The sequence below is a fragment of the Lemur catta genome, chromosome 8 (genome assembly GCF_020740605.2).
Source record: "Lemur catta isolate mLemCat1 chromosome 8, mLemCat1.pri, whole genome shotgun sequence".
In the NCBI taxonomy this organism is placed as follows: domain Eukaryota; kingdom Metazoa; phylum Chordata; class Mammalia; order Primates; family Lemuridae; genus Lemur; species Lemur catta.
Genome location: NC_059135.1, coordinates 1,484,847 through 1,545,963, shown reverse-complemented (window position 1 = coordinate 1,545,963; position 61,117 = coordinate 1,484,847). Strand labels below are relative to the sequence as shown.

At 53.3% G+C, this 61,117-nt stretch overlaps 3 protein-coding genes across 3 annotated transcripts; 1 reads left to right on the top strand and 2 right to left on the bottom strand.

The window, feature by feature from the left end:
- Positions 1-23,193: 23,193 nt before the first annotated feature.
- LOC123643777 (olfactory receptor 12-like) lies at positions 23,194-24,131 on the top strand. The gene is given in 2 exon segments (XM_045559509.1): positions 23,194-23,743; positions 23,746-24,131. Coding segments are annotated over 2 exon segments (936 nt in total).
- Positions 24,132-34,075: 9,944 nt separating this feature from the next.
- On the bottom strand, positions 34,076-39,390 carry COPS9 (COP9 signalosome subunit 9). Its single transcript, XM_045558779.1, has 3 exons — positions 39,283-39,390; positions 37,088-37,160; positions 34,076-34,338 (listed from the first exon to the last, which is right to left on the bottom strand). Exons 1-3 carry the CDS (start codon positions 39,343-39,345, stop codon positions 34,301-34,303), a joined length of 174 nt encoding a protein of 57 aa, XP_045414735.1. The 5' UTR covers positions 39,346-39,390; the 3' UTR covers positions 34,076-34,300.
- A 2,475-nt stretch (positions 39,391-41,865) lies between these two features.
- Positions 41,866-43,815, bottom strand: OTOS (otospiralin). The gene is made up of 5 exons (XM_045559508.1): positions 43,809-43,815; positions 43,230-43,357; positions 42,925-43,018; positions 42,772-42,798; positions 41,866-42,050 (listed from the first exon to the last, which is right to left on the bottom strand). The coding sequence occupies exons 1-5, from the start codon at positions 43,813-43,815 to the stop codon at positions 41,866-41,868; spliced, it is 441 nt and encodes a 146-aa protein (XP_045415464.1).
- Positions 43,816-61,117: the final 17,302 nt, after the last annotated feature.

Sequence of the window (61,117 nt, the reverse complement as noted above, 5' to 3'; positions counted from 1 at the left end):
CACTCACAAGCTTCAGCCATGAGCTCCGTGTGCCGTGCGAGCTGCAGATGCCTCCAGAGTCACACCTGAGTGTGTGTCATCGGGCCCGGGACATCGGCAGAGCTGCTGCATGCCTGCTTCGATGCAGACATCATACATTCCTCTATTTAGGGCTTAATTTCTGTTTGCAAGGTTGTGAGTTTTTAGTGTAGGCATTTTACACACCTTCTATTGGAGTTATTCCTTATTATTTTATTGATACTATGATAAACAAATGTTTATGTTTCTCATTTGTTGCTAGTATTCAGATAAACAGTTCATTTCTGTATAATAACTTATGTCATGTGGCCTTAGCAAATTCACTTCCTACATTTAGTAGTTGGATTGCAGATTTCTGAGTATTTTCTATGTGGAAAATTGTGCTATTTGTAAATAAACCACATTTTAATTTTTTTTGTCCAATTTCTATGTCTTTTGTTTTTTTTCTTGCCCTATTGCACTTGCTGAAACCTTCCACACGTTAAATACAGTAGTGAAAGCAGATACCCTTGCCTCATTCCTGACCTCAGGTAAAAAAACATTCAGTTCAGTTTTTCAACATCGTCTGTGATATTAGCTGTAAGTTTTTGTCAATGCCCTTATCTGGCTTGAGGCAGTTGTCTTCAACTTTTCTATTCCTACTTTCTGAGATATTTACTTTGAATAGATGTTGAATTTTTGTCAAAGATTTTTTTTTGCATTTATTGAGATAATATGATTTTTCTCTTTTATTCTGTTAAGATTGTAAATTACAATGACTTTTCTCTTTTATTCTGTTAATATTGTGAATGTACTCCAATCTTGAATTCATGGAATAAACCCTTCTTGGTCATGATGAGATATCCTTTTTTATATTGCTGGATTTGTTTGCTAATAGTTTTAGAGACTTTTGTGTCTATGCTAATGAGGGATCGGTCTGGAGTCTTCTTTTCTTGTGATGTCTCCTGTGTGTTTTGACAGCAGGTTTTATGAGCTTCAACCACAAGTGAGAAAATAGCTCCTCGTCTATTTTCTAAAAGAGTTTCTGTAAGAATGGGGTTATTTTTTCATTAAGTCTTTGATAGCAATTTCAATGAAATGACATGGTCCTGGAATTTCCTTGGTAAGAAAGTTTTGTTCACAGATTCTACTTATTTAATAGATACATGGCTTTTCAGGTTTTCTATTATGCTTTATTTCAGGCTTGATAAGGTGAATTTTTAAAATATTTGGACTTTTCAACTAAGTTGTTGAATTTATTGGGATAATATTGTTACAACTCCAGTCATCTTCAAGAATAGTTTTCACTGACACAGACAAAGAGTATTGTAATTTTCCCCACGTTTTCTAACTGTCTTAGGGAAAGAAACCCACATAACAATCTTTGTCACATCCGGAAAGTCTGCTGCGGATGAAAGTGACGTCACTGCCGATCGCCGGCTCAGAAGCTAGAAAGTTCACAGGACATCAGAAGGTAAAGAAATCGTAGCTTGAGGTCTTCTGCTCTAACTGGAATAACTGCTCACTGCTTGGAGAAGACTCACCTCTGAGGTGGAGAGAAATGATCTGTGGCTTGGAGAAGACTCTCCCACGAGAAAAGAAAACATAGTCTACCCTGGGAAAGACGGGACGGGAGAGCAACTGTAACAAGACAATGAAGAACAGGGGTTTGCTGGAAGGTCTGTGGCGGGAGGGGCAGGGGGTTCCCGGGCACAGGGCTCTAGGGCTGTCCAGACTTTTCAGACCCTGTTTTTGCCCATCGCTTGGCTCTGTTGGTCCAGATGGTCTTTCCCTACCGGGCAGAGAACAGCAGCCTACGGTCTCCGTGCTCCATGCTCCTGCCGCACCTCTCGGGGGGCTGCGAGCTGCCCTTCTAGTTCCCAGCGCTACGAAGTCTGGAGGAAGGACCGTAACGGTTCCACTTTCTGTTAGGTGACTGCTGACAAACCAGAGTAAGATTCTGAATATGCAGGATGACGGCAGCATCCACCCAAACCACGGAGCGTTGTGGGGACCCTGCCGTGCCAGCAAACACGTGGATCAACACCACGAAATGTCTGGGGTCGTGGACCTTCCTCTAACTTTCTTCTCTGCCAACTTTCTGAAATAACTTTCTGCTGGCTCTAAATGTTCCTTGGATCTCTGTTAGGTTATCGATGCTCAGAAGAAGACGAGATTGTGCTGGAAGAGCTTTCTTCCTCGGCAATGCGATGCTAGCATCCGCCACCAAGGTTGCCTCCGGTTTGTCCACGGAGTCTGCGTGTGGAGCTAATTCTAGGATGAAATTGTTTGACTGGTTAGCCTGTGTTGGGCTGAGAATTCCACCGTCAAGGAGTTTTACTTCCCTTGGCCTATCTCTCCCTTCTCCCTGGGAAAGAAGAAGTTAACACTCTCAGCCTGTGGAACAGATATTTATTTGAGGAGAAACACGCTTGTTCCCGTCCACCAGAGCTCAGGAAACCACTCAGGAAGTGAGACGGGGCCCCCTTGAGTTCTTGGACCAGCACCGTGAAGCTGAGTCAACAGCACTTTCAAAACAAACTGCCTTTTAAAAGTAAAGTTATAGATTTTAAAATCAGAAGCTGCTTTTTTAAAAAAGTAAAAGCCACTCTATTATTTAGAGCATTTGCTTCATTTACACTTAGTGTAATTCATTACGTGTTTTAAGTCTCCTGAGTTAGTGTCTGTTCCTGTTCCCTTTTTTTTCTTTGTTTCTCTTTCACTCTTCTCTTTTCGGTAAACTGTGCATATTTAAAATATTCCACATGGATATTTTAGCTACATTTCTTCCCTTAGCGTGGAGCACAGAGGAGAGACCCCTACTGATGTCCATGTCTGACCTCCAGAGTCTGTGAGTGCTGCCGGACACGGCAGAGACTTGCAGGTGTGAGAAGATAAAGACCTATAGATGGGAAGATTATCCCGGATTATCTTGGTGGGTCCAGTGGATCGCAGGGTCCTTACAAGGTAGGGGGGGGAGCAGAGCCAGAGAAGGAGGTGAGAGGGTGGCCGGCAGGACAGATACGCAGTTGGGGGCCGGGGGACGTGGGCAGCCTCCCGGGGAGGACAAGGCGGGGAATTGGTTCTTCCCCAGAACGTCCAGGAGAAATGCAGCCCTTTCCATGTCTTGATTTTGGCTCCGTAAGACTCGTTTTGGACTTTTTGACCTACAGAATTGTCAGATAATAGATTTGTATTGTTTTGGGCCACAAATTTTGTGGTAATTTGCGATGGAAACAATAGGAAGCCAATACAGTTAGTTTCAGGGGTTATTCTAGAAGTTGAAATATGTATCTTTAACATATCATGGTCTGTCTCCAATTAATATTATACTATAAAATGAACTGTATAGGGATGCTACATTGTATAACTTCATTTACTCCCCTCCTGAGCTTTTGCTCCTATATTTTCTAAAACTGTTCTTTTATGTTGGTCCATATGTTCACATTTAGGTCTGCTTTATTCCTTCATTGAAGACTCATTTAAAACTCAGGGTTCTATCTCATATTAGTTTCTTTCTGCCAGGAGATCCTCCTTTACAATTTCTCATAGTGCATGTCTCAATGTTCTAAATGATCTCAGTTTCTCTCTGGCCGGTCTTTGCTTTTGCATTCATGTTGAAGAATATTTTTGTTGGACATAGAATTCTATGCTGACAGTGTTTTCCCTCCAATACCTTAAAGATGTTGTTCCATTGTCTTCTAGCCTCCATTGTGTGCAAGGAAAAGTCAGAAGTCATTTTAATGTTATTTCAGAGCTAGGTACTATATCTCCCCCAGCCCCTCCCAGCCCCGGCTGCTTTTAAGATCCAGCTTTTATTTTTGTTTTTTGGAAGTTTGACTTTCTGTGATGTAGAGAAGTGTGTGTGTGTGTGTGTGTGCGCGCATGCGCGTGTGTGCATTAGCATGAGGCCTCAGTCAGTCTGCTGTGGTTGGGCTAGGCGTGTTCTTTGTGGCAGCTTTAGTTTGCTCTATTTCTCACCAGCTGCAGGGGTTTGGAGGGAGGTATCTGACTTTTCCTTTGCAGTGTTAAGGATCTGAGCACCAGGGAGAGTTCAGGGGTCTGACTCCCGAGCCGCCTCCTTAGCAACTGTGGGGCTCTCCCTGATGCTTCGGGCCAGAGCACTGGGATTTCGGCTTCCTGGGGGTGGCTTTGCCTTTCCTCCGCCGTCCAGATACCTGCTTTCTGTGTCACAGAGAACTCTTCTGTCCTGTTGCCCTCTACCAAACGTGGGAAGGCCCCAGTCCTTCATCCTGTGAATGTTAGAGAAGACTTGGAGGGGTTTCTCTTGGTTTTCCTGCCCTGCCCTCAGTAATTCAGAGGTAAAATGCAAGATTATCTGCGGCGCTTTTCCCACTTCAGCTGCCACACTCTGAGCCTTCTGTGTCCGAGAGCCTCAAGTGCCTTTGGTGGGTTTCTCTCCGCTCTCCTGCACCACCCCAAAAACGTGATGTTGTAGGACTTAAGAGAGACTGTTTGCCTCAGTGGATACCTCTCTTAACTCTCATTTTCCCTGCAAACAGTGGGATTCTACCCCAGCTCTAGGTGAAGACAACGGTGAAAGCTTTTTGAGTGGGCACAAGCCCACTAGTGTGGGGGGCTCTTCCACGTCCCACTCTCTCATGCCGGCACAACGCGGCTGCTGAGAGTTCACTAAAAGTTGGCGTATTTTTCCTCCCCAACCCATGATGGATCCTTTCTTCACACAGTTATGCCAAGGACGGGAGCAGCTGTGGACTCGTTTTATCCTAAAAAATATTTGGCGCTTTCTAGAGCTTAGTTCATTTAGGTCTCTTTTTGTCCTCAGTTCACTCATGAGTTTTTTAATTAAATTTTTATTTTGAGATAATTATAGGTTTACATATAGTCGAAGAAAAAAATACAGAGAGTTTTATACTTTAATTTTTTCAATAAGCCCAAGATCCATTTTGTGTTAATTTTTATACAAGTTGTGAAATTTAAGTTGAAGTTTTACTTTTTTATTTTTGTTATTTGTTTTCACCTATGGATATCCAATTGCTCCACCACAATTAGTTGAAAGGCTATTCTTCCTTCACGAAATTGCTTTTGCACCTTTGTGAAAAATCATTTGGTCATATCAGCATGCATAGATTTCTGGATTTTTGTAGTATTGGGATTTTTTTTAAGTATTTGAGACAAATTGATTCACTAGTCAATCAAGCCATCTAGGCCTGCCTGAGCTTTTCTTTGTGGGAAGATTTTAAATTACTTGTTCAATTTTTTTACTTCTCATTGTCTATTCAAATTTTACATTTTTTCTTGAGTCCATCTGGTAACCTGTGACTTCCATGGAATTTGTTCATTTTCTCTAAGTTGTAAATTTGTTAACATCAGGTTGTTTAGAATATTCCTTTATAATCCTTTTGATTTCTGAAGGGCCCATGGTGATATACACTATTTTGCTCCTATTTTTTCTGGCCTGTGTCTCCCTCTCTTCCCTTCACCCTCTGCTTCTTTTGTTAGTCTAGCTCAGTGTCTGACAATGTTGCTGATCTCTTCAAAGAACCAACTTTTTGTTTAATTGTCTTCCTCTGTTGTTCAGTTTTCTAGTCCATTTATTTCCACTCTAATCTTTATTATTTCCTTCTTTCTGTGTGCCTTTGGTTAAATTTGCTTTCCTTTTGTTTCCTCAAATTTTTAAGTTAGATGTTTAATAGTATTTATTAGAAATCTTTCTTTCTTTTTTTTTTTTTTTTGGTAGAGGTATTTAAAGCTATAAATTTCCCTGTAAGCACTGATTTAACTGCATCCCTTAAATTTTTATACACTGTGCTTTCGTTTTCATTGAGTTCAAAATGCTTTCTAATTTCTCCTGTAACTTCTTCTTTTTAACACATTTGTCATTTGTAACTATGCTGTTAATTTCCAAATATTTGTGGATTTCCCAAATTTTCTTCTGTTGTTGATTTCTAATTTATTTTTATTGTGGTCAAAGTACATACTCTGGATGATTTCAATTCTTTTAAATTTATTAATACTTGTTTTATGGCTTAGCATATGCTCCATCTTGGACAATGTTCCATTTGGTCTTGAAAAGAATGTGTACTGTGCTGTTGTTGGGTATAAGGTTCTAGAGACGTCTGTTAGGACAGGCTGGTTGATAGCATGGCTCAAGTGTTCTATTTCTTTGCTGATTTTCTGTCTAGTTGTTCTATTAGTTATTGAGAACACTGAAGTCTCCAACGGTTACTATTGAGCTTTCTATGTCACTCTTCAATTCTGTCATTTTTCTTTTCATATATTTTAGGGCTCAGTTGTGAGGTGCACATATGTTTATATTTCATCTTCCTGCTGAATTGGCCCACTTATCAATATAAAATGTTCTGTCTTTAGCAACAATTTTTATTTTAAAGTCTATTTTGCCTGATATTAGTATATCTAATCCAGCTCTCTTTTGGTTGCTATTTGTGTGTTTGATCTTTTTACATTCTTTTATTGTCAACACATTTCTGTCTTTGAATGTAAAGTGTGTATTATATAGATAGCACATCCATTGAATCCTGTTTCTTAAAAACTCATTCTGCTAATCTTTGCCTTTTGATTGGAGTCCATAATGCATTTACATTTGATGTAATTATCAGTATGAGAGGATTTCTGTCTGCCGTTGCAACATTCATTTTCTACAGGATTTATGTCTTTTTCTTTCTCCATTTTTTCATCACTGCCTTCTTTTATGTTAATATATAATTTCTAGTGTACACTTTTAGTTCCTTTATTATGTTTTTGGAGTAATTTTCTTAATAGTTTTCCCGGTGATTAAAATTAGCATCTTTTCCAGTTTGGGTCAATATTAATTTTAATAGTATATAGAAGCATTATTTCAATACAGCTCCCTTCCTTTTCCCTTCCTTTGTGCTATTACTAAACAAATTACATTTCACATAAGCCAATCTACACAGTTTTATGATTAATGTTTTATGAAATTATCTTTTAAATTAGGAGAAGAAAAGAGTTATCAAAATATATATTGACTTTCATGTTTACCTATTTAATTACCTTTACCAGTGCTCTTTATTTCTTCATTTGAATTATTTCTTCTTTTTTGAGACAGAATCTCACTCTGTCCACCTGGCTAGAGTGCCGTGGCGTCAGCCTAGCTCACAGCAACCTTAAACTCCTGGGCTCAAGTGATCCTCCTGCCTCAGCCTCCTGAATAGCTGGGACTACAGGCACAAGCCACCATGCCCGGCTATTTTTTTCTATTTTTAGTAGAGAGGGGCTCTCGCTCTTTCTTGCTCAGGTTGGTCTCAAACTCCTGGCCTCAACAATCCTCCTGCCTCCTCCTCCCAAAGTGCTGGGATTACAGGCATGAGCCACCACGCCCAGGCTTCATTTGGATTTAAGCCAGATTTTGTATCCTTTCTTTTCAGTCTGAAAGGCTCTTTTTAGTATTTCTTGTAGGCTTAGTGATAAAGTCTTCTATTTTTAAAAATCTGGGAATATCTTAGTTTACTCTTCATTTTTGAAGGACAGTTTTGCTATATTTTGATTTCTTGGTCAACAACCTTTTTCTTTCAGCAGTTTGAATATGGTATCCCCCTGCTTTCTGACCTTGTGGTTTCTGATGATAAATTAGCTGCTAATCTGATTAAGGATTCATCATGTGATGAGTTATTTTTCCCTTCCTGCTTTCTCTTTTGTCTTGGGCTTTTGAAAGTTTGACTATGATATGTTTAGGGGTAGGTATCTTAGATTTATTGTACTTGAAAATCATTGATTGAATGAATTTTACACTTGAAATTCTATGAGTAGACTAATGTTTTTCATCAAATTTGGGAAGTTTTCCAACACTATTTCTTCAAATCTTTTTTCTGCCCTTCTCTCCTCTTCTTTCGGGACTCTAATTATGTGTATGTAGGCACACTTGATGGTGTCTCATAGGTCTCTGAAGCTCTATTTATTCTTAATCATTCTCTTGTCTTTTTATTCCTCAGACTGAATAATCTCTATTGACCTATGTTCAAGTCTGCTGATTCTCTCTTCTGCAGTTGGGAACCTCTAGCAAATTTTTCACTTCAGTTATAATACTTTTTGTCTCCATAATTTCTATTTGGAGGTGCACCTATACGGATATATCATTTATATGTGATGTATGTAATATATATGTGTAATTTCTATCTCTATATTGATATTTTCTATTTGATAAAACATCATTAACACATTTTCTTTGAATTTTTTAAACATGATTCTCTTTAGTTCTTTAAACATATTTATAACGGCTGATTTCATTTGTCTGTCCAGTAAGTCCACCGTCAAGGTCCCATTAAGGACAGTTTCAGCTGAGTGCTTGATTTCCCTTTGTGAGCCACACTGTCCTGCTTCTGTGTGTGTGTCATACTTTTCATTGGTACATTGACATTTTAGATAATATAAGGTGACGACTCTGGAGAAAGTTTACCCTCAAACTCCCCTGGATTGAGATACCATTTTGCACATGTCTGTTTTCAGACTCCACAGTTTGTTCCACTGCTTGTTTGCCTGTTTTTCTACTAACAATTCAGTTTTAATTAACTTATCTGAATCATTTAGGACGTTTTTGGCTGAAAGTGAAAAATATTTTATTAAAAGTAGTTTAAACAGTAACGGTTTTATTGCCGTGCGTGACCAGTCAGGAGCAGCTGGTCGGACAGTCGTGTCGGGAGTGCAGAGACGCAGGATTTTCCATCTTCCTTCTCGCCATTCCTCGCAGTGTTGACATTGCGCTCAGGGTGGTTGACTCGTGGCATCAAGATGGCTACTGCAGCTCCAAACGTCACACCGCCTCCACAAGTCCAAAGACAGAAGGAAGGGACCACGGGGGAGTTGTTTAGGGCTAGAGTAGCTGTGAGTGATAGAAAACACAAACAACGTGGCTTGCATATGAGACAAGGCCCCTTATTGTTACGTGAAGGTCCAGGCAGGTGGTGCAGGGCTGGTAGGTGACAGTAACTCACGTTCCTTCTGCATTTTGGCCCCACCACACTTGAACTTGAAGTCCTGGTTCAACGTGGTGCCATCTGTATTATAAGCAGCCTAGGAAGTTTCAGAAGCTGTCATGTGCCACTTCGGCTATAGTACATTGATCAGACCTTAGTGACATGACCACAGCCATTTTAAAAAAGACAAAAGTGACCATCTTTATTCTGGGTGGTCACGGGCTCACAGGGATCCTTGTACAATATCACACCAGAAAATGGATGTCAGAGGGCAGCTGTTCGTCTTCTCTGAAGAGTATGTCTTGCCCTACCATCTCTTTTGTTCATGAGGAAAGTATTTCCAGATGATTCCAGGATGGTTTACATCTCATTGGTCACAACTGGGTCAAATACTGGTACTGCCAGCTGCAGGGGAGGCTGAGAAAGCTGGGATCCAGTATATTCAGCTCCTGTTGGGGGCAGGTGCTATGCTAATGGCCACATAACAAGGAAATGGCTGTTTATCTCGGCAACCAGCAGTACCAGATGTGATTACTTTTATAATAAATATTAACATTTGGTTGAAAAAAATCCCTCCTAATCATTCTTTTCCAAAGTTTTGTCATTGTTGTACCTTTTCTTTGTGATTGACGTTGGAATTTAAGCAGCTTGTAAAATTCCAGTTTGTCTAGGCCTCATTCTATGATGGGCTACGACTAAGTGAATTTTGGGCATGTCCAGGTTCTGATTCTGGTCCCAGGAGATCCTGAGCTATTTAGAACCAGTGTTTTGGTAGCACGGGCAAACAAGGAACCTCTGTGTAAGAACAGACTTCTCCTCTGGGCTACGGGTTACTGGCTTAACTTGGCAGGTGTTGGTAGTTTGGCAACTTAAACCCTTAGAAGATGCAACTTGCCAAGCTGGCCACCTGGGGCTGGAGTCAAAAGCCCAAGTTGATTATGGTGTAGCCCGATCGGACGTGCTCGCTGGGAGCGGGCTGTTAGCCAAGCCCAGCTCATCGGCATCCCCAGGCTGTCCAGGCTGAGCTCCTGGGGGTCACATCCCCATCCTCCCTGTCTCTGCATGCGGATCCTCCACGGGCCTTTCCTTGGCCACATTCCAGCCATGTTTGATTAGCTCATCAGAGACTCCTTAATGAGGCAGAAGTTTCAGGCCTGTTAGCAGCAGAGTTCGTTTGAAGATGGAACCCAGGGGAGTATGTTACTTTAGGGTTGGGAAAAATAAACTCTGGCATTATTAGTAAACATCCCAAGGTGATGGTAACTCACTCTTGACAGGGGTGGAATACAGAGCAACTCTCAAAGGACAGCTTTCGTGTAGGATCAGTAGGATCAGTAGGATCAGGGCCGGATTTGCACTCAGAATACCTGGGCTTGGGTCCCGGTTCACTCCCTGACAGTGGTCTCTGCAGAAAGACACTAAACATTGCCAAGCACCACTCACATTTGACTCACAGCATTGTTAGAATGAATTTAAGTATGTGAATGCCCTTTTAGCTGTACAGTATAGCATAAAAATAGGTTAACTAACATGACTATTTTGAAACATTTATTTGAATATAGTATTTTGAAAAATGATATGCTAGTACTCTTATGTTCAGGAATTTTAAAACCCTTTTTTATCCTTTGAATCTTTTTAAGCTCCCTCTTTATCAAATAAGATTAATTAATTCGAAACTTAATAAAATTTTATGATAAAAATCCAAATACTTGGCTGACAGAGGTGTCTGTATCACATTATTACACAAATTAAAGCTGGACTGGCTCAAGACGGCTGAGTAGGCACAGTCACTTTTCTCTCTCCCTCCCCAGACCCCATTAATTGATGTAAAATATAGTTACTGAATGTAATAAATTCACAATAATTTGGAAAAATCAAGAAAGAATTTCATCAGCAAGCAGGCATTTTGGAGAATTCTTCAGAAAGGAAAACATCTGTGAAGTAATCAACACAGTATAAAGCCCCAAGACATCCAAGACATGCAGGAGAGGGTTGCTGTGGGAAGGGTGGTGGGTCTGTCTGAACAGATACAAGAAGCAGAAAGAGACTCTGGGCACTCACCAGGCAATTAACTTGGGAGCTACTTTTGAATCAATCTAGACCAGCCAGCTCCTCCCCAATTTTCCTATGCTGTATAGGGGGGTGTTTGTCCACAGGCTTAGAAAGTGGAGTTTTGTAGGAACTGGAGCCGTAGAGAGAAGCATGGCCCCATGTAGGTAGGCACAGGCTCCAAAAGACAAGGTTCCGGCACATCCTGTTTATCAAATAAACAATGAGGCAGTTGTACATGATGTATTCCAGAAAAAATAAATGTTTCCAAGGAGAAAAAAACAAGGGATAAAAAAATAATGAAAAATTGTGAAAAATAAGAAAGTGAAAAGTATTTTTAAGCCTCATGACTTCTAATGCAGAATACAATCTATTTAACAACAGATTAGATGGAGCTAGAGAGAGCATTAGTAACCTGGAATACAGATCAAAAGAAAATAACTGAATGAAAAATGCTTATGAAGCACAAGAGACCTAGGGAATGTCGTGATAAAGCTTAACATCTGTGTGACTTGAGTCCGCAAATGAAGGAGTGAGGGAATGAGCTGGTAGCAATGTTTGAAGAGATAACAGATAAAAGTTTTCCAAAATTGGAATGTTCCAAACATAGCTTATGACTAAATCATAAATGGAAATCTTAAGAAATTTAAAAAAATAATGTTCTTTTAAAACCAGGTTCTTTAGTCATATACAATAAAATTAAAAATACCAATTAGAAGAGAACAAAGAATCCTAACTTTTGCAAATTAAGAAACCTACTTCTAGATATGGCTTGGGCCAAAGGGGGAAATCAGAAGAGGAATCAGAAATTACCTGCAAAACAGTCAACAAGAAAATCTCGGAGCAGACCTGTGAGGTGGTGCAAAACCTCAGAGGGTATCTTACAGCCTTAAACGTCCTTACAACCAAATGTAAAAATGTGAGATTTAAAAACCAAATATTCACTTTAAGAGATTAAAAAATAAAATGTAAAAAGCTTAGAAAAATTAAGATGAAAGCAAACATTAATGACACTTAAAATTTATAGAAAGAATAAACTTAACAGGTGATACTATAATAAGGAGAGGAAGAAAGGTACATTCTTCATCAATATAATGTAAAAAATGAAAGAGCAAAGTAGGTAAAATTAGGACTGAGTATTAAAACAAATACTGATGCATTATAGCAAGTACCTCTTCTGTATTTCTTGATATACTTAAAATTTATAGAAAGAAGAAACTTGGCAGTACTATATAATAAAAAGAGGAAGAAGGATGAAAAAAATGAATGATGAATAAAATACTAAAAAATACTAAAAGAAATGTAAGAAAATGTTTTGTGTGCATCTAAGATAACAAACACATAAATCTACAAGACATAGATAGTACTGTAGAAAACTATGAGTTATTAAAAGTGACTCAAGTAGGGGAACATTGGAATGCATTTATTACCATGGAAAGAGTGGGTGGGTCACTACAGCAGAAAAAGTCACCTGAGCTGGGGGTTGGGGCAGGTCTTAGAGGCTAATGAGGCGGGATCTGTTTGGATCCCGCAATGGGGTGACACCAGGGGACGTGCTCTGGCTGGAGCCTGCCACGTGGTGTTCCTAATTCAGTTCCTGCCCCTCCTCGGTCCAAGCACTTAGGCTCTGCCATGGCTGCACGCTTGGTCCATGTGGGCACGCTCAGGCTCTGTGACCTTCAACCTGCGGCCCACGGCCACTGAAAAACAACTCACAGCTTTGTCACGTAAGAGTAGAACCAGCTTGGTCTAACTACCGTGGCTACAGCACTAGTGCAACACCTCTCAGGGGACGAGGTGACCTGAGCTCCAAAAGAATTGCAATATCTCACTATTTTATATTGATCGAAGGCTGGGGGACAGGTGAGAGGTTTTAGGAGGTGACAACGGGGCAAATGGGGCACTAACCAGAGATTCTGAACTTATCATATTAGCGTGATGGGTTTGTTAGAGCCGGTTTCCCTCGGCCCCGGGAACAGAAAGACAGAGTCACCGAGGCTGCAAAGGCAAAGAAGTTTTATTTACTAGCTCGAGCTAGGGTCCAAGCCCCAGAGCACCAACGCAGTGGTCTCTGTACGCAGGTTAAGGGTGTTCTGGTGGTTTGTGTGCTTGGCGGATGGAAACCTGGTAATAGCATCGGCCAGCAGTGAATGAGCTTGCAACGTGCCATCCTCCCAGTGCAATGAGGAGGAAGGAATCAAAGGCTGAGGAAGTCAGAGATGTCGGAGTGGACTTATCATAGACACCGCAAATAATAAACTCAAAGATGCTAAAAAGTAAAAGAAGGAGAAGAAGGACGAGGAGGAGAACGAGGAAGAGGAGGAGGAGGAGAAATAATATAAGAAGGTGGAGTGAATAGCAACTCAAAAGCCAATGAGTAAGACAGTCTTGACTATATTGATAATCAGAATGAACTCACCAACCAATCTCAGAGATTATAAAATTGTATAGAAGAACACACTATCCAGCTGTATGTTATTTATGAGAAACACTGTTAAAACCATTGGTCCATAGAAACATTTAAAGTAAAAAAACAGAAACATGTATCTCAGGCAATTACCAACCAAACGAAAGCTGGCAAGCTGTACTAATTTTGGTGGGGAAGATCCTAGACTTTAAGACAAAGCACCTCACTAAGACACAGGGCCACTACATAATGCTAAAAGCTTTCACTTCTAAAAAGATAAACAGTTTTAAACATGTAAAAATATAAAAGAAATAGCCTCAAAATATAAATGAAATAAATGGTATAATGACAGAGATGCCTATGAATCCACCATCATAGTAGTATATTTAAATGTATTTTTTTCAATCATTGATAGGTTAAGCAATTAAAAACAATTCATCTAAGATACAGAAAAAATGAATAACACAACAAGTTTGATCTTAAAGGACGTACACAGAATTCTGCATCAAACTGAGATTTTCATCCTAAGATTCCACAGAACAATTATAAACATCAGTCGTGCGCTAGAGCATAAGGCAAGCACCAGGGTATTTCCAAGCACGATTCTCACACAGGCCATGTTCCCTGACGAAATGTGATCAAACAGATGCTAATAAAAATATAACTAAAAAATCTTAAATATCTGGAAATTTAAGACACACCCTTGCAGGTAAGTCACAGGTCAAAGAAGAAACAACAACAAAAACTCCAACTAGGTAAAACTAAATTATACTAAAAACTCTATACGTCAACATTTAGGAGTTGCAGCCAAAGCGATCTATATTTTAAAACATCTCTAGATTACTTATGTAAATGCTATGTAGTTATACTGTATTGCTATATATTTTTATTATTCTATTGTTATTTTTACTTTCTTCCAGATATTTCCAACCCACAGTTTGCTCCACGTGTGGAGGGCTGACGGTGCTGTCACCACGAGAAGGAACGCATGATGGGTCGTGGAGCGCAACTGAGCGTGGACGTCCGACACTCGGCCACCCAGCCCCGCGGCTGCCGGGGGCTGACTCCAGCCTAAAGGAATCTGCGCTCTGGTGCACAGAGCAAAGCCACTTATCGCGACGCTGTGCTGTTTTGTAAAATGCAGCAACAATGCCCACTGGTACAGAGCCCGATGCACGAATTACTATCCCCACAGTGGAAGCCTGGAGACGTCTGAGAGACACGCAGTGGCCGAGGAAGACAATTATACTGACACAACATTCAGTTAAAAATCACATTGCAGACCTGACGTCTTGTGTGATCATACTTTTGTAAAAGAAAAAACACACCAACAAAACACACACGCTCACACACCCACCCGCCTCTGGCCCTCGCCCCAGCTTTGGGAGTGGAGACCCCGAAACGCCAGTGGGGTCGGGCTGGGGCGGGGACGGAGAGGGTGGTGTGGGCTACAAGCTTTCTAATTGCTTGAATTTTTCACGCAGGTTTGGGTTTTATAATTTTGAAAATCAAGACTTTCTCAAATGTTACCTGCCCACCCTCGCCCCATCCCTGCTCCACAAACAGAGAATGACTCAGGGGTCTCCTTCCGCTCGGGAGGGAGGGGCTCACAGTCAGGCCCTGTGCCAGGGCGACAGGAGGGAGCAGAGGGGCTGAGCGGAGTTGCTCCCACTGGATCAAGTCAACTCTCAGAAGAACGGGCGGTGGGGGTTGGGGGCTGAGGACCCAGCAGTTCACACCTGCGTCCAGGGGACGGTCCACCTGGGGGACTGCTGAGCTTCGGTCCCCAGCCATGTAGGTCAGGCAGGGCTTGGGCAAAGGTGGCAACAGAGGACCCAGGAGGACCTGGAGTCCCGGCGCCTGGCAGTGCCCAGAGCCTCCCTGATTGGCCCCTGGGGGCCCCGAGTTCCAGCCCCTCCAGGCGCAGAGCCTCTTCCCAGCAGAGTGACCCGAGTGCAGGCGCCTCCGTCTGCTGCCGACTCACATGAGATCAAGTGAGGACAGAGAGGTCCCTGCGCCGTCCCCTCCCCTCGTCCACCACAGACCCAGCAGCCTCCGGCAGCCAGACCCGAGCACCTGGCCACTGTCACTGGGACCCCAGGTGCCACCCTGGCCCCATCATGTCACTGCACAGGAGCCACAGCTGACCGGGGCAGGGGCGGTGGCCCCCGGTGCCCGCCTCACTGTCATCAGCACAGACCAGGGTCACGAGCGGGGAGCACCCGGGAGGGCAGGGCCGGCTGTGTGGCCTGGGGCGAGTCAGGAACCCGCCCTGGAGAGGCTGCCAGGGCGGGAGGGCCCCGAGCACGGGGAGGCAGGGGCTGAGGCTGCAGTGAGCATGGGGCGCTTGCCCTCTGTGGGGGGGGGGCAATCTCCTGCCCTGGCCGGCCCTGGCCTCGGCTGCAGGGCCATTTATACTGAGGGGACAGGTTTCTCTGTAAGCAGAGGGTCACAGAGGGCACCAGGCTTCCTTCATCACCTTTCACACACTTCTCAGGCTCGGGTGAGGCCGGTCGGACTCCTGAGCACAGGCGCTGTGGGCGCAGGCGCGGGCGAGGGTTACTCACCTGCTGGACAGACATCCCCGCAGAGACAGGATCAGAGGTGCCCAGCACATTCTCCAGCCCAGGTGGCCGGGCAGACTGCAGGGCAGGGAGATCCTTCTGCCCGTCCCTTCTGCGCCCTGCAGGAGACGGGAGAGCCACTGCCTGTCTGCCTGGGGGAGCAGCACGGTCCCAGCTGCACCTTATATGACTCCTGCTGGTGGGGGTGGGACACAAACCAGGGAGGGGACGAGCTGGAGCCCATCAGTAACCCGGACGACTGCCCGAGTGAGAGGGAGACTGGGAGGAAGGGTGAACAGGCAGCACTGGCAGGAGGGGGTGCAGGCTGGAGGGGGTGCAGGTTGGAGGGGGTACAAGGCAGAGGGGGTGCAGGTTGGAGGGGGTGTGGGGCAGAGGGGGTGCAGGCAGGAGGGGGTGCAGGCTGGAGGGGGTGTGGAGTGGAGGGGGTGCAGGCTGCAGGGGGTGCAGGTTGGAGGGGGTGTGGGGCAGAGGGGGTGCAGGCTGCAGGGGGTGCAGGTTGGAGGGGGTGTGGGGCAGAGGGGGTGCAGGCTGCAGGGGGTGCAGGCTGGAGGGGGTGTGGGGTGGAGGGGGTGCAGGATGGATGTCGCTGGAGGAAAGCGGGCCTCGGGTGGCTGGTGGTGGTGCTGTCCGCAACACGGACAGAAGGCCGTCTCCTGAGGGCTTGGGTGCTGGTGGAACCACCAATCGCCATCGGAAATGTGGTCTCCGGGGTAAGGGAGACACGAGTGGAGGGTTGATCAGCAGCTGTTCTCAGGGTGGTCCCAGGGCTGGCACCGAGGGCATCACCCGCAGACCTGTCAGGAAAGCAGGTGACCTGCCTCGGACCCGCTGAATCCCACGCCCTGAGCGTGGTCTGGTGGTCTGTGTTTGAAAAGCCTGTCCAGGTGATTCCACGAATGATGATGTTCCAGATCCCCTTAGTTAAGAAATAGAGTTTCCTGAGACGCCACCATTAGAGGGTGCTCAGGGACCCCAAAGCAGCCAGAGCACGAGGTCAGGCACCGGGACAGACTGCGCTGCCCACACCAGGGCGAGTCCTCTGGTCGTTATGGGGGGCAGGGGTTAAAGCTGCTGGTACCCCCAAGCGACTCGGGGCAGGGCCTTTTCTGACTTATCCTGGCGTCTTTCTCGCCCTCAACAAAGCAGGTGAGTGACAGGTGTTTTCAAAGGAAGTAAAGAGCAGCCTGTGTTTTCCTTCCAGGCCGGTCTGAGCTTCCTCAGGAAGGAGGAGGGCTGGCAGCTGTCCCTGGGTGACGTGCTCCAGGCTCCCAAGGACCCTGTCTCCAGTGCCACTGCCTCGGTGACAGCCACAGCCTCGGACAGCACACAACAAAACTACGGTCTAGGAGTGATTACAGAGCAGACGCCTGCATGACCATTATGCAGGGCAAGAAACAGAACACCCTGCAGGCTCCTAAGTTCTCAGGTCCCCCATGAACCCCGAGTTCCTCCAGTCCCCGGAAAGGTGGGTGTTGCTCTGGCATTCAAGGAACTCATCCCTGAGCTTGCCTTTGCAGTCCTCCCATCCAAGTGCTCCCTGGGCACGGGGGCTGCGTCCCCAGATCTCTCAGACCCCATACGGGTGGCGTCATGCAGTGTGTGTTCTTTTCTGTTTGGCTTTCGCTATTCAGTGTCACTGCCGTGAGATCCCGCCACGCTGTTCCGTGCACCGCTGGTGTGTGGGTGTGTGGTTTGCTGTGGCACAGGGCTCCATCAGATGCGCTTATCCTCCTCTAGTTACCTGTTCCTCAGGCGTGGGCAGCGTGGCATTGCCCACGCGCAGCTGTCGTGATCACTGCTGCAGGGAACGGGCTCACACCCGTGTACATTTCTGTTGGGTAGATGCTGTCGCCAGGGCAAGTCAAGTCACAGGAAGGGTTAGGCACCTTCAGCTTCGGGGAAAATACCGAACTTCCTCCACTGACTTGCCTTCCCTCCCTGCTGCTGGCCGCCAGCAGCACTGGCTACAGCCCGCCTGTCTAACGTTAGCCGCTGGAACTGGCAGGCAGTGGCATGTCCTTAAGGTTTTAGTTTCCCTTCCCGGTGGTCAGCAAGCTGGTGCCTGTTCTCACACGTTTATTGGTGTTTGGATGTTCGCTCCCATGCGGGGCTCCTACACGCCTCTCGCCCTGTTTCTACCGCGTTGTCCTTTTCTTGTCTGTGTCCTCCCTGGAGTGCAGAGCGCTGGGTTGTAGATATATTATCGTTTGTATGTATTGTTGCATTAGGTCTTCTATTATTGTTTGGGAGATTTGCATATGTGTTCATGAGTGAGAGTGGCGTGTGTGTTTCTTTTCTTACAGTGTCCCTGTCAGACGCTGGTACTATTCAGATTACCCAGGCACTTTACAGCGGTAAGGAAAGTCGGCTTCTCTTTCTGAGCTCTGGAAGAGTCTGTGTGAGATGAACATTATTTCTTCCTGAAGTACTTGGTAGATTTACGAGTGCAGCCGTCTGGTCCTGGAATCTTTCTCATGGAAAGATTTTAAAGTGTGAATTTTTAAAAAATAATTATAAAATTTTGAGATCTCCTTTCGGGTTGGTTTTGGTAAATTATATTTTTTCTAGTAGTTTTCTCCTTTATTGAGATTTAAAATGTATGAAAACAAAGTTACTCATGACATCCTCTCGTCTCTGCTCCGTGTGCTCAGGGTCTCCGGTGAGGTCCCGTGGGCACGGCTGCCGCGGGCCACGTGGGCTCTTTCCGCTTCGGGGACCTTGGTCCTTCCAACCCCGAGTCTTCTCCAGCACTCCCCTGCTGGGGTCACCCGGCTCTGCTCCCTCTCTATTTCGTAAGTTTTGTTCTTATCTTTAGGTTTTTCCTTCTATTTTCTGGGGATTTGATTTGCCATGTTTTGATAATCTTTTCAGGTAAATACTGAACTCACTGATTTTCTGATTTTCTTCTTTTCTAACATCAATTTAAGGCTATAAATTTCCTTTTAAACAGATTTAGATGCATCACAGGTAGCAATTTTGTTACTATTCACTTTACTCAATTCTTAAATGCCAAAATTAGTTTTGAGACTCGTAGATTATTTAAAGGTATGTTTTAATTTAAATAAACATGAGGATTTTTAAATGATTTATTTGTAATTTAGTTTAAGTTTAATTTAAACTGCACAAGAAGTATATTCTGTATAACTTCCACCCTTTGAAATTTGTCGAAACCTACTGTGTGGTCCAGAATACAGCCCTTGTTTGACTACGCTCTTTGTGAACATAAAAACTTGCTGTTGGGTGCAGTGTTCCAGGAGGTTTTTACTAATTCTACTGCATAAATGTTCTATATCCAGTTTGGTTGGATATATAGGTTGGACTTATGGGTTGTATCCATTTTCTGGCTATTCCAAATAGTGCTATTAGGAACATTTGTGTCTAAGCTTTTACATGCATGTGTTTTCAATTCTCCTGGGCACACGCCTGAGCAGAGATGTGCTGCGTCACACGGTGACTCTGCGTAGCTTTTTGAGGAACTGCCGGGCTGCTCTCCTCAGTGGCCGCACCACTTGTGTGTTTGCAGCAGCAATGTGTGAGGGCTCCGATTCTCCCACATCCTCACCCACTCTGGTTCTGCTCTCTTTAAACTTTAGTCATGCCAAGGGTTGAGGTGATATCTCACAGTGCTTTGGAATTGCAGGTCCCTGACGACTGGTGATGCTGAGGATCTTTTCTGGGCTTACTGGCCATTTGTATCTCTTCTTTGGAGAAATACTTATCAAGTCCTTTGCCCATGTTTTAATCATTTGTATTTTTGTTGCTCAGTTGCAAGAGTCCTTTCTATTTTGGGGGTACTGGACCCTTATCAGATAAATAATTTGCATACGTTTTTCCCATCATATGGGTGGTATTTTTACTTTCTTGATAATGTTTTTTGATGCACAAAGGATTTTAATTTTAATGAAGCCCAACTTAATCTATTTTTTTTCTTTTGTTGCTTGTGCTTTTGGTGTCGTATTTAAGAAAGTGCTGCCCAACTGCAGGTCACAACCATTTACACTGATGTGTCTTTCTATTCTAATAGTTTTATAGTTTTGGTGCTTACATTTAGTTCTTGTTCTATTTAGAGTTAAATTTTGTATATGATAGGAGGGTCCAACTTCCTTCCTTTGCATGTGAATATTTAGTTGGCCCAGTGTGATTGCTCTTTTCTTGTTGAATGGTCTTGGCACCCTTGTCAAAAGTCAATTGGCCACAGATATGTGAGTTCCTGGACTCTCAATTCTATTGCATTGGTCCATACGTCCATCCTTATGCAGTAAACGCTCTTTTGATTGCTGTAGCTTTGTCAAAATTTTTAAAATCAGGACGTGTGAGTCCTCCTACTTTGTTTTTCTTTTTCAAGGTTGTTTTGTCTATTTGGTATTCATTTCTGCAAAGAAAAGTAATTGCAATTTTGACAGGGATCGCCTTGAATGTGTATGTCAACTTGGGGAGCACTGCCATCTCAATGTTGCTAAGTCTTCCAATTCATGAATGGAAAGTCTTTCGATTTCTTTAAATCTTCTTTAATTCCTTTCAGCAATGTTCTGTAGTTTTTCCGCCTCCATTGAGGTGATCACCTGTTTTATTTCCTTCATTCCATTTTTCCGATGTATCATATAGATTGGTTCATGTATGTTGAACCACCCTTGCATTCCTGGGATAAATCCCTCTGGGCTGTGCTCTCTAATCTGTCTAATACGCTGCTGGACTTGACTTGCTACTAGTTTGCAGAGGATTTTCACATCTACATGCATAAGCAATACTGATCTACCGTGTCATTTTTCCTTTGATGTCTTTGCCTGGTTCTGGCGCCAGGACAATACAGGCTTTGTGGAATAAATTTGGAAGTATTTTCTCCTCTTCTATTTTTTGAAGAGTTAGACAGGGATGGGTGTTAATTTTTCTTGAAATGTTCAGTGAAATTAACCAGTGAAGACATCTGCCCCTGACCTTTTCTTTGTTGGCAGCTTTTGGATGACTGACCCAGTCTCTTTACTCGTCATAGATTTGTTCAAATTTTCTATTTCTTTGTAAGTTGATTTTGTCCATCTGAGAGTTTTTAAGAATGTTTTTATTTCATGAGGTTATCTAATGTGTCAATATATAATTGTTCTAATGTACCCTTACAAAGCTTTTAATTCCTGTAAGGTTAGAAGTAACATCTCTGTTTTCATTTCTGATTTTAGTAATTTGTCTGCTTTTTAAAATCATCAGCCTGGCTAAAGGTTTGTCAATTTTGTTAGGCTTTTCAAAGAAACAATCTTTGGGTTCTTTGATTTTTCTCTATTGTTATGATCTTCTCTAATTCACTTGTCTCTATTCCAACTTTTAATATTTCCTTCCATCTGCTTGTTTGAGCTTAGTTTGGTCTTCTTAAATTAGTCTCTTAAGGAAGATGTAAGCTTATTGATTTGAGATGTATTTTTAAATGTAGCTGTTTACAGTGATACCTTTCTGTCTGAACACTTGTTTCATTGCATCCCATAAATGCTGGTATGTTTATGTTCTAATGTCATTATGGTTTCTTCTCGTACCCAGTGGTTATTTATGAATGCGCTGTTTAACTTCCACATATTGTAAATTTTTCATATTTCCTTGTGTTATTGATTTCTAACTCTATTTCATTTGTTCAGAGGACATATTTAAGTACGATTTTGATCTTTCTAAACTTACTGAGGCTTACTTTGTAGACTAACATATGGTCTATCCTGAATAATGCTTCAAGTGCACTTGAGAATATATTCTGCTCTTGTCCGGCAGCGTGATCTATACATTTCTGTTAGTGCTAGTTGGTTTATGAGGTTATTCAAGTGTATTATTTCATTGCAATCTTCTACCTAGTCATTTCTTTTTGAAAGTTGAGCATTAAAGTCTCCAGATATGATTGTTGAATTCACCTTTGGTCTTGAAGGACATTTGGGTGGGCATAGAATTCTGCTTGGCAATATTTTTTAAGTAAGGGAAATATCATTCCATTGACTCTGGTTTGTTTTCCGTTAGTTTTTAACCTGATAAGTAGCCAGTTGACAGTCTTCCTCCTGCAGTTGGTCCTTTTTTTGGAAGTATTTTTTGTTTTCTTAAGTTGCTTTTAAGATTTTTCTCTTCATTTGGGTTTAAGTGCTTACTGTGATGTTTCTATTGTGGTGTTCTTTGCAGTCACCTGCTGGGATTTCCCGGGTTCCTGGGTCTTTAGATTAAGGTCTTTCAGTGGTTGGGAGAATGCTTGCCCATTGTCTCTGCAGGTAGGGGTGCAGCCTAGTCACCTCTTTCCTCTTCTTCAGGAAGGCGTAATACACAGTGTAAGTCTCTCACTATATGTTTGTCTCTCAGCTTCGTTTCTGATTTTTTTCAAACTTTCCTGTCTTTACACTTCACTCTAAATATTCTCTACTGCTCTTTTCTAGGTCGCACATTTTTTCTTTACTTATCTCTAATCTGCTGTCAGACCCATCCACTGAGTTCTTAATTTTACTCATTCTACTTTTTAAAAAACTTTACTTATGGTTATTTTATAATTTCCACATCTCTGCTGAAATTCTCAGTCTTGTCCTTTATCCTTTGAACATGATAACTTCATGTATTTCAAAGTTTATGTCTGTGGACTCCAAAATCTGAAACCTCTATGGAGTTTTTCTGTTGTCTATTGCTTCTGATGTTTTAGTTCATATTGCCTTAACTCATTAATATTTAATTGTGTGTCTGGCACTGTTTACACAAAATTTTTATAGAAAAAACTTGAAACCTAGGAAGGTGTGTCTTCCTCTTAAGGAGGCACATTTGGCTTTGCAGGGTGTCGGGCGACCAGCACGCAAAGCTCATTTTAATGCAGCCTCAGCGGCAGACGTGGTCAGGGCCTGAGCTGCCTGCCTGCTCCTTGCTCAAACACACTGCTGAGGATACGTCCTTGGTGGTCCCTGGTAGGCACCTGCTGTCACCATTAGCTCCAAAAGGCAGGCAAAAACTCTCTGCGTAGCCCTCGGCCTCTCAGACTTCCCTTCAAAGCAGACTCACATCTCCAGGGCAAAGAGGGGCTCTCAGCACTGGAGTCCCGGGTCACAAACGTTCTTTAGTAATTCTGCACTGAATCGTGAACTCTCTAATGCCTTCAACCAGGTTTTGTTCATGTCGTTGCTGATGTTCCTCTTTTCTACGAGTCTTCAGAAATTCAGTTTGGTTTTCCTTGTTCACTGTTACTGGACGCAGAATTTCCTACCTGGTCTGGGGACTGCGGGCCATGCCGACCCTCAGACATGGAAGCCTCTCAGGGGCAGACTTTGTGCTGGAGGGATTTGAAGGTGGACCTGAGATCCAAGCCCTGCTCTTTGCGGTGTTCCTGGCCCTGTACGTGGTCACCGTCCTGGGCAACGTCATCACGATCCTGCTCATCACCGTGGAGGTCCGCGTGCACTCCCCCACATACTTCCTCCTCACGAGCCTGTCCTTCCTGGACCCGTGCCACTCCTCCGTCATCGCGCCCGAGGCCCTCTCCAACTTCCTCTCGGCAACCAAGGTCATCTCCTCTGCCGGCTGTGCCACCCAGTTCTTCTTTTTCTCTTTCCTGGTCACCACTGAGGGCTTCCTGCTGGCTGTGATGGCCTATGACCGCTTCATGGCCACCTGCAGTCTGCTGCGGTGCCCCGTGACCGTGTGCCCCACAAACTGCGCCCGCCTGGTCATGGGCACGTACTGCGGAGGCTGCATCAATGCCACCGTGCAGACCAGCCTCACGTTCCAGCTCCCCTTCTGCAGCTCCCACCGCATCGACCACTTCTGTGACGCGCCCCCCTGCTCCAGCTGGCCCGTGCCGACACGGCCCTCAACCAGCTCGTCATGTTTGACCTCTGCAGGCTCATCATCGTGGGCACCACTCTCGTGGTCCTGGTCTCCTACAGCTGCATCACAGTGACCATCTTCAGGATGCGCTCGGCAGCCGGGCGGCGCAAGGTCTTCTCCACCTGCGGCTCCCACATGACGGCTGTGTCCCTGTTTTATGGGACTGTGTTTGTCATGTACGCCCAGCCAGGGGCTGTGGAGTCCATGGAGCAGGGCAAGGTGGTCTCCATCTTCTACACCCTGGTCATCCCGATGCTCAAGCAGCTCATCTACAGTCTGCGGAACAAGGACATGAAGGAGGCCCTGCAAAGGCTGGGACAGAGTCGCGCGGCCACATGAAGGACAGTGGCCAGAGACAGACAGAGCGTCCCGAGAGCTGGAGGGAGACGCTGGGCAGTGAGGAGCCCCCACCTTCCCTCCTTCCAGAAGGAATCGTATATGCTGAGCATCCACCCTCCCACCCACACAAGGCTGCCTTGAGCAGACTGTGCAGGCACCAGGTGTGACAGGGTGTGCGACCCAGAGCTGGACGAGGCACGCTCTGCATCCAGAACCCTACAGGCACAGGGAAGGGCCAGTGGCCCCAGTGACACGAAGATGACTGAGCACAGCAACAAACCGGGAGTCAAAGCAGGGGCTGGTCTTCCGCCTCGTACCCGCTGCTGTTTTCACGCCATTCTGTGTGTGTTAGTCGGAGAGGTTAGACATTGGTGCGTCCCGATCAAACTTGTCAGCAAAAAAATATTAACATGAATTTACCCCCACCCTGTGCAGGGCCTTGCGTGTCCTGGGGCTCTCGCAGGCATGGATGACCGGCCGGCCTCCACATCACCCTCTTTCAGCTCCTCTTCCTCCGTCGCGAAGAGACTCGGGTGAAATAATAGCTTAAGTCTATGGCCAAGGCAGTCGCCTCAGTGAGCCACACGTCAGCAGGACTCGGTCTGGCCCCGAGGGGCCCAGATCTCACGGGAGCCAGGCCGCAGGGCTGAGGCAACGCGGGGGATTGTATGTGTGCGTGTTCTCCAATCATCGTGTCATAACCCACCACTCGGGGAGCTCACCGCTGCCCACGTCAGGAAAACGATATTTGCCCAGCCCCACAACATCCTCCTGGGCCCTGCAGTGGCTCCCCCGTGGCCTCGCCCCCACCAGCCTCCGACACAGTTTGCTGGGGGATTCTGTGAATAGGACCAGGCCGTGGTCTCTGTGCTTGACTCCTTTGCTCAGCGTTATCTTGGTGAGATTAATCCATGATCGTGTGTGATATTAGTTCCCTGATTTCTGTCACGGTCTAGGATTCCAACCTATGAAGAGACCCTGATTTATCCATCCTGCCCTTGACAGACACTGCATTGCTTCCAGTTACTGTCTCATAAAATAAGGCTGCTAACGTACAGCATGAGGACCGCAGTTAATAATAGTGTATTATGTTCAGTGTTTTTGCTAAATGACTAGATTACAGCTGCTCTTACCACAGGGAGGAAAAAATGGGTAACTATGGAAGAGCATGGATCCATTAATTTGTTTCAGAATCACAACCATTTTACTCTCCATATGGATAACATCATGCTGTATACCTTAAATATACACAATAAAATCCATTTTTTAAAAATAAAATAATAAAATAGTGCTGCTCTGACATCCTTTGCATGTATTTTGGTGCAATGTGAATGGATCTCTTTTGGGAATTCCCAGGAGTGGATTGTTGGTAGTGAGGTGGGCACAGGTTAACCTTTTGTAGATGTTGTGAAATGGTAATTTGGCCATCTTGGCAGATGCCTCCTTGTGCTAAGTTTATATCTCTACGGGCTAATGAGGTTCAGCCTCTTCTCATATACTTAGTGGCCCTTCAGATATTTTGAGTAATAAGGCAGTACTTACTTTTGCAATTTTATTTTTTACCATTCTCTGCCTTTTCTTATTGATTTGTGAGAGTTCTTCACATATTGTGGATACAAGCACTGTGTTGATTGTGTGATTTTCAAAACTCTTCTTCCACTTTGTGGCTCCCATTTATCAGTCTGTTTTTTTATGATTCGTGCATTCGGTATCATGTTAAAAAAAATCTTTGCCTCCTCTTCGTCATTGATAATCTTCTAATTTATATTTTAAAAGTTTGGTTGTTTAGTCTTTCATATTAAAGAACTCACACTTCATGTGGATTTTAATTGCATGATTGATTTAAAGTAGGATCAACAACAGACCACATATATGACAGTGGCCCCACGAGATTATACTACCTTATTCTTGGCTGTACTTTTCTATGTTTGTACGTGTTTGGATGCGCAAACAGTCACTGTGCTACAATTGCCCACGTCATTCAGTGCGGTCTGGAGCCCAGGAGCCACCGGCCAGGGGTGCACAGCCAGTGTGTGGTGGGCTGTACCCCCAGGTTTGTGTCATGCTCTGTGATGCTGGCACGGTGACGGAACTGTCTAACGATGGGTTTCTCAGAGCACACCCGTCACTAAGTGATGCTTGACTGTGTGTGCAGGTGCTCTGGGGTCGAGGGCCTCAGCTTTTCATATTTAGTTTACAACAGAGAGATCTAATACACTCTTCACCCGTTTTCCCCAGTGCTAACATCTTGGAAAACTGCAGCACAGTATCACAACAGGAAACCACATTATTAAGAGCTGTTCAATATCACCAGAAGTACAGATGTGTTCATTAAAATTAGATACTGCTCTCCACCAGGTGTGCAGATAGTAGGGAAATCGATGGCATTAAGTCTTGGAGGGGAAAGTAAATCCACACCTTCGTGCACCAGTGGCAAAAATAAATTACACATTACTGGAGAGAGAGTGTTTACCAAAATAAAGCCAGACGACGATGCCATATCCCATGATGCCCCTTGTAGGACTCTGACCTACATGAGCGTCAGCAGGAGCACGGAATGCGCATTGATTCCATGGCGGTTCCGGGTAGGAAATAGCGTAACGGGATGCGGCAGGGGCGGTGGCCCCCAGTGCCCACCTCACTGCCATCAGCATAGACCAGAGTCAGGAGCGGGGGGCACCCGGGAGGGCAGGGCCAGCTGTGTGGCCTGGGGCGAGTCAGGACCCTCCCCTGGAAAGGCTGCCGGCTGGGAGGGCCCTGAGCACGGGGAGGCAGGGGCCGAGGCCGCAGTGAGCACAGGGTGGGGGGGGGTTGCTCTCCGCGGGGGCTTCAGTTTGCTCTTCTGCGAAGTGCAGTACCGCGGCCTTCTCTGGAGTGACATGAGAGATGTCAGGGCCACATTCCGCGCTGGCTCTCAGAGAATGGGGATTATTATGGTCACCAGCAAGATGCTAAATAAACAAACACCACTAAATGTTCTAAACGTTATTTTCATGGCAGGTTGGCAGTTTTCCTGCCTCAGAAGAGTTCTAGCAGGTTCTTTCAACACTTGCATAACCGCACTGGGGACAGTTGGAGACGTAGGGTGAGCCTTCCAAGGGACAGGATAAATGAAGTCTCAGCAAAATGAATTTTAAAGTTGGAATAGCCAAAGAAATAACAAACCAAACAGCACCCAACGACTGTTGGTTGGAACAAAGCACCTTGGATCCCTGCCCTGGGGAAGGTCTCAGTCTGCGGCCCCACAAGTGACTTTGGAATTGTGTGAATCCCCCTGTGTTGCCAGCGTGGCAAATTCCCAGCGCAGAAGCGCTGACCGACCCGTGTGCTGGACCCTCCAGACAACCCCCCCCCCCCGCAGGCCCCGGCCAGGCCCTGCCCCTCTCCAAGCTCATAAATCGGTCCCTCTTTCATGGCACCTGCTAACCCCTGGCCCTTGACCTGGAAGGTCAGACCTTCCTCTTCGGCTTCAGCTGCACACAGGGAGGACACACAGCGGGCACAGGCCCTGGGTCGGGGGAGAAAGGCCGTCTGAGCGCCGCCCCCACCGGGCCCTCCCTGTGCTAGGGACCCCTTCCGCCCCAGGTGGCCACCCTGCCTTCCCCCCTTGGGGACCTCCCTCGGGACAGTGTGCCCTCTCCTGAGGCTCCTCGCACGCTGTTACCTGCAAGGCCTCCTCCAGGTGGGCCAGGAGCTTCCACCTGCTCCAGGAGCACCTGCCCTCACACCTCCCACGCTGGGCTCTCACGGGCTCTTTAGTGTGGTCCTCCCCGCGGGGCTTCTCCGAAGCCTTCACACGCACAGATATGTGCTATCACACGCACAGGTGTGTGGTTGTAGCCCACGGGCTAGGGTGGGCTGCACACTGCAGGCGTGTGGAATTTGATGTCTTTGTGCACACACATTTACACTCACCTAAGAAGTGTGTATTCCACGAGTATGTGAGCAGGTGACACCTCTGTGCACCACCCCCCTCCCTGTCCCCACCCACAGGGCCCCATGGAATCCCCTCATCGCCAGCGGCCACAGCTCCAGGTCACTCTGTCTGGCGAGTGCAGGGCCCCTGGTACGGACACACCAGCATTTCCTGGTTCATGGATGAGGGTTCATTTGTTTCCATGTTTTTTGTTGTGATAAAAACATGCTGCAAAGAACATTTCTTTACGGTCTCACGTGGTCAAAGTGCATGTGAAATCTCCAATCTCACCTGTCGTGGCTTTCAAACAGACTGTGGTGAGTGAGTCCCCCAAGCCTGGCGGACACACAGAACACACGTCGCGGCGAGGGTGGCGTGTCTGCACACGTGTGCAGGCCCGTTTGGCCTGCTGGGCTGCTCGGGTCCACTTTTCCCTTATTCTCTGTCCGGACGGGCAGCCCGTTACCAGGAGGGGCGCTGAAGTCTCCCACCGGCCTCGCAGCGCTGTCCGGTTCTCCCTTCAGATGCGGCAGCGTGTGCCGTGTGCCATCACACGCCACACAACGACATCTAGGTCAGCAACAGGCCGCGTATGTGACGGTGGCCCCACGAGATGACAATACCTCATTTCTGCTGTACTTTTGTTTGTGCGTATTTGGATACACCAACAGTCGCTGTGCTACAATCACCCACATCATTCGGTGCAACTGCAGCCCGGGAGCCACCAGCCGGGGGCGCACCGCCGGCACACAGCGGGCTGTACCCCAGGTTTGTGTCATGCTCTGTGACGCGGGCCTGGTGACGAAACTAACGATGCGCTTTTCAGAACACGCCCGTCACTACTCGACGCTTGCTGTGTGTGCAGGTGCTCTGGGGTCGAGGGCGCAGGCACACACACCGTGACTGTGACGTCCTGTCCCCTCCTCCCACGGGAATGGGAGGCGCTTCGTCACTGTCACAGCGTTTGCCACTCTCACAAGTATAAAGTGATTTCTTGTTGCCCTAACTGACATTGTACCGACTTCCTGTGATTTTGATTCCTTTAAGCATGTACTGGCCACTGGGATGGGACCCTGTAAACTGTCTTTAGCATCTTGCGCCCCCTGTTCTCTAACCTGTTGCTCGGTTCACGCCGCTCTGCACAAATTCTGTTCACCCGCGAGTGTGAACATGCAGCCTGTGGCCTGGTTCCTGACACTCCCCAGCGGCCGCTCGTGCCCGGTTTGGTTCAGATCTGAGGACGAGGGTGCAGCCCGACACGGGACAGGCTCTGGCCGTTTGCCCAGAATTCTGAGTGACCTGGGACAAGTCACCGCCCAAGGAGAAGGCAGGTATTTCTGCCCAGTACAGGACCTAGAGACACACACAGAAAGCCACGTGCAAGGGCAGAGCTCCTGCGGCCCCCACGCGTGCTCCCGGCTGACGCTCATGGCACTGTGGTCAGCGTGCAGGGCTGAGTGTGGCGTGGTAGCTTGCTGGCGCCCCGCAGCCCACGGGAGCTGCCGTTGTGGCCCCCCCTTCACAGGCCCACTCGGGCAGTCGGGCTTGGGCCAAGCTGCAGGGGCCCGGTGCCCAGCCTGCCACACGCTTTCCTGGCGGGGACTCACACCATGGACACGTCAGCCTCCCTGTCCACCTTCGGGCGGCGTGGCAGCTGCCTGGCACCGGAGCCTGGGCGCACACGCTCCGATGCCAAGGCACTGCCATCTGCATGTCTGTGTCCCCCCAAGATCCATCCTGAGAGCCAACTCCAAGGCCATGGCCCAGGAGGTGACCAGGTCGCGGGGCAGAGCCCTCACCAGCGGGCCCGGTGCCGTCGTAAAGGAGGCCCGAGGGGCCCTGGCCTGTCCCAGCGCGTGAGGACGCGAGAGTGGCACTGGTGGGCAGGGCTGTGGGCGGCACCTCTCTGGGCTGGTCTCTCTCCTCTCCGGAAGGGCCCAGGATTCGGTTATTCCCAAAGTCCCTCGGACATCAGCCCTGCTGTCCTTTATTTATATTCAACAAGCACTGAGCACCTACCGTGCGCCAGATGCTCTGCCTGAGCTGGGGACAGAGGGACCAGGCTGTCCTCGAGCTGTCACCACCCTGGACTCGCTGCTGTGCCTCCAGGCGACGGCCAGCTGTGTGCAGGGCGCTCACTCCCCACGCTGCGCAGTGACCAGGAAGAGCCACTGAAGTCAAACTGCGAGTCGCACTTGGGGACCCATCACAGGCAGCGTGACTCACACCCTTGTTACGCTTTGTGGCCAACACGGCCCAGGGCTGACCCTGCAGGGCCGACCCGGGCTAGACGCTGGGGGGACACGGCCCGTCGCAAGGTGCATGAGGCAGGGGCGGGGAGGAGCCGCCTCCACCCTGAGACTGGCCCTGCCTGGGCAGCAGAGGCCGAGCTCCCGGACGTCCAGCTGTGGCCTCCTGAGGGACAAAGGGGCTTTGTGCCTGAGCTCCCTCCTCTCAGCGCTTTCTCCTCTTGGCTCCAAGCATGAATCACAGCAGCGAGAGTTCTAAAGTCAATAACGTCCCTTTTCTACAAACGAGGCTTATCTTGGAAGCACCCGTGGCAGCTTCCCTGTCTGTCCCAGCACCCGGCAGCTCACCTCTCCCTCGCTGCTTCCCGAGCCCCAAGACAGGGCAAAGCCTCCTCCTCCTCAAACAAGCAGCAGGTGCAAGGGCTGGGGGGGAGAACACAGGTTCCCTGCCCAGGAAGGAGAAGCCCGAGGGCAGGGAAGGAAGGAGCCGCTTCCTTCATCCGCCAACGACCTCCCAACCCACAGGCCCCAGAGCCAAACCACAGGTGCCCACGCCAGCCTCCCACCGTTTAGGACGGGCTCCGTCTCACCAGCGGGTCACTTCTCAATTCAGTGGCTCAGCAAGGACCCCCAAAGCATTTAATGTTAGCAGAAAACATTCTCCAAATAAGTCGCCCACGGCCCCCCTGCCCCTGCAGGCCAAGGTCCTTCCACACCCTGAGTGTGGGACGGGAGTGGGTTTTTCCAAGGCGGGCCAGTCGCAGGCCTTCCCCACGTGCACCCCGGGACACACAGCCCCTGAGGGTGGCATAGAAACTGCCAGAACCGTGTTTTCTGCTGCGGAGAAAGGCTGTGAGGGCAAAGAAGCCAGCAGGCGGAGGGAACAGACAGGTGACGTTTAAGTCAGGGTCCTGGAGCCCTGGGGCCAGCCGACCTTCCAGAAACCTTCCAAGGATGTGAACGCACAAGGCCTCCTCTTTTTCCTACGTGAGAGCCTTCTGCAAGCCCCGAGGGCTGCCTGGCCCCTCAGCTGACTCCTCCCCATGTGGCAGGTGGCACTGGCCAGCTGTGCTTTGCTCCCCGAGGTTTGACAGCCTGGCTGGCAGCTGAGCCCACGGCCACCAGCGACATGACCTCTTTCCAAAGCAGGCTTTCTAAACGTGGCGGAGATTCGTACACAGGTCTCTGTGATTAAGGCAATTAGGTATAAAAAGTGAGAATTAAAGTCCTAAGCCCCCACCTACAGGACCCCTGTCGGCCAAGGGGACCCCAGAGAAGCCCTGAAACCGAGTTCCCAGCTGTGACAGGACAGGACTCACCTCCCTGCTAACGGCCATCGGCTTTACTTCCTCAGGGCCGGAGCAGCAACCTTTCCCGATGTCACCACCCAGGAAGTGATTTTAACACTCTCCGGAACATGTGCAAAGAGGGTTTTCGTGTCCTTGTTTCCCCTTTCTGACACAGAGGGGCCATTTTTAAACACGGACTCCACAAAAGGCCAGAAAGCCCCATTGCACAGGAGCGTGGTTCTTCCCACAAATATTCACGACTCCTCCTGCAGGTGTTAAAGGTGTGCATCTAGCCACCCACTCAGTGCACAGCCCTGGTCCCTTTGTCCACCTTTGGAGCACGTGTTCCTGGCTGTGGCCGGGACCGGAGCGGCCGCTGCCAGCAGCTAGTGCTTTGTGAGAAGCAAAGCTCCGCTTTCCAAATCGTCACCTCCTTATTCTCACCAGTTAACACATCTCTGTCGGTGTAAGTGAGAGCACGTTACTGACAACGGCGAGAGCTCTGCCCAGGAGTCAGCCCAGAGGAACAGCCACCTAAGTTACTGCCACCTGGTGTTAACCCTTCCTTACAGTGTACAGCTGGCGGCCGAGTGGCAGGGAGATCAGCAGGAAACAAGGCGGAAGTTCTGTCTGGGCCTTGGCACCGAGGAAGCTGCCAGGATTCTGTGAAGGCAGAGGGAGGCGTCACAGAGCTCACACGGGTCCGAACGTGTGCAAAGACCCGGACACGCACACACGCACACGCAGACATGTGCAGGTTACTACACATGGGGCCGCGTGACCCAGTCTGGCACTCCAGCGCCCTCAGAGGCTTCCGAGGTTCGCAGCCTTAGTCTGGACGGGCCGTGCCGATCCTCACCGGGCCCACCAGGCGGCTGAGTTACTGCCCACCAACCGTCCTTCCTGCACCCTGGACCACTCCTTCCTGCTGATCCAGAGGCCGATATCCTCGTTCACCAGTGAGGGAACCGAGGCAGGAGGTACTCCAGCAGGACCCCACAGCTCCCTGGGGGGGCAGCACGCGGGGACCAGTCTGGAGCCCCCGGTTGGAGCTGTAACCGCCGCCCTAACACTGTGTGCTGCAGGCCCCCGGGTACCACTGCAAACCTCAGTGGAGGGCTGACTGCGGAACCACCCGGTCACTGAAGAGTCCACCCAAACACCTAGCTGTTTCCCCTGAGCCTCTTACGCTTGCTTCAAGGAATCCACGTAGGAAACTGCAAGATCTACTCTTGTGAATCAGCCTCGACACCATCGTGCTGAGAAACTGCCCCCTGAAACACACAGGCCTGGCTGCTGCAACCCTGCTGTCCTCGCCCGCAGACTCAGCCGTGTCTCAGACGCAGGGAGCAGCCTCTGCTCCCCGCCGCACACGGAGCCGCACACGGAGCCACACACAGAGGGTTTCCAGACACAGCAGTCGGCGTTGACTCCACCCACGGCCACCGCGGCCCTCGGGAAGCCGTGCTGGACAGGGGCTGTCCCCGGTGGGCGTCAGCTACTGAGTTCCGGCAGAGGACAGGAGCACAGCTGAAGCGCCAGCTGGAAATCCACTTGGCAGACCTGACTCCGGCTCTAACGAAAACCTCCCCTGGCTGCAGTGAAGTGTCCCTTCCGGAAACACGCCAGGCGATGCTCCCACGGAGCTCTCCGGGTGGAAGTCAGCGTGGCTTGTTACTTAGTGTCTTGGCTTTAACTCTGAGAACCGGCACTGCTGACGCCACGAGGCCCAGGCATTTCCCGCTCTGAGAACATTCTTCACTTCGAGGCGGACACAAAACAGTGATCTTAATTTTACCCAGCCACTGTCAATGACTGAGCTGGACCAATAAGAAACCTAAAAAACAAATAATCTCCCCGCCCCCACCCGATGTTATATTCCCCTCTGAAATGGACAACATACATTGCTCACGTAGAAGGCATCTCTTTCAAAGTCACTGTCATGTCATCCTAGTTCTTTGGGGCCCAGGTTGGCGATGGCGGCTGAGGAAACACGAGGCTACGGCGTGAGGAGCCGCGGCGCCTGTGTGCCCACTCAGGGCGAGGGACGGGACCCACGGCAGGGTCTGCAGGGTGCTGCCAGCAGGACGGCCCGCGCACGGCTGCACGGCGTGCTCTGCCTCACACGCCACTGCAGCAGTGAGCCCCGTCACCCAACACGGCCCGCTGAAAACAGTGCTTGCTACGCTGACAAACATGGTCCTCCCACGTGTGTGCTCTGCCTCACACGCCACTGCAGCAGTGAGCCCCGTCACCCGACACGGCCCACTGAAAACAGTGCTTGCTACGCTGACAAACACGGTCCTCCCATGTGTGTGCTCTGCCTCACAAACCACTGCAGCAGTGAGCCCCCGTCACCCGACACGGCCCACTGAAAACAGCACTCGCCATGCTAACAACACGGTCCTCCCATGTGCGTGTGCACACACACAGACTGTTAGAGATTGTAACAGTCACTCAACAATAAAAGAATTAAAATTACTCTGCATGTGATATGTTGCTTTCTTTTAATTGAAACAAGGACAAAAGCTAGTCACCTTAGAGGCTAACGGCATCGTGCAGGTGGTTAAGACGGTTCTTCGCTTTCTTGACTAACCAGCTCCTGACTGCAAGTGATGCCCACAAGTTCTTTAAACCATTTGAAACTGTCCTCTGAGAAGGTCCACTACACTGCGCGGTGGCAGAGGCGTGGCCACACCGCAGCTGGGCAGCACGTCACTGGATATCATCGTCATCGAAGAGATCTTCAAAATCTAGGTAAATAAACAAAGCCACGTTAAGGGGACACCCACGGGGAAGCAACTGGGGGAATCACTTCAAAATTAATTCTATGGGAGTTCAAAATAGAGAAAACAGTGAACAATCTAACTGAAGACTTTTCCCATGACAGACTGTTTTATCCACGAGGGCTCACAATGTAGTACAAGAGGAAAGTGTTATCTAGGGTGTATTTTTAATCTGGTTTTTATTTAGAAGATGATCTTAAGCAAATGCAGGCCGGGGTGCTCTGGAGCACGTGGGCAGCACCGCACGGCACGGCTGGGCACCAGGGACACGTCAGTGCCCACATCTGCATGTGTGGGCCCTGCAGCCACAGCGCTGCCCCTGCTGATGGAAGGGCAGAGGCGAGTGGAAGGTGCCGGGGGGGCCTGGTGAGGCGGAGGGAAGCCCACCCAGCTGTGTGCCACGGGAACACCAGTGCCGGGTAAACTAGAGAAAGCAGGACCAGGCCAGACAGAACACTCCCTGTAAGGGAGGCTGGAGGACGGCCAAGCTTGAGAAACACAGGCTAAGCCCGTTCCTGCCGGAAGAAACGCAGCAAACACATGGCACACTGCTTTGGGCAAAGCTGTGGCCATGTTGTCCTTCTGTTTACTTTTATATGTTTTCCAAACTCCTTTCCTTCTCAATGGGAAAAGGCAAAATATAAAACCCATTTGTGTGCACAATGTGCAGTATGATCATGAATTAGAAAGAGGAAGCTCAAGTCCTCGATGGTTAGACAGAGCGAAGAGGCAGGTGGCCTGCTCACACCGCCTCGCCGGCCCTCCTGGGGAAGGGCAGTGACCCCGACACACCTCCAGCCACCGCGGAGGGTCCTGGCTCTCCCCAGCCGCACTGCCGGGCTCCACACCCTCTGCCTGCTGACCACCGCGTGTGCTTCTGCACTCAGAACTTTCCGCCCGGTTCCTGCCCCAGCTGACTCTTTCACACCCTTCGAGCCTCTGCTCTGCTATCCGCTCCAGAGAACCTTCTAGCAGATGCTCCTAGAGACAATCCCACCCATCCTGTGTCGGGGCTCATCACGGTGACGTCCCTGCTGGCTCACTTGTCTGCTATTTTGTGAAACACAGGGAGGGAAGAGAAACCTTGTTCACGGCTAAACCCACTGCCCAGGGAACAGCAGCTCATCCTAACCAGTCTGATGGACAGGACTTGGCCGAAGCCCTACCCAAAGCCCACACAGAGCTCTCACAGCAAACGGTGTCCCCAACACCTGGGACGTCACCACCTGACGGGGCAGCGTGCGCTTCTGAGCTGTGCCACTGCGTGGGCAGAGGGGCGCGATGCTCTTCCGTGCCCCCTCCTTCCCAGCTGCGGTTAAGGGGAGAAGCGTGCCACACGGCTCCTGGTGTCAGGGCCCCCCGACGGGTCAGCCTGGGCCCCTCAGAGATGCTTTCTCATCAGAGTTGAAGGGCTGCTCTTACAAATCACACGACTCGGATGGCACAACACAGCCGACCGCCTCCAAAGCACGGGGCTGGCAGAGGATGAAGGGACTCCAGAGGAGGGCGTCACACTGTGAGTCCACCGTGCCAGCACCAGCAGTCACGCGGTCCTGCCCACGTGAGGAACCTCCAGGGCCACCCTGCGGGAGCAGTGTTTTCACAAAGGCGGCTTTGGAGGCACTCCGCACCCCTGCACAAGCTGTTCCCTCCGACAGCTGCGCCCCTGCATAAGGAACCGAGAAAGGCTACTCAGCTCTTAAGGCTGGGCTCAAGCGTCACTCCTCCCAGTTCTGACTCCAGTTGGTGACAGCCAGGATGTAGCCCCAGGGGAGCCTGCACCCCAGTTCAGCTGCCTGGCTTCTCCCCTCAGGAGGAAACTGGCTGAAAACAGCAGACAAAGGGACGTGGACTCGGGGTTCCAGGGGCCCTCGGTGAGTCGGGAACCACCGCGGCAAGACGGCCTCCCCAGCTGCCACCGGAAGCCAGAGTCCTCTGTGGGGCAGGCACCACGGATTGCAGTAGGATGAACAAGGGAGAAAAACACCACTTATCTCTCCCAAGCAAGAAACCTTCTTGTGTTTCTACTTATTTGAACCCTTAGCAGGGGTTAAAATGATCTGAAGGAGCAAGAACTTCAGAAACCAGAAGAGAGCAAGAACAATATCCCTTTATCATATCTGAAGATGTTACGTATTTTATATACAGTGAGCTTTTCACTGATTATTCGGCATGTCCTTGGCAAACAGCATTAAAGTTCCTAAATACAAGATGGAAACATGCCCTGCATCCTGCGTCCAGAGGCCAGGGAAGGGCGAGCGCAGGAGCGTGGCTGTCACTCTGCAAAGGCAGCTGAGGGCACAGGGACCCCTGGGCAAGCGGGGGTGGCTGGGAGAGGAGCATGAAGGTGCCATCTGGAGAGCGTGGGACAAGACAGCACCGACGGGCGAGAGAACTGGGCTCTCACGCCCGCATCCCGGGCAACAGGCCAGACCCGCTACAGTCTGGGGCACAGGCGTGTGCTACCACTCACGCCAGGGCTCACCCTCAACTACTGGGACACAAGACACGGAGCAATTTCTGCTACTTTTCTCCTGAGAACCAGGGCTGGCGGCCAGTGTCCTCACTCGTATGACTGCACTGCACCCTGACAGTGGCACAGGGTCTGGGCTTTATTGTCCTTTGATCCAAATTATTCATGTCACAGAGTTGCTCTGCTGCCCTAACCTGCAGCAGCATCCAGATTACACCTGGCACCCCAACCCCGGCTCCTTACCGTTAAAAAAGTCTGCGTGAACGGCCTTTTCATTGGCTGCCAAGTCCATCAGGAGCCCGGTGCTGCCACCTGCCTGGGGACGGGAAGGCGAGGCTACGTCAGCTGTGTTTTCCGAGAACCGGTGACGAGCACATTGCGGCGTCCAGGGAACAGGAAGGTGGGTGATGGGAAAGGTGCTCAAGCTGGAGTCAAAATTACAGTCCAGACAAAGGAGGCGTGTGTCGGGGATTCAAAGCAACTATTAATACCAAACATTTTTAAGGTCTCTCAAGGTCGCCCATTCCTTGATTCCTCTTTGCCTTTTAAAAAGAAACCTGCCATTGCCCGAGGCACAACCACTTCTCTGTAAACCCCAAGGTTTCCAGCCCCCATGGACAGCACCAGAGGCCGCAGACGTGCAAAGCCGAGCCTGGTTGTTTCTCCGCTCTGCATCCTTCCTCCTTTCAGCTGAGAACTAAACCACTTCCCTTGGGAAAGTGACCTGCCCTGGCCCTGAGGTTCTGGTGGGGGCTGCCGTCACGGGACCGTAACTGCCACAGCTCGGCTGTGGTGGTAAAACCGTGCCACCACCAAAGCCCAGCAATCTGATGTGCTCAGGATTTTCAATCAAGTGTAGAGTCGCCCAGTGACAATCGGAGCAGAGTCCCCCGATAGCAGCACCCTGGACAGCTGGCCACAGGTCCCCCAGCTGCCCTGGCTCCCACATTCCTGAAGCTGCTTGCCCAACCTGTCCCTGGTCCTCAAGCAGCCCAGCACGGCCTGTGTCCCCTTTCTGGGATACCCCCAGCACCCCAGAGAAAACCCAGCATTCGTGGCTTCCTCCCTTCTCGTCTCAGCCTCCCTCCCCAGCACCATCACATTCAGCCACACAGACGCCACCACTTAAATACCAGGTTCAGGGCGTCCCCACTCCCACCTGCCTCATCCAGACCCTCCAGTCTCCTGTCCCCATTTTTCTACTCTCTCAGCCCAAACCTAACCCCTCCTGCAGAGCAAGTCAGAGCCTGTCCCTCCCCACTGCACAGCCCTGCAGCGGTTCCACGTTGCCTTGGGCACTGACTCTGAAGCAGGACTGAGGAGACTGGATTTATCGGAAGTGCTTCAGCAGTGGGTACACACAACTACCCGTTCTAGCGCGGCTACAGACTGCTTCATGATCTGGCACCGTAAGCTCCGCCACGTCAAACTGTATGATGTCCCTTCCCTTAGTGAACCGTGGGTGTCACTAAGGGAAGGGAAAGACTCCGCTCCTGCCAGGCTTGCTTCCTTCGCCCCTGTCTGCTTGGCAAACACTGTGTCCTTCAGCCTTCTGAGCCACCCCGAAGCCCTGAGGCTTCTTCCCCTGGTGCGACTCTAGCTCTCTATTACACCTGGTGTTTGCAGTCAGCCTCGCTCTGCCATACCAGAACCTCCAAGGACAGGGCCTGCGTCTGAGCATCTCTGTACCCCCTGAGCCTTGAGAAAGGGAACTTGCGGCCTTGACACCCCAGAACCGGCCAGACACTCCGAGCTACGCTGTAGTGTCCCGCGGATGAACATGAACCATGCCACGGAACCCCCACATCAGACAAGGTTCCCTCTGGGACCATGAGGGAGTCGGGACAACAAAACCAGACCACTTCATAATCCGGTTTAATTACAGAGAAGAACAAGGCCACGGTACAAAGCACAAAAACGCCAAACGCCCCTTTCTCCCCGAATAGCTACGATGACTGACAGCCGCTTCTTTACCAGGGGCAGCTTTTAGCCTCGCTCCAGCCTCCCTCATTCAAGGCTGGCTGAGCCCACTCAGAGAGGCGCCCTCGCTTCCCGCAGCGCCCGCGCCGGGGCACAGCCGCCTTCCTCCCCCAAGTCCGCTAACGGTCGCTCCGGAACCTGCTGCTGGAGAAGCCCGTGGGTCCCCAGGCTGTGCTGCCTCCATCAAAGGGGCCATAAACCCAACTTCCCCGACTGCGGCTGCGCCCGGTGGTCCCAGCAGACGCCCCGGCCGGTCAAGCCGGGCGTCGCGGCTCCCCGGGCGGCGCCGCACGGTCGCAGGCGGACGCGCCGCCTTCCCCGGTCCCCGCGGGGTCCGCGTTCGTGTCCGCGGGCGGGGGGTGCGCGCCTCGCTCCGCAGCCCGCCGGGCCGGCCCCGCCACCCCGGCCCCGCTCCCCACGCTCGGAGCCGCCCGCCCGGCCCGCCCGGCCCGCCTTACCTCGTCCAGGTCCACGTAGGGCCCGGCGCCCTCGGGGAACATCTCGTCCACCGCCGGCTTCATCGCGGGCCCGCGGCGCTCTACGACCACTTCCGGCCGCGGCGGCCGCTTCCGGTGCGGCGTTCGCGGCAGGTCTAGACGCCGGAGGACCGCCGACTCGGTGGTGTCGCCGTGGCCCGCCGCAGGTGTTCGCCCCGGGGGGGCGTCGGGGCGGGCAGCGGGGCGGCCACGGGCAGAACAGGGCCCGGAGATAAGAGGCAACAGCCAGAAAGTAGGGAGAACGCCAAAAACAAACAACCAGCCAGATTCAAAAGTGGGCCAAGGAGTTGAACAGACGTTTCTCCTAAGACGACGACGTGCAGGAGGCCGAGGAGCGCGGGCCGAGGCTCGTGTGCAGCAGAATCACTGTCAGACGCGATCCCGCAGTCCCCTTCTGGGCCACACCCAAAACCACGGAAAGCAGAGACTTGAAGACACCCTGAGACGCCCACGTTCGCGGCTGCAGGACTCGTGGCAGCCGGGGTCCACTGAGGCAGGAACGGGGAGACGGGTGGGGAACAGACTGAGCCTTAAATAGGAAGGGAGTCCTGTCACACGCTGTACGTGGACGGACCCCGAGGACGTCATGCCAAGTGAAATGAGCCCTTCCCGGGAAGACGAACGCTATGACAGCACCCACCTGCGGTCCCAGGGTCGTCAGACCCTCGACACAGAAAGCAGGACGCCGGGTGTCCAGGGCTGGGGAGTCAGCGTGTGGTGGGGACAGTTTCAGCTCAGCAAAGATGAAAAAGTTCTGGAGACGGACGGTGGTGACAGCTGCACCACAGTGTGACTGTGCTTAATGCCCCCCAGCGGTGCACTTGGCGATGGTTGAGGTGGCCGATTTTACCTTATAGTTCACCGTGATTGTAAAAAAGAATGTGAATGAGAGACAAGGGCGGAGAGAGGAAGGAAAGGAGAAGGAGGGAGGGAGGAACTTGAGCCAGACTTTGTCAAAGATTATTTGCTTGTGCAAACTTTATTCAGGTTAAAAGTTAAAAGTTGTTAAAGGAAAAATTATCCTGTTCAGTGCAGGCCCTGAACCTCCTCCTAGGCCTGTCCTCCCACTTCCTTGGAAAATCCAGCTTTAGCAAAGAGCCCCATGTAGCCAGGAGCCCCCCACAATATCTGACCAGGTTCCTCACCCCGCCCAGGGGGTATCTGGGCACCTGCTGCCCTCGGCCAGAACCCCCCCACACCCTGACATCTCCTCTTAGTCATCTCCCATCACGGCCCCGCCTGGCCCTTGGCCATCAACCTGCACCTGCCTGAGCTGGGTTGGGAGTAGGCCCCGATCTCTCCCCGAGTGCGATCTCTCCCCGAGTGCAAGACCCCATTGCAGTGGCCCTGGCACCTGTCACAATGGCCCTGAATGACATCTGCATGTGCTTTATCAAGGACTGTTGGATAATTTTTTCTTTAACCTACTTCTAAAGGTTGGTTTGGGGGCTGGGCCGCTAGAGAAGGGATGTGGTGGGGAGGGTGGGTCCGGGGAGATGGGACTGGGCGGAGATGTGAGGGAGGTGTGGGCTGGGCAGGGGCCGCCTGGCTGGCGTGGACACTGGGTGCAGGCAGAAGCAGCGCCGGACATGTGGTTGAGCCTCTGGTCCACACTGACGCCAGTCACCCTGAAGTACCCTAGTGGAGGTCAGATCCACAAGACAGGGACTCGCTGGGGACCAAGAGGAGCAGCCCGTAAACCAAGCTCTTCCCCAGCAGCAGGGCGGAGCTGAGGGGCTCCAGTGTCCGCTTGCACACTTTTGGGGGCTGGGGGGCTCACTACCTGTGCAGTTGCTGTCCCACTGCTGGAGGCCCGTGCCTGAGACTCTGTCCACGCTGCCTACCCGCCCTCCACTCCCTCAGAGTGCCCAGGTGAAGCCCCTTCCTTCCGGCAGCCTAGAGCCTGGAGCCTTCTCCTGGAAGACCAAGCACCCCAAGCGCCCCGGGCCCTGACGCTGCCGCACAGACGGGCTGTCATTCCTGTGCGCACTGCTCCAGGACGTGCCGTGCTGTGACACATGGCTGCCCGGCCTAGGCGTGGGCGCTGCGGATTTGCTGCTGCCCAGGTTAGGGGCCCAGCCAGGGGCCGCCTGGACTGGGGTCTGGTTCCCTGTACTCAGCTGCGGGACCTTAAGTCAGGCAGTGACCTGTGTCTCTGCCTCAGTTTCCCCACCCATAATCTGGGGGAACTGCAGCCGCCCAGGCCATGGTGAGAATTAAGTGAAAGACTCATGAAGCGCCCGTCCTGAGCCTGTGCGCGTGCCCTGCAGACACGCGTGTAGACAGAAACGTGCACATGTTTATGGAAGAAGTGCTCATTAGTAATCAAAATACAACCAGGTTAATTTGTCAAGTGAAGTAAATAGGACCCAAGTGCAGCTGCTTCTCGAAAGACAACCCACAGGCGTTTGTTGTTCATCTTCCGTCAGGAGTTTATTGAGTGTGAGGCCAGCCCCCCCCCACCCCCCACAGGGCCGTGGCTCCCGGATGACCCCAGACCTGCCCCGAGGCCTGGCCACGCGCAGCCTGGGGGTGCGGGGCTGCTCAGTCCTCCTGATAGGGGACGTGGAAGCCCAGGGTGGTCCCCAGGGGGAAGTGAGCGAAGAAGGTGCGGGCCATGTCCTGCAGCTGGGGGTAGGCCCCTAGCGTCTGGAAGTATTCCACGTAGTTCCAGAAGTCAGAGGTGGAGAAAGGCCAGTAGGGCATGGCCGGCAGCTCCGCATAGGGGTCTGGAAGACACACAGCACCTGCCTCAGGGCTGTCCCCACTGTCCTGCCCGGCGTCGGGTCCATGGAGGCCTCAGGGCAAGTGGATGGTGCCCAACTGCGCCACACTGATGGAACCTTCCGGCTCAGGGCCGGAGCCTGGGCTATCCCTGACATGGGTGGGGCGAGGACCTAGGCCCTTGGGGACACCTGACCTGGGGGACAAGGAAGAGGAGGAGGATGAGGGGAAGCACGGGGCCTGTTCTAGTCTGGAGGGTCCTGAGCAGGCAGAGAGCTGGGGTTGGAGTGCAGGGGCCCTGGCAGTGTCCTGGTGGGATTTCAAAGGTGAGCACAGTCCCCGGGTCCTGGAGTGCAGGTGAGGACAGCCCTGACAGTTCTGGACTGAGTTAGGACCCGGCGGGGGGTGGCGGGAGGCCTGGGGGCTGGAGCCCAGGCCTGAGGTGGGAAGGTCAGGCGTGGGCAGGGGCCCTGGCTGGCTGCCCAGGGTGTTCCCAGGTTGCTGGAGGGCAGGGCCCAGGCCCAGAGCCTGGGAGTCCTTGTGCCTGCGCAGCCCCAGGCTGGCCAAGGGCCAACTGCTGTGTGCTCAGGCCTGCGCTGAGCCCGGCTCTCCACGTGTCTGCCTGGGAGGAGAAGCCACTGCCCTCCCCGAAACCTCTTCTGCCGCACCCCACCCAGAGCACCGGTCACTGCCACAAATGAAAGGAAAGAAGCCGGAGCACAGTACCTCCCTCCTCCTGCACAGGCTTGGCCCCTGCAAGCGAAGAGAAGGGACATCACCCAGGTGGCCCAGGCTCCTGGCCCGTCCCACACCCACTGCAGGGCTGGTGGCGGGGAGGGCACAGGAGGGCTGCTGGAGGTCACGGCTTGCAGCCCTCACCTGCGAGAGGCCCCAGCAGGAGGCAGAGGACCAGCCCCGGCGCTGTGCAGACGAGCATCTTCCCCAGGCGCCCGGTCGGCTCGAGCAGGTCCCCCTGCAGCGGGAGGAGAGACACCCACCTGTCGGGGCCGCTGCCTCTGCCAGCCCCAGCGTGGGCAGCACTGGGGCCAACAGTGCTGGTACAAAGACAATTTCTTACTGTTTTCAAGCAATTTCAACGTCAGCAGTTAGGCCATCATTCGGAGGTGAAATCCCTGCCTCAGTTGGCCTGATTTAATTTTCACTATTTAAGAAGTCGCGCTCACCCCCCCAGCCCCATCCGGCCCAGGGTGCCGTCCGAGCCCTCCGGAGGTTACCTTGCAGCCTGTCCGCTCAGCCCAGCCGCAGCCCGGACGGGTCTGCTGCCGGCTCCGGGGCTCTTTATACAAAAGGGCTGGAGACAGGCAGGAAGTGTCACCTGCCTGAACTGTCAGCCTGAATATTTCATCCCCTGCAGGGGACTGAGGGCCTCTGTCACCCGCTGGCAGCCAGAGTCAGGGAGCAGCTTTTGGGAATGTATCCAAAGATCAAACGGAGAGAAAAACATCCTTGCACAGACCATTTTTAAAATTTTTAGGACTGAATTCAACATCGGTACTTGAAATAAACCCAATTTCCTCTCCCCAAGGAGAGACGCTCCGTGCGATGTTGGGTCTGGCTGGGTTCCCTCCCCCGTGAGGAGGGGCCGAGGAATCCAGAGCTGCCCACTCAGGAGGAGACCCTCGGAAGCCCCCAGCCCAGGTCAGGGGCTGCTGCCTCGGGGCTCACGTTGAGCAAGGTCACAGGCAGGAAATGTGGGGTCAAGCTGGACTGGTGTCCTCAGACCAGAACTTTCCTGCCTTTACTACGCATAAGGCCGTGGTTGGGAAGGAGACAGTCCCAGCCCCAGGGAACCCAGCAGCCAGCACCAAGGGTCCCTGCGGGTCAGGCCACTCTCATTGCGCCATGGCCCCACTGACCACGACGTCCCCGTGCACCTTGTCTCCCCAGTGAGGGCAGCCTCGTGGCCCTGCCCCTTGGGGTCCCCTCGCCCCACTGGGGTCAGCGTGTCCACATTGTTCCTGGTCACCTTAGGGCATTTCAAGGACGCTGGGAACCTCCTCGCCCGTGTCCTGCGGTTCCACCTTCATCGCAGCTGCCCACGCGTCCCCACCCAGAGCATGAAGGGCTCACTTTCCCCGCAAGGGGCCTCATGTCACACGGTGCCCAGAGAGGTCCTGGATTCAGCTCATGCGGTGAGGCAGCCACCCCCCCGGTCAGGCTTCGGGCTGCAGCAGAACTGCGGGCTATGGCTACGGGGGCAACGGATTCCCTCGGGCGGTTGTGTCCGAGGCCCCGAGACCACCCCAGGCCGGTGACTCCCTGCAAAGGCCGCAGGACCCAGCGCGGTGGCCCAGGGCCGAGACCCATCAGGACCCAGCGCAGAGTCCACCCAGGGCTGAGCCCAGCCGGCAGCGGGCAGGGCCGGACGGGTCCTCTGGAAGGGACAAGACGCTGGCGCAGGACGGTTCTCGGACCCAGGCGACCCGGGCGGCCGGGACTGACTCCGACCCCGGCGGGCGGGCGGCCGACTGGCTGGTCTCCGGCGCCCCCTGCCGCCCGGCGCGCGGCACTGCGGGAGCCGAGGGCCCGCCCACCTGTCCGCGGGAGGCGGGGCCGGCAGCACCTGAGCCGGCACCTGGGTCAGCACCTGTGCACCCCCCCCAACTCCATCACACTGTCCTGTGTCCCCGGTCCAAGCAGAGGACGCCGCCCTCCTGCCTGGCTGTGCTCTGGCCACTTCCTGTCCGAGCCTGCCCTGGTGTGTCGCCCGGTTCACCCGACTCGTTAGTGTCAGAGCCCAGAGTCCCCTGCAGGCGCCACCCTGCTGTCCTCGCCGAGTCACGGGGATGTGACCCTAACGAACTTCACTTTGCTGATGGCTCCTCGGCTGCTGTCCTTCCTCCATGCAGCCCGCGGTGGAGCCTGGATACGGAGGAGCAAGGTGAGGGACAACCCACATTTCTAGTCATACTTGTTATTTCAATAAAAGAACTTATTTAAATACCCTGAATTCTAATGAACATGAAAAAAAAGGGCTTTTGGGGGAGAAAACGACGTTGACTGGGAAAGGCCTGCGTAAGGTGAAAATAGCGAAAACTGTCAGCTTGGATGTTGTCGTGACAACTTAGAAGCCTGGAGCCGAGCAGTGGAAACCCAGCAGGACCCGGCCTCAGGCTGCAGGGCACAGGCGTCCTCCCTGCTTCCTTCCGGGCCCCCAAGCGGGGGTGACTGGGTCGCCTGTCGCTGAGGGTGGGCTCCAGGCTCTCTGCACAGTGGGGCCTCCCAGGGTGCGGTTTATGCCGGTACATGGTCAAGGCAAAGTCCCCACCCACATCACAAGGCTGCCCGAGAAGGTGCGTTTGTGTACACGAGAGCCGCAATGTTTAAGGCCTGTATATTTCTTCTTGTTTCATGATCTCATTCCTTCCTTTAAGTGACCATGGAGATTTCTGCCTGTGACAGGGCCTCTCTGGAAACAAAGGGGAGCCTAGCCTGGGCTGCAGTGGGACTGGGGCACTGGGGACCCCGGGAGCCCAGCTGGCCTGAAAAAAATGCAGGATGCTCAGCTAGATGTGAATTTCAGATAATCAATGACTACTTTTTAGTGTGTGTCCCAAATATTGCCAGGGATATATTTATACTGAAAGTTATTCCGTGTGTAGCTGAAATGCCAATTTAAGCTGTGTTTTCATCTGTTAAATCGGGCAACCCTGTGCAGGACAGTCATGCGGCCTCGCCTGGCCCACGGTCCCCTGCCCAGGTCTGGCCAAGGGCCGAGGCTTCCGGCAGCAGGAAGGGGTTCCAGCCCTGACCACCAGCGTGGCCCCAGCCCATGGGGCAGGGCAGGCAGCTCTCCACGCTTGCAAGGCTCGTCTGTGAGATGTCACCCCCTGGAGCTATCAGGTCATCACACAGGACCAGTCAAGGGCTGTAGCCCTGACGTCCCCAGGTCACCAAGGCCCCTGGCCTGGGACACCCACCCAGGGACGCACGGCTGTCTGGAGCTGGCCTGGGCTGGGCTGGTCACCGAGCCAGAGGGGCAGGCAGACCACTGCTGGCAGAGTCCCCTTCTCTGGGGCTTGGGGCTGGGGATGGGGACACAAACGGGCACTTGGGATCCCCAAGAGAGACATGCACATCACACACCCCACACGGATGTGTCCTTGGTGGCCTCCTTTTCTCCCTGAACTTATTTCCCTCGTGGAGAAGGATTCCTTGGGGTCACAGCTGCGGAAGGGCTGGTGTCAGACCTGGGCCCAGGAATACACGGTCGCCCACCCAGCCACGGAACACCCACCCCTGCCCACGCCCACACAGTGGCCCATCTGGCTCTCACTGTGCCCTCCTGAAGTCACTGGCATGGGTCCCAGTTGGGCCAGGACGCCTGGAGACACAGAGTCAGGGACTGCAGTGGAGATGCCCCAACCTGGTGACACGAGCCCCTGCTTGCTGGAAAGGGGCCGGCAGAGGCCTGTCCACAGGCTCTGACTCCCCTGACCCCCAACACCTGCTAGAGGCCCACGCTAGGGAATCTATTTAACGCTAACCCAGCCTTTTAGCCACTCCTTTGGGCCCCAAATTCCTCATCCCACCACGTTCCCAGAAGTACAGTGGGGAGGGGCAGGGTGTGGCACGCAGTTTGGCTCTTTGCCGGGTTGGAGGGGGTCCTGGAACTCTCTGGCAGGGCTGGCTGGGGGTGGGCTGTGGGGTCCCAGGAAGCAGCAGGGGCCTGGGGCCAGGCAGGAGCTCGGAACCCCTCCTGGGCCAGGAAGGGAGGTGGGCCCGTCCTGCCCACGGGGGCTGACACAGACTGATGGGGGTATTGTAAAGTCAGCGACCTCAGAGCTTTTGCTGTGTGGCTTCGCCGAGGTACCCTACACAGTCAAGCGCACCCGTCGTAGCACTCGACACACTGAATTTTCACCTGTGCACCTGCGCACCACCACCTGGACCACCGTAGGGACCATCTCCAGCGCCCAGAGTCCCCGCGTGCTAGGACTTCCTAGGACTTCCGCTGTTAACCAAGAAAGCCACGCCCACACGCCCCCCTTCCAGACCCTTCCCTCCAGTTGGGTGGTCTGCACTTCTCCCTCCGGACTTCTAGTCGGTCGGACACCTGGACCGAAGGAGACCCTCTCCGCCCCTCCCCTTCACCTTCCCCGGGAAGGGGGCTGGGCCAGACCCCTGCTAAGGCCTTTCCAGGCTCCGATCATCTGGGGTTTGGGGAACAGAAACCCCGGAACGGGGACCGAAGCGCAGTGGCGCGCAGCCCCCAGGAGAGGGCAGCCCTGCGCAGTCAGCGCGCGGCACAGGTGTCGGCGGCAGGTGAGGCTGGGGGCGGGGCTGCGAGGCTCCCGCGGGGCGCATGCGCGGGGCGCATCTTGGGGCGCGGAAGGTGTCCCCCGGTCCCTGCGGGAGGACCTCAGAGGCAGGTGCGGCTGCGTCGCCCGGGTCCCTGTGCCGCTGCAGGGGCCGTGCAGACTGTTCCCCTTCGCAGACGGAAATGGAGGCTCAGAGGAGTGGGAAGCCCTGTGGGGTGAGAACTCGGGGGGACCCCAGCTGTGTCCCCCATCTGGGAGGTGCACCCTGCCCTCTGACCCAGCCCACCCAGGCCCGTCCCACTGGGGTCACTCCCCAAGGAAACGCCAGCCTGCTTCTTTCCTGTCTGTCTCCGGTTCAGGATCTCGGGGTCCCCATTTCCTTGTGGGTCTTTGCCAGCTTCTGGGGTGCAGCAGGCAGGTGACAAGTGACCAGGCTCATCCCCACCCAGGCTGCATCGCCCCTGCCCACCTAGGGCGAGTGTCAAGAACGAGAGGCGCCAGGATCCTTGGGTGGGGCCTTGGCCGAGGCACAGCCGCCCCCCACCCCCCAGCGTCTCCAGCCCGGGTGGGTCTCAGGCCCTGGGGGTCTCACCTAGAGAGGGGGTCTCACCTAGAGAGGGCATCTTGGCTTTGCTCTGCCCCTCATTAGCTATGGGACCCTGTGCAAGTTACTTCACACCTCAGTTTCCTCATCTGTAAAGTGGGGTGACCGAGGGCTGTGAAGGGGACTTAAGGGGAGGGTTCCCTGGCTCACAGGAGCCCCCACGGACATCGGCTTCCTTGTCACCAGAGCCGCACCACGTGCAGCTCTCCACCCCCAAGAGTGACGACGCCGTGTGAGGGCAGACAGGGAAGGGACGCGGCGGGTCCCTCCCAGCACTGATGCTCCCGACAGGATCGTTCCCAGCCCCCGGAGGCCCGGGACACTCCCAGGGTGCACGGCTCGGGCCCGCACCGAGCCCGCCTGGTAGGAGGGTGTGTGCCCAGTGGGCTGGGGTGGGGGCCTCGGGACAGAGGAGCTCAAGGACCTTCGCTGGGGAGAAACGCAACGCTTCACCCATCCCACCAACCGGGGGTGTGAGAGGCACCAGAGGGACATGCAGGGAGTGAGGGGCTCGGTCCCTCGGGGTGGCCCCGCCTGGGGCAGGACGGCCAGTGGTGGCAGCCCAGGCTCGGAAAGGACCCGTGAGTCGGGCTGTGGGACTGGGCAGGGCAGCGAACGACGGGACCACGTCCAGGAAGCTCCTGGCACTCGGTATCCCCGTTACTGCCGCAGCGCGGGTACAGGGAGAGCAGCTCACAGCACGGGGACATGAGCAGGGTCACGTGGATGTTGGGCCCATGAAACAAGACACAATGTCGCAACAGAAGCAGCTTCTGAAACAAGGGAATTAGGGGCCGGTCAAAATGTAAGGATCTCACGGGTGGCGGCTGGGTGCAGCCACCTGAGGCCCGGCCAGGGAAGGGCGCCCTCGCTCACATGGCTGTGTCAGGACGCAGCTGTGGTGGCCGATGAGGTGCTAAGGCCCCCGTGCCACGGGGCTCCTCTGCAGGGCAGTGCCACCGCGGCCACCGGCGCCCTGGGCACGAGCGTTCTGACTCCAGAGAGACCGAGAGGAAAGCCTTGCGTGCCGTCACGTCTGCACTCCCCCCACACCAGGCCCTCTCCAGGCCCCACCCTGATCAAGGGGACGGGGCTACACGGGGTGTGGACAGGAGCCCGAGGTCACTGGGGACCTTGCGGAGGCTCCATCCCCAAGGACACGGATTGGTCAGGGTTCTCCAGAGAAACAGAGCCGTTAGGGTGCGTGTGTGTGTGTGTGTGTGGACAGAGGGGAGAGAGACTTTGAAGGGATTAGTTCCCGAGACCGTGGGGCGGGCAGGTCCGAGATCCGCGTGGCAGGTGGGCCGCTGGACGCCAGGCAAGAGCCGAGGTTGCGACCCTGAGCCGGAGGACGGCGAGGAGGCGGGATTCCTTCTTTGGGGACTCGGTCGTAAGGCCATCAGCTGGCCGAGCGAGGCCACTGACACATGGGGGGAGACCTGTTTACTCAGCGTCCTCTGATTCGAATGTTCATCTCACCTGCAAACGCTTTCACGTGGACATCTAGCCTGGGCTTTGACCAGACACCGGGGTACCACAGGCCGGTCCAGGGGACACACAAAACTAACCACCGCGGTAAACATATTCCGGGGAGACACCGTGTGCAGGTGGTGACCAGAGAACAGCACCGGAAGTGAGCGTTTGCTCCCAGCAGGTGTGGCTGGGACCTGGGGAGGGCAGGACGGCAGCGTTTGTCCCCCAGTCCAGCCGCAGGGGCACATGGGCGGGGGCGTGGGGGGCACCAGGCCAGCAAGGCCGCGGCTCGGGGAGAGCAGGGTGGGGCCAGGACCCCTCTGCAAGTGCCCCCGAAGTCCTCACTTGGAGTGATGCCCCCGAAGTCTGCAGGGGTGGGCGGGTTCCAACAGAGCGAGTGTGGTGTGAGAGGGGCCGTGGTGGGGGATCCTGTCCTGAGGGAATCTGGGGGACGTGACCAAGGCCAAGGGCCAACTCTGTGCCCACGGGGATGGGCTGATGGGCCCGCACCCCCGCCCAGGTTGCAGCAGCTCGGAATGTCACGGAACTTCTTCCTGTGGCAGGGGAGGGGTCTGGCCGGCAAAGGACCCCCGGGGACGGTGGCATCTCCTCCCCCAAACCCAAGCGGGCACTGGCATTTCTGAGGCTCCCAGGCAGGCCGGGGATCTCGGAGCCCTGCCATGCTGAGCCCCTAATTGCAGGAGGGACCAGGCTGAGCCAGTTCTCTCGGCCTGAAATAGACCCATTGTTCACCCTATTCACTGCCACATAAAAGCCGAATTTATGGGAACCAGGGCTCAGCGTGTTTCTCAGCCTGGCTGAGGCATCCGGGCAGCGTGGCCCGTCACACCGCCCTGGGGCCCTGGGCACTCCGGCCTTTGAGGGCCTCTGTGGGGGCCGGCACCAGCCCGGTTTCCCCCGCACACGCCCCGCACTCTCCTCCCCTGGACCATTTGGCCCCCTCCCCCACAGGTGTGGTTGGAAACGGGAGATAAAAGGGCAGGTTGCCGTTCACTTCCAGCCGGTTGTCCCAGATTCCGTGATTCATGCAGGAAGCAGGTACTGTGAGCCCATGGGCGGGCGGGAGTCGCAGCTCAGAATTAAAGGGATGGAGACGCCCTTTGAACCTCGTGCTACATCTGTGCCCTGGGCTGGCTGGGGCAGCTCTGCAGCCCACTGGCCTTGAAACAGAACCGTCGCCCCCTCCCCCATAAACAGGACAAACAGTGTGCGCACATTGAGGATGGAGAGATCTCTTTTTAAGAAGAAAAAAGAAAAAACACCTCCCCCCATCTCCCCTCTCCAAGCAAACCCACCCACGGTGTGTGGCCCAGCGTGGCCGGACCCTCTCCTGGCCCCCCAGGCCCACTGCAGCGTTGCAGGAGCCGAGGGCGGCTGCGCTCTTTACTGCGTGAACAACCACACGCTCGTCCGCAACTCGCTGTCTCACGTAAAGATGCATTTTAGCCCCTGCCCCGTCCGTGTGTACCAGCCCCGCCCGCTCTTCCTGCTGAACAGCAATTGTGGGAGCCCCTGCCCTGGGCCCCCAGGGACCGACCACGCCACAGTGGAGGCCTCGTGCTAAGAGCCGCATCGTCAAACCGCAACGCTGGGGAAGCAGAGAGACCCCCACCCGGACCAGTTACCCCTGAACACAGGAGGCTCCAGCCCACCTGAGTCCGCGTGGTAAGAAAGTCCCCCTGTGTTAACCCTTCCAAGAAAAGTGACCTGAACTCAGCCGACAGGAGCCAGTCAGCTTTTCTCTACTGTCCTGGCCCCGTTCCCACCGTACAGAACCCCCTGCTCGTGCCCCGTGGGAACGCCCGGCCACTCTGCAGATGGGCGGCTGCCCCGATTCGTGATCAGCGGATAGAAGCCGATTAGATCTGTGCTGGACTTGCTGTGATTTTGTCTTCTGACATTTCTGACAGCTGGCGACACCTTGGCACAGGGTTTCTCAGCCTTGACACGCAGCGTTTGGGGGGATAGTGCCCTGTGGTGGTGCCGTCCTGGGCACTGTCAGATGTCCAGAAGCTTCTCTGCCCCCTCCTCCCCCCACTGCATGCCAGGACCGCTCCTCAGTCAGGACAACCAGGAAGGTCTCCGGCACGGTCACACTCCGCGGGGCGGACTCCGGGCTGAGAGCGCCGCTCAGCTGTGCACCCACCGTCGCTCAGCCAGTCCCGGGGGCACACGCCCAGGTGACCTCTAGGACCTTGACACCCTCAGCGACGATGCTGTGAACATCTCAAACATCTCGAAATGTGTCTCGCACTCACGGTTTTGCTCCTATACGACCGTCCCTCTGATGGGCTTGCGGGGGAGGCAGACTCACCTTGAACCCACGAAGCCTAAGCCTCAGCCCTGGGGGCTCCCCAGCTCTGGAAAGCCCAGCGGTGTGTTCCCACAGTCAGTGGTTTGTAAATTTTGCAAAACAAAACAAAAAGCAATAAAACCAAACCCTGCTATTTGAGGGGCAACCAGTGAAGCCCGTTGCCTTTCTCTGCCATCCCCGGGGCCGGTGTGGTGGGCTGGCCGTGGGCATCTGGCAGAGCGTGGCCCTCTGGTGCGGACGCGGCAGGAGACGATGATGGGGTCTGCAGTCCCCTCTGGGCAGAGCCCAGCCAGCCTGAGCCTCGAGGAGGACCGTGCTGTGGCCCCAGCATGCTGGCCGGCCGGGGGTGGTGCGCCACGTCCTATCACCAAGGTGCTCCGTGGCACGTGGTGCTGGAAGGACATGGGTGGGCAGGGGAAGCCCACTCAGCTGCTCTACGATGTGGTTTGGGGGAACCCGCGGTTCCTGTCAGTGCCCCCGCATGGGCCTCTCCTGCTGGGCCAGAAGCACACCTGGACACTCCCCACACACTGTTTCTCCTTTCTTCAGAATGAGCTGTGGGAAAGACAGAATCCCTGGTGTTTGTCCGGCAGAGCCTGGCACCAAGCCCGCAGCGGTCCTGCAAAGGCAAGGACGTCGTGCTTGAGATCCTGTGTCCCCACCGACTGCACATCTTGGCGCATCTTGAGCTGACTAAGCCTGGAGGGTTCCAGAGGCAAAAGAATGCGGAGTTCAAAAGTGACGTGGGGTCACTGTGGGGTGGGAGACCCAGAGAAGCTTCCCACAGAGGCGCCCAGCCACGGGTCCGGCAGTCCTGCCTCCAGACGTCCCTGCCACAGTCACCTGCTCCCCACCCCCCCCAGCCTGCCCGGCGCCCTGCCCTCCTGCTGCACCATGGCCGCCCAGCACCGCCCAGTTCCCCACCCAGCAGCCATCGCCTCTACAAACACTCCCACCGCCCCAGCCCCCGCACGGCCCCTGACGGCCTGAGTCAAGCCCAGACCTCTGTCCTGCCCCTCTTGGGCCTCCCAGCCCCGGCCCTCCTGGCCCTCAGACACCCGAGTCCTTTCCTGCCGCAGGTCTTTGCCTGGCTGTTCCCTCTGCTGTTCCCTCCCACACTACGGCTGGGTGCCTGCCCCCCAGATGAGGGACGCTCCCCCTGCCCAGGGGCCACGTCAGAGGGAGGGGTCCCCTCCAAACCTGTGTTCTCTGAACACCATGCTAGGCCACCAGGGAACACATCCGGGTTGGCATCCCGGGGTTGCCATGGCAAAGACAAGGACTCACTTGTCCCTGTTACAGGTTTGAGTCCCTGTCGTCTCCCCGGCTGCACCCCCGACAGTGGGCAAACGTGCGGTGTGTTGCTGCGACGCCTGAGCCGACCCGGGCTGCCCGCTGCATGCCCAGCCCCCGTATCCCCATCCTGCCCGGCCACCCTCTCCACGCACCTTCCCGCCAGCGCACCTGGGGCCACCACCCTCTGCCCCAGCCACCAGACAGGCCACCTCTGCTCCTGCATTCCGGGCCATTCTAAATCTGCCTTGGCCCACCAGCCAGAGCCCCAAGCACGTACCCTGCACACGCCCTGGGCCTCAGAGGTGACTGAGCGGAGACACTCTCCAAACCGGAGGATGCGGAGGAAGCAGCCGCCGGCCTGGAGCTGGTGGGGCCGGGATGCAGGGCCCAGGGGTGGTGGGGCAGTGGGGGGTGAAGAGGGAGGAAGGGGCACAGGAAGGACAGATGTGGCCCCGTGGGCTGGACTCGTGCGCTGGACCCTTCCTGGACAGGGAGCGGCTGCCCATGGGCCGACAGCTGCTGGCCAGGCACCGACGCTGCCCCGTCCTGTTGTCACGGGTTTAATCAAGTCTCCCCAGGACCTCGGACTTGTCCCCAGGACCTTGGACTTGTCAAATGCTCTCAAGAACGACCTGGCCGTATTCCTCTGCGGATGCTGCCCTGATTAAAAAGAAAATTGAAAACTTCACACCTTCTGCCTGGCTGCCAGGAGGGACGTGAGCCTGGAAACCGTTCTGCTGGGGACAGCCCCTCCCCAGGGGACCCTGGCACGAAGATGAATCTGGGAAGGAAGTCGGAGGCCTCGGCTGGGAGTCACGGGTGGGGAGCCCTGCGCCCCTTCTGCCCACATCCCCAGAGCCAGAGCCCCTCGGTGGCACCACAGAACATTCCGGTACCAGGGGGCTTGTGAGCTGTGGAGGATGCATTTCTTGCACTGAGCTGCCTGGTCACAAAGGCCATCTGGGGATGGCCCACTGACCCCCTCCTGGTGACATGCCCCATGCAGTCCCCTGCCTGGGGGCCTGGGACCTGAGACTTGCTCCTGACCAAGAGCTTGGTGACAAGTGTGGGGACATCCCTCCCGAGGGACTCGTAAGCACCTCTGTCCCACTGGCCTCTGCAGCGCCATTGGTCACCCATCCTAATGGGAGCCTGCTGCCCACGGAGAGACCCACGTGGCAGGGAACTGAGGCAGCTTCGGGCAACAACCCTCAGGAAACGAAATCCTAGTGACAATCATGTGGCAATGCTGGAGGCGGCTCATCCCAGGTAATCCCTCAGAGCAGACGGCAGCCCCAGCCAGCGCCCTGACCGCAGGGAGCCCTCGAGGCAGCGGCGTCCTGACCCCTGACCGAAGGTGCGGGGAGACATGCTGGGGACAGTGAGGATGCAGCCGTAGAGGAGCAGGCTGAGACCTGAGGGGGGAAGGGTGCTGGGGAGCCCCTGGGCGAGGGGGTCAGGTGCTGGTGGGCGTGAGGGCCCCTGGCCACGGCCCTGCCTGGGAGGCACTGGCCCCCAGGCCCTCAGTGACCGCTCCATTGCGGGAGCTGCCCCGACTGGGCCCCTTCGTAGGTGGAGCCCAACTGCTGGCAGCTCTCTGGAGCAGGGTGGCTGTGGGTGGCGGCCGAGTTCCCGAGTCTGCGGCTCCCTGAGCACCAGAGAGACAGCGTTCGCCCCGAGACCCCCCCTGCCGCACCTGCTTTCCCGAGGTCTCCCCGCTTTCCCATCGTGGCGTCTGGCTTTTGTCTTCGGTTGCGCTGATGCATCCTTGGCCGTTGTACGCACTGCAAATATCTTCGCCCTCGCCTCGGCTCATTACTGACTTTTTAACCTGTGGGAGGAATCAAGCTTATTAAAGAGGGAGCCGGAGAAGAGACTCGGGGAGCCCCGTCTCCTCCCACCGCCGCGTCTGAGCCCACAGACTTTCCACCACACGTCCACCCAACAATTATGAAATCTGATTAAAATAAGGGGGGAGAAGACATTTCTCACAATACCTTCTGCTGGAAAATCGCAGTTAAAGCAATTCAGTGCGGTGCAGATTTAATTAAGATCGGATTGCAAATCCTGGAAACGGCATTAGCATTCAGCGTTTAGCCTCCTGGAAACTCAATGAATGTGGCAGTTGAGATTTAGGGGATTTGAAATGAATTTTTTTGCAGGCTGGGCTGCCAGGTGCCTATTAATTTGATAAATTTTGGAAGTTATTCGTGTGCCCCCAATTTCCTGTTTTAAGTATGTCTCTGATGGAGGAGGAAACTCCCGGCCATGCGCTGTTCCCTCAAGCGTGGCCAGAGAGCAGGGGCAGGGCCCTGTCCCCTCGTCCAGCCACGGTCTCCTGCTTGGATGCTCCGGTGGCAGGTGGCGCATGTGGTGGGTTAAACAGTCATGTCCACCAGAACCTCAGAATGTGACCTTATTTGGAAATGGGGTCTTTGCAGATGCAATTAGTAGAGGATCTCGGGATGAAATCATCTTAGGTTTCAGGAGGTCCCTAAATCCAATGGCAAATGTCCTTATAAGAAGGAGGGTGACACAGGGGAGAGGCCACATGAAGACGTAGGCAGAGTCTGGAGTGCTGCGGCCACGGACACCTGGGGAGGAGCAGGGCCCCACTGGCACCTTGATTTCAGACTTGTGGCCCCCAGAACCGTGGGAAGGCAATGTGGATCCTGTTTCTAAGGTGTCTACACCCTGCTGTGCATCCCTGCAGTCAGCGGCCTGCTCTGTGTCCAGCTGCAGCTCAGGGGAGCAGGCTCTACCCCCGGCTCCGCTTCCAGCCCCCATGGGGCGTTCAGTCGCGGTCTGGGCGAGGCCGTGCGTGTCCGGGCGCTGGGGATGGCAGCTGAGCGCAAACCGCTCACACACAGGCACCGCGCCGACACCCAGCAGACGCTTCGACCCAGCACTGCCACTTTATTCTCCAGAAACACACACAGAATACAAAGATACTCATTGTAGCACTGGTTTTGATTCTAAATAACTAGACGCAAACCAAGTGTCCATCAAAATGATGCTGATTAAATAAACCGCTGCACATCCACAATTTATCACAGCGCCTGCCGCGGATGGAGAGATACGCGTGCGTGCATGTGTGTGCGTGTATGTGTATGTGTGTGTGTGCGTGTGCGTGTATGTGCGTGTATGTGTATGTGTGTGTGTGTGTGCGTGTGTGCGTGTGCGTGTATGTGTGTGTGTGTGTGTGTGTGTGTGCGCGTGTATGTGTGCATGTGTGTGGGGGGGTGTGCGTGTGTGTGCATGTATGTGTATGTGTGTGTGCGTGTGTGGGGGGTGTGCATGTGTGTGGGGGGTGTGCATGTGTGTGGGGGGGTGTGCGTGTGTGTGCGTGTATGTGTATGTGTGTGTGGGGGGTGTGCGTGTGTGTGCGTGTATGTGTATGTGTGTGTGTGCGTGTATGTGTGCATGTGTGTGGGGGTGTGCATGTGTGTGCATGTATGTGTATGTGTGTGTGCGTGTGCATGTATGTGTGTATGTGTATGTGTGTGTGCATGTATGTGTGCATGTGTGGGGGGGTGTGCGTGTGTGTGCGTGTGTGTGGGGGTGTGCATGTGTGGGGGGGTGTGCATGTGTGGGGGGTGTGCATGTGTGTGTGGGGGTGTGCGTGTGTGTGTGTGGGGTGTGCATGTGTGGGGGGGTGTGCATGTGTGTGGGGGGTGTGCATGTGTGGGGGGTGTGCATGTGTGTGCGGGGGGGTGTGCATGTGTGCGCGTGTGTGCGTGTGTGTGTGCATGTGTGTGCGTGTGTGTGTGTGTGTGTGGTGCTCTGTCTATACTATCAATATGGAAAGTTGTCCAGGATAATGTTTGTGCGTAAACTCAAGCAGTAACTGACAGAATGGTGCTGACCATACGATTCAAGTCTTGACAAGATGCAGGAACACTGAGGGGTACACCAGACCCTCCTCCCCGGATGGTAAGATTTCAGGTGATTCTTTTTTCCTTTTTTATTAAGTTTCTATTAAATTCTGAATTTGTGACTTTTTAAAAGTTTCAGTGAACAGTATCATTTTAAAAATAAAAACAAAGCTGTTTTTCAAAGGAGCTATTAAATTGGAATCTGGAATAACAAGAGACCCACGGACACCAAATAAGCTTCCCTCAGTTGGTCCTGGCAGCCAGAGAGTCACCGGCTGTGACCAGCCGTGTGTCTGGCGACACCAGGTCCACCGCACCCTTCCAGGGGACGCCGGGCTGGGGGAGAAGCCCCAGGGTCTCCTGTGCATCCACGTGGCGGCCCCACGTCAGGCAAAGTCTGCTCAGGCTCTCACTGGTGCCGAGGGCCACAGCCACCAAGACGGCCGGGACCTGCCGCTGCCCTGAGGAGCTCGGGGTCTGGGACAGGAGGGATCACGGGACAGGCACAGTCCCCAGGGTGCTGTGGGGGTGCAGAGCGGCTGTTGGGCTGCACTTGGGTCTGGAAGTCTTCCTGGAGGAGGTGGCAGCTGAGCCGAGAGGTGGAGGAAGGGCAGGGTGCCGCGGGTGCACAGGTGGGCAGAGTCAGGGCAGAGGCTGCACCGAGAACGGCCAGGCAGCCTCCTGCCCACAGCCACCACATGTGGGTACTCACCAGGCCCCTCCTCTGCGCAGGGCGAAGTACTGGGGTCACGGGGCAGGGCAAGGACCCCCCCCCCCCGCCCTCCTGGGACCCTGTGCTAAGAGCAGGGGAGGGTGTGAGCCGTGGGCGTGTCCATCGGGGCCCAGATGAGCCTGGAGCCCGGGGCAAGGCGCAGCCCCCAAGAGCTACGTGGCAGGTCGTCCAGGACAGCTGTCAGCTTCCCCTGACTCCTGCTGTCCCAGGGGAGCCCTGAGGACACGTGGGCCACCAGGAGGAAGGACTGCTGGGGGATGTGGGAGAGGCGAGAGCTGGAGAAACGTCAGGAATCTTAGTAATCACACCTCACACTGCTGCTAATTACACAAAGATTAAATTGGCAACAACTCAAGCAGAAACCTGCCTTGGACGCCTCTCCCCATTCCCCGCTAAGGCACCGACTGGCTCTAATTAGCACAAGGATTACGGTCCTTTGTCCTTCCCTCCCTGCTCCTGGCTTTGTCCCGGCCTCTGCCCCGGCCTGGCCTCGCCCCCCAGGGTCCCCCATCCATAAAGACGAACTTGGTGACTTGCGTCTTCGGAGTCTGAACCCGGAAGTCACAGAGCGTGGAAGGACGGGATCAGGAGATGGGTGTAGACCTGCCCCGTGCTGGGGGTGGTGGCTGGGGTGGCGGGAACACACACGGGTGGCTCGGGGCCAGCCTGGGTCCCCGGATGGGCTTGCACGGGGGCCGGGGGACCTCTGGGTGCCAGCAGAACCCCTGCTCCTCTGCCGCCATGTTGCCTCCGGGAGCCACGGCGTGGTGTCCTCTGGCGGGGCAGCCGAGGTGTGTGAGCACCACACTCTCCATGCAGGGCCCAGCCGGGCCACTGGTCAGCCGGTCACGGTGGCTCCAGCCCCTCCCAGCGCCCCTTGGGGCTGTTTAAAGTCCTCGCTCCCCTGAAGACACTGGCAGCCCTTCCCTCTCCGCATTCCAGTGTGAAGCTCTAGAAGCCAAAACTCCAGTTTCACCTGGTGGCTCCTCTTCCAGCTGCAGAAGATAATTTGATTATTGTTAATGGAACTTGCCTCGAATAGTTAAGCAGCAGCTGGAAAAGAGGCTGTGGAAATGCTGATGCTGTCACTCGTCTATATTTTGTGCCAGGGAGACCGAGTGCGTGTGGTCGGGGCTCTGTCATGCCTGAGGGTCAGGACGCCTCGGGGCAAGCCCACCTGCACCCCCAGGAAACCCCACCTGCACCCCCAGGGCAAGCCCACCTGCGCCCCCGGGCGAGCTCCCCTGCACCAGCCATGAGGGCCTGGCCTGGCTCTGCCTCCTGAGCCCTGGGCCCCTCCAGGGCTGCTCCCCTCCCTGCCTCGCTGTGACCTGCCAGTCCCGGCTCCCAAGCCCACCTGGTCCCCACCCCCCACCCAAATCCTGCCAGCCTCACCCACAGTAGCCACTGTCAGGCTCTGGCCCCTCCGTTTCCTCCTGACTTGGTCACATGTGCCAGAAACCTGTGTCCCAAACAGAAATTCAGCCTTCGTCTGTCCTGCCCACCTCCTGCCTCCCCCACAGGTAGAGCCTGCAGGGTCCACCCCTGGGGGTGCTGGGGGGGCCGCAGGGAGGGTGCAGAGGCTCCTCACAGGGTGTCCCTTCTCCAGAAGGAGGGGTGTTTGTTACTCACAGCAAAACCGGGCTCAGCTGTGTTTGTGTAAGGTGTGGACTGGGTGGGGGGAGGGCAAGAGACAGGGAGGGAGAGAGGAGGAACAGAGAGACAGAGACAGAGAGGGACAGAGAGATGGGAAGAGGCCACAGTCCCCGGGAAACCTGAGCACAAGAGCTGTTTCAGCCAAAGTGCCAACGTCCTCTTCCCTGTGAGCAGCACGAACACAAGGTCTCTGGCTCTACAAACCCGAGGGGACCACCCCGAGCAGTCACTACAATGATGACAATCAGGGGAGGCCAGGCTGGTCCTGCCCTCCCAGGAGTCGGGCCCCAGGGCCCAGGGCACGCGGGAGGGGCCGTGGTTTGGGAGCCAGCCCAGGTGACAGAGCCAGCTCAGGCCTCTGCCCCCGCCAGGGACTCATCCTTGTGTCCTCTGAACAAAACAGTCCCCGGGAGGGACTTTGCCAGCGGTTCTTAAAGTAAAAATGTTCATCCCTGTAGGGGACAAATTTACCTCCCGAAATGAAGGCTCTCCATGTGGCATCCGAACAAGTGACTGTGACAAGGTTGTTCCAGACAAAGCCTTGGAGGGACCGCGGTGGACCAGCGTCCACGCACAGCAAATGCAAACCGTGGCTGCACCACAGAAAGGCAGGGCCAGGTGTGGACTTCAGGCTAATTTGCACCGAAAGAAAAAAAGCATCCAGCTACAGGATCACTTGATAATGATCAAGGTTACCATCCCCTTCAAAGCTATTATTCCCAAACAAAACACAACAAATCAATGGTATTAAACTGCATACACAGCTGGAAACCATGCAAAGAAAAATCCACAAAAATCCAATAAAAGTGGAAGGCATCCTTCAGTCCTTACATTATCAAGGAGATTAAAAAATGATTAAGAATCTAGGCCGGGCACGGTGGCTCACACCTGTAATCCTAGCACTCTGGGAGGCTGAGGCGGGTGGATTGTTTGAGCTCAGGAGTTCGAAATCAGCCTGAGCAAGAGCGAGACCCCGTCTCTACCAAAAATAGAAAGAAATTATCTGGCCAACTAAAATATATATATAGAAAAAATTAGCCGGGCATGGTGGTGCATGCCTGTAGTCCCAGCTACTCGGGAGGCTGAGGCAGGAGGATCGCTTAAGCCCAGGAGTTTGAGGTTGCTGTGAGCTAGGCTGACGCCACGGCACTCACTCTAGCCCGGGCAACACAGCGAGACTCTGTCTCAAAAAAAAGTAAAAAAAAAAAAGAATCTAGAATATGAGCATAATAAAATTAAAGAGACGTAAACATCTGTGTTAATAAGTTTCACACACACAGAAACACACTCACTTAAGCACCCAGGAGATATTTACGAACGTAGACCATGGGCTGGACCAGCGGAGTCCAAACACTTTCAGTCATGCACCCGTAACATACGGATATTGATTATTAATACTTTATAAATTATCATTCCTAACATATGAAATGTAACGTATCACGTCCATCATAAGACAGACACGGCAGTGGACACACAGAAAAGCCGTGGCAACGGTGCAGTGAGCGGAAGTTTCCTCTTCTCTCCCTCCTGGGGACTGGCGTGTGCACCTGCTGCAGTGCTCGTGCCTGGCTCCAGATAGAGAAGCCGCGGTTTGTTTGTGGCCAGCGTGGCGTGGCGCTCCACTGAACTCTGCCAAGCACGCTTCCGTCGAGAGAAACACTGCAGACTTTTGATACAAGCATCTTAAAATATTGGAAGTAAAATGTATTAGTACCATGAAAAACAGCGTCCCTATATTACTCTGAGAATGCAAGGATGGTCCAAGGTTAGGAAGTCTATTAATTTCACATATCAGTAGGTAAAAGGAGAGAAGCGTGT

Bases quoted from the DNA above. Each gene is read 5' to 3' on its own strand.
- COPS9 (XM_045558779.1), bottom strand. From the start codon at position 39,345: ATGAAGCCGGCGGTGGACGAGATGTTCCCCGAGGGCGCCGGGCCCTAC. The intron at 37,161-39,282 runs GTAAGGCGGGCC...TCCCGTCCCCAG, and splicing joins CCTACGTGGACCTGGACGAG to GCAGGTGGCAGCACCGGGCT. The intron at 34,339-37,087 runs GTAAGGAGCCGG...TTATTTACCTAG, and splicing joins TCACGCAGACTTTTTTAACG to ATTTTGAAGATCTCTTCGAT.
- OTOS (XM_045559508.1), bottom strand. The intron at 43,019-43,229 runs GTGAGCGCGACT...CTCCCGCTGCAG, and splicing joins GGCCGGATGGGGCTGGGGGG to GGGGACCTGCTCGAGCCGAC. The intron at 42,799-42,924 runs GTGAGGGCTGCA...CTTCGCTTGCAG, and splicing joins CCTGCTGGGGCCTCTCGCAG to GGGCCAAGCCTGTGCAGGAG.